This window comes from Drosophila santomea, chromosome 2R, assembly GCF_016746245.2.
Source record: "Drosophila santomea strain STO CAGO 1482 chromosome 2R, Prin_Dsan_1.1, whole genome shotgun sequence".
In the NCBI taxonomy this organism is placed as follows: Eukaryota; Metazoa; Arthropoda; class Insecta; order Diptera; family Drosophilidae; genus Drosophila; species Drosophila santomea.
The window spans coordinates 2,917,329-2,970,292 of NC_053017.2; the positions used below are offsets into that span (position 1 = coordinate 2,917,329).

The 52,964-nt window shown below is 38.8% G+C and overlaps 4 protein-coding genes and 1 long non-coding RNA gene across 6 annotated transcripts; 3 read left to right on the forward strand and 2 right to left on the reverse strand.

Annotated features, from left to right (window-relative positions):
• The first annotated feature begins 8,637 nt into the window (after positions 1-8,637).
• Positions 8,638-11,293, forward strand: LOC120445272. Of its 2 annotated transcripts, none has more exons than XR_005615734.1 (3): positions 8,638-8,696; positions 10,749-10,818; positions 10,940-11,292. It is a non-coding gene; the product is annotated as an uncharacterized LOC120445272 (long non-coding RNA). The 2 variants fall into 2 exon arrangements; XR_005615735.2 differs by having other exon boundaries at positions 8,644-8,692; positions 10,940-11,293.
• Positions 11,294-15,256: 3,963 nt separating this feature from the next.
• LOC120445268 (mitochondrial import inner membrane translocase subunit TIM50-A) lies at positions 15,257-16,339 on the forward strand. The gene is made up of 2 exons (XM_039625566.1): positions 15,257-15,403; positions 15,464-16,339. The coding sequence occupies exons 1-2, from the start codon at positions 15,300-15,302 to the stop codon at positions 16,260-16,262; spliced, it is 903 nt and encodes a 300-aa protein (XP_039481500.1). The 5' UTR covers positions 15,257-15,299; the 3' UTR covers positions 16,263-16,339.
• A 2,316-nt stretch (positions 16,340-18,655) lies between these two features.
• On the reverse strand, positions 18,656-19,928 carry LOC122756429. The gene is made up of 3 exons (XM_044005883.1): positions 19,859-19,928; positions 19,283-19,789; positions 18,656-19,119 (listed from the first exon to the last, which is right to left on the reverse strand). The coding sequence occupies exons 1-3, from the start codon at positions 19,926-19,928 to the stop codon at positions 18,656-18,658; spliced, it is 1,041 nt and encodes a 346-aa protein (XP_043861818.1).
• Positions 19,929-21,262: 1,334 nt separating this feature from the next.
• On the reverse strand, positions 21,263-35,424 carry LOC120444780. The gene is made up of 3 exons (XM_039624720.2): positions 35,040-35,424; positions 26,012-27,442; positions 21,263-21,612 (listed from the first exon to the last, which is right to left on the reverse strand). The coding sequence occupies exons 2-3, from the start codon at positions 27,246-27,248 to the stop codon at positions 21,263-21,265; spliced, it is 1,587 nt and encodes a 528-aa protein (XP_039480654.2). The 5' UTR covers positions 27,249-27,442; positions 35,040-35,424.
• Positions 32,582-36,813, forward strand: LOC120444782. The gene is given in 3 exon segments (XM_039624721.1): positions 32,582-33,867; positions 36,268-36,443; positions 36,446-36,813. Coding segments are annotated over 2 exon segments (519 nt in total). The 5' UTR covers positions 32,582-33,867; positions 36,268-36,292.
• The last annotated feature ends 16,151 nt before the right edge of the window (positions 36,814-52,964 follow it).

The following is a 52,964-nucleotide window of genomic DNA, read 5'->3' on the forward strand; positions in this document are numbered from 1 at the left end:
TGCGCGGCGTCTCGTCTCTGTTCGCCGGCACGTTTGTCCGAAGTGCCTCAAGCTGTTGTTGGAGTTCTCGAATTTGAGCGGAGAAATCTGTGTTCGGGTCCGGCATGGCGGTGGGCAGATTCTCTTGATCGCTTTCGTCGTCAAAATTTAGGCGTCTTGGTTGTAAAATTCGCAACTTATAACGGCTGTTGCGCATTGACTTGGGTCAACGTATGTGTGTGAGTGTGCGTGCACTTGAATTTCACAAAAATACGAACAATTGTTTTCAGATTCTCGCACAATTTGGGCTAGTCGGGGTCACCACTTTGGCGATGTTGGTTTCGCCATTTACTTCGTTTGCGTACATATATCTTTTATTACAAAGCTTTATTATAATAAGGCACACACAATGCGCGCGTATCAAGTCGTATCGAGAGAATGACGCTTAAATGTATAGGGTTACCGTATCGTTTAAATCAAGTATTTTGTAGGTGACGCTACCAATATATCAGTGCCGCCACACTTTCTTTGTTGTGGCGCCATCTATTAAAATTTCTAGTATGCAGCACTAATGAATGTTCAATTATGAATGCGCACCAGAGAACTGCAATAGTGGCATTTTTTGCGACCCTAATCACAACAAATTTGAGTGCGGGTGCCACTCACACCGGTCATCGCGGGTACTTACAAACACCCGCTCAAAATATTCGGGTGTCTGCAAACAGCCTGGTGCAAACACCCGAATCAATGCGGCACCCTACGTCGCGTGTGCCGATCACACTCGCCACTCTTAACGAAGGGTAGGGAAGGCAAACATGCAGAAAAAGGCAAGTGCCTTTTGTCTCGGAAACACCCGGGTGTCTTGGTAAACACCCGGGTGTCTGGTAGATACTCGAGTGCCGCCTGTGGTAACTTACTGAAAAACGAAATATATTATTCCCAAAATCTGTAGATTTATGCATTCTTTTTACAGAAACTTAACCAACACGAATTAGACATTTCTTTTTTATATCTTATATTATTTGCTTTGTTAAAATTTTTAATATTTAATTACCATACTTAACTTTGTAAATAAATAAAGTATATATATTCTTGTTCAGGACCAATAGCCGAGTCGATATGACCATGTCCGTCTGTCTGTCCGTCCGTATGAACGCTGTGATCTCAGGAACTACAAAAGCTAGAAAGTTGAGATTAAGCATACAGACTCCAGAGACATAGACGCAGCGCAAGTTTGTCGATTCATGTTGCCACGCCCACTCTAACGCCCACAAACCGCCCAAAACTGCCACGCCCACACTTTTGAAAAATGTTTTGATATTTTTTCATTTTTGTATTAGTCATGTAATTTTCTATGGGTTTGACAAAAAACTTTTTGCCACGCCCACTCTAACGCCCACAAACCGCCCAAAGCTGCTACGCCCACACTTTTGAAAAATGTTTTGACATTTTTTCATTTTTGTATTAGTCTTGTAAATTTCTATCGATTTGCCAAAAAATTTTCTGCCACGCCCACTATAACGCCTACAAACCGCCAAAAGCTGTGTTTAAGACTCTCCTTCTCCCTTCCACTAGGTGAGTAACGGGTACCAGATAGTCGGGGAACTCGACTATAACGTTCTCTCTTGTTATTTTTAAAATGATAAAAAAAACAAGCAAAAACAAAATAAATATAATTGTGTTAATTAAGTATAAATATTATAATATATTATATATATTGTTTAATAATACATAAGTTTGTTTTTTGTTAGGACATTAGATACATCAAAGCGCAAAAAACACACATACAATTCTTATGCATACAGAAAAGTACCTGCGGCCGATCGTTGCTTGCGCGTCACTCACCCTAAACTTCATTGCACAGCAGACACCCGGGTGTTTTTGTGGAAGTACACAAACACCCAGGTGGCAAAACACCCGGGTGTTTGTCATTGCTAAAAATATGGTGTCTCCAAACACCCGGGTGCGGAGACTCCCGGTGTTTAGCGGGTGCACTTAGGGTGCCGGTGGCTTGCTGCAGTTCTCTGATGCGTCGTGCACTTCGAGCGATGCTCCGCGCTGTGCTTATCGGAATTGGCATGGGTTATTTTCTACCTCAGCTATACCCTAACATAAATGAAGAAAATAAGTCCACTACTGAAACTAATATGATGGACTGAAGAAAATCGCGATAGGCTATACAAATAAATGAAGGGAAAATCTGGATTAACAAATCTTCTTCCAGTCAGACTTTAGGGAAACTTGGATGTTATGCGCCTCCCTATTGTATACCCACCCTTCCTTGGTAGCAATGAACGTTTTCCAATAGCTACCCATTGTTAGACCACAATTAAGTTCTACCGAACTTTACATATGATGTTGTTTCGGTGACGATCCATTAATAATGAAATGCTAGACCTTTATTTCTTTACGATATAATTTGACTTCATTGTTTCCGTTTTAATTCTCTTATTAAACTTAACTTCAATAAAACTACGTCCTTAGATCGAATAATTATCAAAATATAAAAATATTAGCGTAGATCATACCTAAAGAAAACTAATTTGCTCATTTCAATTTTTACCATAAACTAAAACCAAAACAAGAGAGTACGCTATTGTCGAGTTCCCCGACTGACCGTTTTTGGCGGTTGGTTTGATTTTTGGCAAATCGAGAAAAATATACTAGACTAAAAACATGTGCCAAAATATGAAAACATTTTTCAAAAGTGTGGGCGTGGCAGTTTTGGAAGTTTTGTGGGCGTTAGAGTGGGCGTGGCAACAACTTTGCGCTGCGTCTATGTCACTGTAGTCTGAATGCTGAATCTCAACTTTCTAGCTTTTATAGCCTGAGATCTCGACGTTCATACGGATGAACAAACAGACGGACATGGCCAGATCGACTCGGCTATTGATCCCAATCAAAAACATATATACTTTATATGGCCGGAAACGCTTCCTTCTGCCTGTTACATACTTTTCAACGAATCTAGTATACCCTTTTACTCTACGAGTAAGGGGTATAATTACTAAACCATTTAACTCAGATGGTTAACTCAACCCAAAAATCCAATTTAGTAGCGTATTTGCAATTTCCATTAAGTCTATTAGAAGCAATTAGTAAATGTAAAAGAAATCTCAAAGCTAAATTGCATCAAAAACTAGAAATGTAAAATCTAATTGAAGTGGAACTGCAAACGAACAACACACGCAATTTGCAAATGGAAATTGTTTTTGTCTTTGAGGGTGCAAAAAAACAGTCTTCGTTTGCGGTATTTGCCATTTAATTTCTTATCTGTTTCAATAAAGCTAATTTTATCTCTAAAGTCATTTAACTGTTATTAGATATTTTTGAGGTTCCACTTTCCTTTGGCTTATGCCAGATGACGCTAAGTGCTCCTAATTGAAATTCGCACAGAGTTTTAATTGGCATTGCTCGTATCGTGTTATTATTGAAACAAAAACGTTTTCCAAAATTTTAGTAAAAATTATTTTTTTTAAATTGGTTATAAAAAAAGAAATCGCAAATAATTAACTTGTATTTATTTATTAATACTAATAACAAGTTTTAAATTCATAATCATATTAAATTAGTCGAGACCCATTCGTTTGGCCGTTTGGTTTATGTGGGCTACCAGACTTGTAAACAATTTCTCTTTTTTAAGCAGGCTTGGGTACTGGTTTAGCAGATGGCACATGGAAGATGATTCGAGTACGTTGACTCTTTGAAAGAATACTTGACAATTATACGATAAATTCGTTACAAATAATGTATCAGCCAGAAGAATGAGATCCTAAATATATATACTATGTCCGTATAAGCGTCATGATCTGGGAATCCTCAAAGAACACAAACCTAAAAAACAGTCACTTCCACACTTGCTAGTTTCTATCCATGTCCCAAAACATTAACTAAATAGCTCCAAAACTTTTGGAGATTTAAGATTTATCTTACTCGGACTCACCTGAGCTGATTAAACGGTGTCGAGGAACTCAGCAATAGCTGAGTATAATCTAATCTATAATCTATTTTTAAAACTAAAAATGATTTCGTCCTTTACGTTCTAATACACCATCAAATAAATTACTCATTCGGCACACGCAATAAAACATTTTTTACAGCTTTCTTGCGGTTTAAGTATCATTTGTTAAAACTATACATCCGCAGATGAAAAAAGACACTTTCTTGATGCGTAAACTGCCGTCCACAATGATACGGTGCGCCGTATATTGGTAATAAATGGATTAAATAAATAAATGAAATACAAGCGTAATAGGTTATTCTAGATTCGTTGAAAAGTAGGTAACAAGTAGAAGTAGTTGCGCATAGACGCAACCCAAGCTTGTTAGCTGATTTTGTCACGCCCACTCTAACGCCCATAAGCCTCCACAAACTGACAAGCCCACACTTTTGAAAAATGTTTTTTCCTAATTTTTTTGTTGGGCTTTTAAATTTCTATCGCCCACAAGCCACGCAACAATTTTAATATTTTTTTATTTTAATATTTTTTTCCCAAATTTCTACTGATATTCCAGAAAATTTTGAAAATACTCCTTCGCACATCCAATAGCTGAGTAAAAGGTATCTGATAGTCGGAAAAATCGACTTAGCATATTCTCTTGTTTTTTAATAATTCCGAACGGCACAGCGATTCATATGATAGAACTAACTTAACTTATCTTAGTTCTGGCTATGCTCGATTGTTTTAACAAATACACTCGACTGCTAAAGAAAGGCAAATAAGAGTTTCTTTCTGGGTTAACCGACATCCGAACACTAAATTCTCCAGCCGCCGCGGCGCAATATCCTTTGTCCTTATACGAGTGCATACTTTTGGGCGCTTGATAAGAGTCTCATAAAACGTGACGATAATCACAATTGATGCTACAGCACAGGTAAAAATGTGGATTTTTGGGGACTTTTCGGTCCAACCGCATTATCAACCCTGCTGACCCGACTTATTATGTTCTCTTCTCTGTTTACCAAAATAAGGTTGAAATTGTTAATAATTAATAAATTGGCCTTCAACTTGGCTAGTGCCCGGATCTAGACACAGTTGCAGAGCTTCATTTTTGATGCCGTACTGGCGCAAAAGATACAGATACTATACAAAAATGAAATTTTTGATGACAACGGATGAAATATCGCATTCGACAGGTAATAGTTCAAAGGGGTTGAATCGAAAAAATGATTAAAATCGGTTTATTTTAGAAGTTACACGTGTTCAAAGTTAAACCTTTTTTGGGATGCAAAAGAAGTAGGTGTTTTTTTTTAAATATGTAACCGACCGGCTTGGTTATGGTCTCTATGGAAAGGGTCATCAAATCTCTGTAAGACCAAGGTAGAATAAATGTATAATATTCTTTGCACGTGCAGGCATACCTGTTTTACCGAACTACTAATTTTCACATATTTTTCAACTTTGATGGAAAACAAAAATGGGATTCTACCGTATTTTGGGTTCGGCGTATGAGGTGTTGTTCTTGATTATGTTCTTTATCATAATCAAAAGAGATCGGGTCCCCCGACATCCCACCACGAATTTCCCAGGCAAAAGATACTTTCAGCGTAAAAAACGCGCGGCTTAGTGCAGATTCTGCTACAAGCGCAGTCGCTGCGCAGTACGAAATTGAATGAAGGGCACACATTTTGGCGGCTTGTTTTTCAATCAGTGACTTTGTAATGATTTTAAATGAATGTATAATGATTAACTATTCTTCAAAAATATTAAATTAAGTAAAATTGAATGATTATTTTTAATTGTTTGTAAAAAAAAGGTAAAAATATATGAAAATATTATATGACAAAATAAAAAATAGAAACAAATAAATAAATAAAATTTATTCTTTTTTTTTTTAAAACATTATATATTTACCATATTAGCATTTTCAAAGGAAACAAATAGAAAACAAAGTATTTGCAAAATTGGATAAAAATTAAGAAAAATGCCTCCAAAAACATTAATTTTCGAGTATAAAATCTACTATTTATCACACCATATTGTATGACCACTTAATAAAATTATGAAAATATCTCAACTGGTTCAAGAGTTATGATTTTTGTAACCCAAAAGTATCTAAGGCGCCACTGTGCGGCTGTCAATAATAAATCAAGAATACATATGGTTATCTTGCAGGTACCTCGACACAAACGCTGTAAATTTAAAATCACTGCTATAGGCATAGGAAGGAACAAGCTTTTTATATTGTTGCTCCTAGACTATCTTACTTCTCCTATGTCGTAAATAGTCGGTTGCTTTCGTCTTTTCCCTAGGGTAGCGCGGTGCCCAAAGTCTCCACACGCAATCCATTATTGTATTAATTAACAGGAACAGGATCACCAATCAGGCGCTTGATAAATGATGTCACTTGGTATCGTAAATTTCTATTTGAACATGTGCAAGTTTTGCAATGAAAATAAATGGGACTGAATTCCTCGATTCCTGCTTTGAATATAATCATACGAAAGGCCGAAAACGGTAACGCATATGAAGGGCAGCATGTGTAGAGGAGGCGGAAGCATTAGGAAGTGATTGTGGTCCTTGTTGCAGGCCATGATTCATGTGGCGGCCAATTAAATCAAATTCACGTATTGCTTGACCAGTAACTATAGACTTACAGAATATTCGAAATGCCGTAACTAGATATCTGGATTTCTTTTCGGAATAATACAATTAAATTGGTAAATTGGTAATTTCAGGATTGGTTTGACATTTTCATTTTATTTATTATACCCGTTACTCTTAGAGTAAAAAGATATACTAGACTAGTTGAAAAGTATGTAACAGGCAGAAGGAAGCAATTCCGACCATATGAAGTATATATATTCTTGATCAGGATCAATAGCCGAGTTGATATGGCCCTGTCCGTATGCACGTCGAGATCTCAAGAAGTACATAAGCTAGAAAGTTGAGATTAAGCATACAGACTCGAACTGCTTGCCACACCCACTCTAACGCCAACGAAATGTTACCCGCGTAACGGCTATTTAAATTGCAATCTGTGTAATCCGTTTTAAAAAGACAGACACTGCCGCTTTATGGCTGCATTTTGAAAACGAGTTAATCACAAACAAGCGGTAATTGCAAGCATTGCTGAAATTTTACAATTTTCATTTTAAATCAGATTTTGACTTAATTTTGGATTACAATTCGAAATTGTTAAAGGACAAACTAGGTTGTGTTTTAAAATGAGAACGGGCGCAACCCGCAGGTGCTTCTAGACTTGTGCAGTTGCGATTATAAATGGTTGCGTACTTCATTTCGGCTAAAATACTAACATGAGTAATTAATTTAATGCACCATCCGCAACCTCCACGAACAATATTTCAGCTTTGTTTGTGTGATGTGCGAAGTTTTGTGGAGAGGGACGTGGCAAATTTAGAGGCAAATTTCAGTGCTTAGGATAATTAAGTTGCGTAACAAATGAATCAATGTTTATAGCGATTGTTCCGTAAATTGCAGTGCATTGACAATGCCAAAGTCTATGTTGGGCCAGCTGCATTCAAAATCTGGCAAATGGTCGCGGTACAGGCACAGCCCTAAAAACTGCCCTATTGCTCCCCTGTCTATGTAATCAATTTTAAACGGAAATAATGGCGAACGGTTCTGGTACTTTTTAAACGGTCGCACAGTGGCGCCTTAGATACTTTTGGGTTACAAAAATCCTAACTCTTGAACCAGTTTAGATATTTTCATAATTTTTAAATGAAAGGTAATTTGAATACCTTGCGATTAAGTGGTCATACAATATAATAAATAGTAGATTTTAAACTCAAAAATTAATGTTTTTGGAGGCAGTTTTCTCAATTTGTATCCTATTTCGACAAATACTTTTCATTTGTTTTCTCTGAAAATGCTAATATGGAACATATTTAATGTTAAAAAAAAAAAAAATTTAAAAGACAAAATTTTTTATTTATTTAAAAATTTTATTTTTCTCATTTTTTTCATATATTTTTACCTTTTTTTACAAATAATTAAAAATATTCATTCAATTTTACATGGTTTAATATAATATTTTTGAAGAATAGTTAATCATTATACATTCATTTAAAATCATTTCAAAGTCAGGGACTGAAAAACAAGCCGCCAATACAGGAAAAAATGTATGCCCGCCATTCAATTTCGTACTGCGCAGTGACCGCGCTTGTAGCAGAATCTGCACTAAGCCGCGCGTTTTTTACGCTGAGTTGAAAGTATCTTTTGCCTGGAAATGTATATTCTCCATCAAAGTTGAAAAATATGTGAAAATTAGTACTTCGGAAAAACAGGTATTCCTGCACTTGCAAAGAATATTACACATTTATTCTACCTTTGTTTCACCGAGATTTGATGACCCTTTCCATAGAGACCATAACCAAGCCGGTCAGTTACATATTTTACCCTAAAAATCGACCGCAAAGTCAGAATTTTCTAGAAAAAAACCTGCTTTTTTTGCAACCCAAAAAAGGTTCAACTTTGAACACATGTAACTTCTAAAATACTAAACTGATTTGATTTCATTTTTTGGATTCAACCCTTTTGAACTATTGCCTGTCGAATGCGATATCCCACGCAAATCCGTTGTCATCAAAAATTTAATTTTAGTATAGCATTTGTATCTAATGCGCCACTGTGGGTCGTCTCCGTATCGAATCGGGATAAAAGCCTGGCCCGCTGCTATTCGATGTTTACGTCCCCATTAAATTTAAACATAACTTGTTGAGTAAAAGAGTATACAAGACCCTTTGAAAAGTATGTAAGTAATTGAAGTAAAGTTTATACATTTTTGATCAGTTTCATTAACCCAGTCGACTTAGCCCTATCCGTCCGTCCGTATGAAAACTAAAAAGTTTAGACTACGCATGCAGATTTTAGAGACGTAGACGCAACGCAGGCTTGGATCGTTGCCACGCCCACACATCTTAAAATTAAAATTTTTTTTTAATAATTTATCTAGCCAATTTTAATAGTTATCCTAAGAACACATTGGCCACCCCCACTTTAACACCCACAAAGCTACCAATACAGTAAAGAGCACAGTTTTAAACAGTTCTAAGACATTTTTATTTTCTTATTATTTTATTGATAACTTCTGTTGATATGCCAAAGTAATTTTGAAATTCCCCTACTTATCTGTACGAATGTCTCTTACAATTAATGCGTGCCTATCTTATTGTGCGTAAATAAACAAATGAGTGCAGCAAAACATTCGTTTTATTATTTGATTGCGCATGCTGCGAAAGGTTTAACGATAAAATTAAAAATGGGTGTACCTGCGTGTGTGCAATAAATAAATAAATTTGGTCGGGAGTGTAATATATTAATGTAATGGCAGTATTATTTAATTTGTCGACTGGATTAGACCATAGCACAGCATTTTTAGGAACGTTACACCCTTGCTGACCCTCGAAAGTCGAATAAATGTAGACATTTTCCTTTTAAGAGAAAAATGTAACCGAAATCTTTTGCACTTTTTTTTTAAAGTACATAAGTACATAAAGTACATCATCATTACTGCACTGTGGCTATAATGAAATCAATATATTTGTTTGGTTCAAAGATAAACAAGAGAAAACGTTATAGTCGAGTTCCCCGACTATCAGAATATATATATTTCTCACCTAGCTTCAAAGCGAACGGTCGTATTTTTTTTCTGCGCCCCGAATTTATTTTGCGTTTTTCAAAACCAGCGGCGGATTTTAATAAATTTGTTTATAATATTAAATCTTTACCTTTTATGACTTTGTGTTTTCTTTATTCTCTCTTTCGTGCGCTTGCCGGCAGTGCTCTTTGGTGTAGTTTTTGTGTGAACATTAACCGCACTGTCCATCCGCTCTCCCACACAAAATTAAGTTCCACACAAAGTTCTAAGTGAGCTGACTGCGCTCGTGCGGCTATGTGATAAAATGGTGCACACTAAGTGCGCTAGTTTAAGCAGCCGAACAAGTGATGACCTAGCAAAGGGCCCAAATCTAAACAAAAGAGAACACTATAGTCGAGTTCCCCGACTATCTGATACCCGTTAATCAGCTAGTGAAAGTGCGAAGGGGGCTCTTCAAAACTGACAGTTTTTTGCGGTTTGTAGGCGTTATAGTGGGCGTGGCAAAAATCGTGCAAGTCGATGGAAATTTACATTCCTAATAAAAAAATTGAAAAAATATCTAAACATTTTACAAAGGTGAGGGCGTGGGAGCTTTGGGCTATTTGTGGGCGTTATTATTATTATTATTTATTATTATTATTATTATTATTATTATTATTATTTATTATTATTATTATTATTTTTATTATTATTATTATTATTATTATTATTTATTATTATTATTATTATTATTATTATATTATTATTATTATTATTTTATTATTATTATTATTATTATTATTATTATTATTATTATTATTATTATTATTATTATTATTATTATTATTATTATTATTATTATTATTATTATTATTATTATTATTTATTATTATTATTATTATTATTATTATTATTATTATTATTATTATTATTATTATTATATTATTATTATTATTATTTTATTATTATTATTTATTATTATTATTATTATTATTATATTATTATTATTATTATTATTATTATTATTTATTATTATTATTATTATTTTATTATTATTATTATTATTATTATTATTATTATTATTATTATTATTATTATTATATTATTATTATTATTATTATATTATTATTATATTATTATTATTATTTTTATTTTTATTAAATTTCCCTTTGCACATTCCCCTGGTGCGCCTCGTCATTAATAATACAAATAGCATCTCATTCTTAGTCCAGATATCAAGTGGAATTGTAATCATCTACACGGCTGGGTAATAATCGGAGATGTGCGCCCACATAAGGTGAGAAAGGTCGCTTGACTGGCAATAAAATAAATGTCATTTACTGATGACTCATCAACATAATTTTTACGATTCGCCCACTTCGATGAATAAACAAATAAACCAACTGTAACCGGCTAAGAAATCGAACTCTGACTGAATCGGTGACTGCTTTCGCATGCATCGACTTTTTATGGCCGGCTACCGTCGAAAACAATGGACTGAAATGGAAAAATAATGCAAAATCATTTAGATTACCTTCTAGGCCAAAGGGGACATTATTTCCCCTGGTAAAGTCATAAAATCCTGCAGCGAATACAATTCTCATCAAGTCGCAAGTTTCCGCTAACCAACTGAATACAAACCACAACGAATCAGCTTTACAAAAAGGTCTGATTATCGGTGTTGACGGATTTTTGCAAAAAATCTTTCCCAGAAATGACTGAATTCCGGACTTTATTAGACAACAACAAAAAGGAGTCACTTTCAATGGATAATAAAGTTTTAAAAAAATATACTAGTTAAATTTCAAAATATTATAATTAAGGTTTTAATAAAATAAAATGTATCTTAAATATATATGATGATTTTAGATATATATATATATATATATATATGATTTTATAAGGACAGATTTTTGCAAAGTCTACAATATCCTAAATCCATTCGACTTTTGTAGATAGAAATATAAAAGCTATAGCCATACAAAACCCTGAAAAATTCTTGAAAATGTCATAAAATATTGCTTACTAAACCTTTGTTAGAATTTGGTTTAAAAAACGTACATAATTGTATCACATTTTTATAATGTGAAGAGAATGCGAAGAAAAAAAAGCCCTGTACATCCTAGCTAACCTGCCATCATTGGTGGTCACTGATGCCAAACTATTAACCCACGATTCCCATAGCCCCTTCAATCGCCCGGAACTAACGTAATCAGGTCACGTAATGCCTGAATAAGATAGAAGAAATCACTATATACTCAGGACTGCGAGTGCGTAAATGTCGAAACTAACCTAAGAAAAGTTTTGGACGCAAGCTCGTCTAGGTCATCGGTAAAATTGTGTAAATCCTTGTCGCGTGATACAATCATTCTTTCCTCGCATCGCAATTTCAAATCTAAACATATATATGTCAAATTTGTTGCATTTTTTAACAATGTAAATTATGTAAATTAAAACGCTGCGGTCAACTTTTTTTTTGTAATCTTCAGATGTTTATATTCAGTAATCTTCTAAAAAAATGAGTTATAGTATTCAAGGATAAATAAATAAATATATATTCGATGGATAAATAAACAAAAAACAAAAATTCAAACATGTTTTCAATGAAAACCATATAAACGCATTAGTATTTTAGGCGCTTTTACTCTTTACTTTTTAACATCTTAATATAATTTTATTGAGTGTTCCGTGCTAGGTATTAAAATTTCTTGTATACCTTTTATTATAAAACGACAGAACTCCGAAAACGAAAATATGCCAGCCACGATAAAATTCAACGAATTGGGAAATCTAAGTCACTCTGTGGGTTTTATTAATATGTAAAACCCATCATTAGAAATGCAGGCAACTATGGGTAGCATAAAAATCTTATGACTCCAAATCCCGAATATCTCGCATAAGTTTCATTTTATTTTGATGTTTACTATTGCCCCAGGGGCTGTAACTGTCCTTCGAAGTCCCACCTGGATCACTTGCTAAATTACCAAGGACGGAGCAACAAAAATCAGCAGTGACAAAAATACAATTCAAAAAGACTACGGAAATAGTAGGAAGTGGCAGTTGGGGGTTGAGCATGTGCTCATGAGAACTAAAGCAGGGAAAATGCCTATTTACGAGCTTGCATGTTGCCGGACACATGGTAATCATATATTTTGGTCATATCTGTGGACCATAAAACCAGCGTTCTTATGTGCCTGTCAATGTGTTGTTTCATGACATTTATTTCGTTGGTTTCATCCCTGTTTCGGACTTTTTCGAAGACCTGCGTGCAGAAGGAAAATATTTTAGTGTCCATTTAATGTTCAATCTAAGATGAGCTCGTAACTTTTGATCGACTAAACGAGCTAGGGCCCAGAACCCGCCCATCACGATATTTGTGGGTTAAATGTGGGATAGTAGTTGAATCCGAGAAAAGTGGGAGAAGGGAAGGATTCCGCACTCGGATTAGCCACCAGGTTGCGAATCTCTAGAGACAATTTTGCAATTGTCTAGGCCTCTGACTAATACGCAGAAGTTTTTTGTATGGTGTCATCGTTTTTTGTTTGGATTTCCAATAGCTTCTGAAAGTCCGGAATGTTGTAACAGGAACTGTGAGTTATAAATACATATATAATTTAAATTAAAAACACACTTTTTCCACGCCCGGGAACAAACAAGTGTGGACTGCCCCATGATTAAGCCCAGACGTAAAGCAAGGCAGACGTAGTGCAAACCGCAGGCAGCATCAGTATTTAAAGTTACAGAAGTTTTTTCTTGGCAAAAAAAAATGTGTTATCCTCTAAAGAAAAATAGAAGCATTAATTTTATTTTTTATTACACAGAAACTTTGGTTAAAGAGCCAGAAGGAAGTGTTTTTGACTACTTGATCAGGATCAATAGCCGGAGTCGATCTGGAACTCTATGTGGAAGAGCATTCTCTCTGGTTTGATATGAAGGAGAAATTTCAACAATGACCGTTCTTGGTGGCTTGTGGGCTTTTCAGTAAGCCCCTTTGCACGGGCATAAAAAGTTTAATAGAGCACAGCGATGTGTAGTTAAATTTCTGAAAAACAATATTGAACAAGAGAGATGCCTAAGTCGAGTTTCTCAAATATTAGATCCCTGTTACCCAGAAATTTACATAGGTGCGGGGAAAAGAAAGAAAATAAAAAAACCGCGGCTTCACACTAGGGATTGTGATAATAAAATGTTCAAAAACTGTTTTTATTTATTATAATAACACTCAAAAGATTTGTTCTTAAGCAAACAAGTATTCTCATTTGTTTATGCCTCTACTGATTGCTAAACGTAATCCCTACTATTAGACATCATTAACATAGGTTGTCATTTTCAAAACATTGAATTTAAATCGCACTCATTTTCACATAAACTCCAGAACCGATTTAAATGCTCTAGCAGACCGAACCAATTTTGAAAAGTGATTAAGTTTAACTGCTTAACGAGCTAAGCTACGAAATGCAAAGGACAAAAGCCAGTAGAGCACATGGAAGCAAACAAAGAAAGGGGTATTGCAGGCGGCAGAAAAAGGAGCTACCAGCAAAATATGAGGAAATGGCAATGGAAGTGAAACTGTAGTTCTTTAAGGACATGTGCCTGCTAACTACTTAAAATCTGTGCGTCTGCACGCATTACAGACGAATTACGATGCTCGTTGGGCAATTGCAGTTCATTGTTATTTAATATGTCGCCCATTCAAAAGAGAAAGAGACGAAACGACCAGCAGGAACACCAGGAGTCCAATAGACAACGGGAACACGGTTGAGAAAATTATACTTTATGGTGCCAGGACACTGGATAGCAGGACAAGAGCACAGCAGACGTAGACGGCGTGACAGTGATTGCAATACAAACGGTTGCCAACGTTTCCAAGTGGATTATTGCCTCATGCCAATTATCATATCAACGATACACAGGCACAGGTCTAAGTAAATGGGCAGAAACGTGGGACGTGGCAGATTGGCTAACAAGTACGAGTGGAATGCGAAAAGGGTCCAGCCAATAAACTAGCCCACTCTTCCAGCGACCATCGCACATTACGAGGTGTTGACTACGTCGGCATCTGGCGACTTCTGTCGCTCTCTCTTTCTCGTCACCCTTATTTGGTTCTTCCGTAATTGCATATAAAATTTAAAATGGATTTTGATTGTTTATGACAAATCAACTATCTGATTAGCTGCGTCCACTTGGTCTGCTTACTTTCCGATTTACGAATACGTCCACCTATTTACATGGGCTTACATTAATGGATTTATATATTCAAAAGGGATATGAGAGCTATTGATATTTGGTAAATCAAACCAAAAGACCCCTTGACGAGGAAAAAAAGAAGTGACGAATAAATCGCATAGATGCAGAAAAGGATATAAGTAGTTTGTGTTATTCCTGGTCGGTTTTTAAAAACATAAAGCAGAGATGCATTAATCGGGCTAACAGGTAAAATTGTCACATAAACCCTCTCTCAAAATTTTCAAATTTTACCAGTCTTGTTGTAAATATAGAATTATGGCAAGGTTATATAAGCTTCGGATTGCCGATACAAGTTTGCTGCGTATTAAGCGGTTGCTCTTTTAAAATATATATCATATAATAACTTAAAAATACATTAAATAAATAGAAACCGCTGAAAACATATGGATCCTCTGTTGCAACGACGCCTATTGAGCAATAAATCCTTCTATTTCCGGATTCGTGATTAATATTAATTAAGCTACGTAAACGCTCATATTTCTCTTGGCTTAGTGTTTTAAATCAACAAAATAAAAATAACGTCACGCTGAAATGAATAAAATTTTATGGTTTGGCTACATCGGGAAAAAGAACACCGGTTTTCTGAGTCCAAGCGAGAAAATATGCCTAAATGCATCTAGAAAAAGAATACATAGGTGCGACAAAACTTATTCACCACCAATGTTGAGAAGAATCAAGAATTTGTATGCCTACAGTATTGTACTGGGAAGTCTTTTCAGTACAGCTATTTGGACCATCTACAGACTGGGTAAGCCCGAGGAAGACGACCGGGGTCCTATAGATGATGAATTCAGCCGGCTTCCCTGGTTCCGCCAGTACCTAATGAGAATGTGGCATACACTTAAGTATTATGAAAAAATGATGGAAGAACCCCAGATGACAAAGTTGTTGCCAAACGTTGTTCCACCGCCGTATATACAATCTCCCTATTCACTGGTCCTGGAAATCAAAGACGTCCTGGTGCATCCAGATTGGACTTATCAGACTGGGTGGCGGTTTAAAAAGCGGCCGGGTGTGGAGAACTTTCTGCAGCAGTGCAGCCGAAATTTTGAAATTATCATATATACTTCAGAGCAGGGTATGACTGCATTTCCCCTCCTAGATGCTTTGGATCCCTATGGCTACATAAGTTATCGGCTAGTAAGAGGGGCTACGGACTTGGTAGAGGGACAGCATACCAAGAACCTCGAATATCTTAACAGGGACTTAAGTCGTGTAATAGTTATTGATTGTGATCCGTATACCACTCCACTGCATCCTGATAATAGCTTGGTGCTCACAAAGTGGCTGGGGAACGATGATGATGTTCAGCTCTTCGATCTCACGGCTTTTCTGCAGTTGGTGGCCGACCACCAAGTAGCTGATGTAAGGGAGGTGCTGCGATACTATCGACAGTTTGAGGACCCCATTGAGCAGTTCAAGGACAACCAACGACAATTGCAGGAGCAGAATCAGGGAAACATTCAGAATTTACCAGCTTGTGAACGTCAGTAGACCTTGACTTTATTGTGACGCTCCCATTGAGGGTCTTCAATCAAATAAATTTTCGTTTATGTACATATACCCTAAAACAATAACAAGAATGAACGGTTCCGGTGTAGCGATATGTATAAAAGGGTATACTAGATTCGTTGAAACAGGCAGAAGGAAGCGTTTCCGACCATATGAAGTATATATATTCTTGATCCGGATCAATAGCCGAGTCGATCTGTCCATGTCTGTCTGTTCGTATGAACGTCAAGATCTCAGAAACTATAAAAGCTAGAAAGTTAAAATTCAGCATAGACTCCAGAGACATAGACGCAGCGCAAGTTTGTCGATTCATGTTGCCACGCCCACTCTAACGCCCACAAACCGCTCAAAGCTGCCACGCCCACACTTTTGAAAAATGATTTGATATTTTTTCATTATACCCGTTACTCGTAGAGTAAAAGGGTATACTAGATTCGTTGAAAAGTATGTAACAGGCAGAAGGAAGCGTTTCCGACCATATAAAGTATATATATTCTTGATCAGGATCAGTAGCCGAGTCGATCTGGCCATGTCCGTCTGTCCGTCCGTCTGTCTGTCCGTCTGTCCGTCTGTCCGTCTGTCCGTATGAACGTCGAGATCTCAGGAAGTACAAAAGCTAGAAATTTGAGATTAAGTATACAGACTCCAGGGACATAGACGCAGCGCAAGTTTGTCGATTCAGGTTGCCACGCCCACTCTTACGCCCACAAACCGCCCAAAACTGCCACGCCCACATTTTTGAAAAATGTTTTAATATTTTTTCATTTTTGTATTGGTCTTGTAAATTTCTATCCATTTACAAAAAAACTTTTTGCCACGCCCACTCTAACGCCCACAAACCGCCCAAAGCTGCCACGCCCACACTTTTGAAAAATGTTTTGATATTTTTTCATTTTTGTATTGGTGTTGTAAATTTCTATCTATTTGCCAAAAAACTTTTGGCCACGCCCACTCTAACGCCCACAAACCGCCCAAAGCTGCCACGCCCACACTTTTGAAAAATGTTTTGATATTTTTTCAGTTTTGTATTAGTCTTGTAAATTTCTATCTATTTGCCAAAAAACTTTTGGCCACGCCCACTCTAACGCCCACAAACCTCCAAAAACTGTCCTTCGCACTTACACTAGCTGAGTAACGGGTATCATATAGTCGGGGAACTCGACTATAGCGTTCTCTCTTGTTTTTGTATTGGTCTTGTAAATTTCTATCGATTTGCAAAAAAACTTTTTGCCGTCTGTCCGTCCGTCTGTGAACGTCGAGATCTCAGAAACTATATAAGCTAAAAAGTTGAGACTCACATAGGCGCAGCGCAAGTTTGTCGATTCATTTTGCCACGCCCACTCTAACGCTCACAAACCGCCAAAAACTGCCACGCCCGCACTTTTGGCAAATGTTTTGATATTTTTTTAAAGTTTTATTAGTTTTGCAAATTTCTCTCGATTTGCCAAAAATATTTTTGCCACGCCCACTCTAACGCCCACAAACCAAGAAAAACTTGCACGCCCACACTTCTAAAAATTGTTTTGATATTTTTTCATAGTCTTGCAAATTTCTATTTTTTTGCCAAATAAACATTTGCCATGCCCACTCTAACGCCCACAAGCCGTCAAAAACTGTAAGTGTTGAAGACTCCGCACTAGCTTAGTAACGGGTATCAGATAGACGAGGAACTCGACTATGGCGTTCTCTCTTGTTTTCAATCAAACCCCTGACCTCGACGTTCTGTGATTAATTTAAATGGGACAAATCAGCATTATCTGAAAGTGAAACCTGTTCCGCAAAAACTCCTTTAAACTCTTGTATAAACTCCGTCTCTGCTCCTCGTTGATATTTGTAACCGTTCCTCGTAGAGATAAAGGGTATACTAGGGTTCGTTGAAAAGTATGTAACTGGGGGAAGTGGTTCGTACCATATAAAGTATACAAAACAAGCGGCTTGTACTCAGTTTTGCATTATCCGTTATTCGCTCATATTTATGTTCTTCTTACTTTTTTATCAGTAAATATAACTGCAGATTTACGGTTAAGTGACTTTTTTATTTATTATTCGTTGTCAGAATGCAGAAAATCACTCTCTTCCACAAGTTTATAGTTGATTTGTTAAATTCGGAACTTAGTCTTTAACTATTCAATGGAAAATGAAGAAAAATAGTGAACTTTTAACGCCCAAAGAAGCTTCTACAAAAATAAATAAAGGCGTGAGTCGATGGACATATAGTAACTTATGTAGTTACTGCTTTATTTTATTAAGGAATACAATATATTGTTGATTTGATGCCGTAAGCTTGTTGCGCGGCCGAGTTGAAGTCCAGAGTGGCCAGTCTGACGATATCAGAAGCTATCGTCTTCCAGGAAAGGTCTTGGCGTTAGTACTTCTTAACGCCGTGTTGCCAGACTGGGCTTTAGTCTGGGCGCCACATCTACTCCCCCTCCAGTGACTTCGCCATGTGGTGAAGGTAACGGTATAAATTCTGGAGCTGCAGATGCAGGGCTCGGTGGCGTAAGTGACTGCGAAATCGGTTGGTCAGGCGGTGGATCCTCGTGGTGGTCTTCGCAAGCGTCAGCTTCAGATATGAAGGCAGGCTTGAGGAGGTCGACTGATATGGCCTTCTCTTGTCCATGAATGCTGATGATGTAGAACTGGTCATTAACCCGGCGTATTACCCGATGAGGTCCCGTGATATGCGGTTCGAGTGGTTTTTTAACAGATGCCACTCGCTTAAAGATGTGCGTACAAGTTCTCAGGTCCTTACATATGAAAACAGGTGGTGTAGCGTGATGCGGTGTAGGAGTAGGTCGGGCTGCCCTGTTATGTTGATGTAGTTGCTCGGTGATCTTTGCTGAAGGCAGTTGGAGTATGCGACTCAAAAAATTCGTTGGGGATACAAATAGTGGTGCCAAAATGGATTTCGGCCGGCGATGACTGGAGGTCCGCCCTAAACGCCGAGCGCAGCCCCAACAGAACCGTAGACAGGAGATCCGGCCATGCTATGTGAGACTTACACATCAGGGCGGCCTTGAGGGTACGGTGCCATCTCTCCACGATGCCGTTTGACTGAGGGTGATATGTGGTTGTACGTATCCTTTCGGCTCCAATTAGTTTAGCCAGCTCAGCAAACAATGAGAATTCGAATTGAGTTCCGTGGTCCATTGTTATAGTGAGTGGGCAGCCAAACATGCAGATCCACTGTGTGTTCAGAGCTGCCGCGACAGTCTTCGCGGTGATGTTGGATAGTGGAATAGCTGCAGGCCATCTTCTGAAGCGGTCGATGATGGTAAGACAGTAGCGTAAGTTACGGATAGTGTGAAACTCAATCAGATCACCGTGAATGTGCTCGAAACGATTGTCAGGAACATCGATCTTGTCCACCGGGCGATGGATTTTGGCCCGCTTGCAAGGAACGCATTGTCGGGACCAGAGGGTGGCATCACGGTTAATTCCTGGCCAGACAAACCGCTGCTTAAGTAACTTTGCAGTTGTACGGCCGCTGGGATGCGCCAATCCATGTACTGCATCAAAAGCTTGGCGTCTTAGACTTTTGGGTAAATATGGCCGTTAGCGTCCATCCGAGATGGCACACCAGATGTCTAGGTTGTCGATGTTCCTAACTTGTAGAACAAGAGAAGTGGTTCGAGGAAGCTCAGCCATTTCATCGTCGGTTTTTTGGGCCTCGAATATGGCTTGAGCACTGATGTTAGACGGTATGCTATGGAGGAGAGGTTGTCTGTCACTGTGTTGTTTTCCCCGGGAATAGTGTACAATCCCGGGTACAATCGTTAAGAATTGGGAGATAAAATCTAATTGTTGTCGAGGCGATGCTTTGCTTGCTTTCTGCCTGAAAGCGTATTGTAGTGGTTTATGGTCGGTTTGGATGATGAATGGACGACCCTCTAGAATGTGCTTGAAATGGATGATACCAGCAATAATAGCCAGGAGCTCGCGATCATACGTGCAGTATCATACGTGCCTTACTCTGCCTTCCCGATGGGACGCAAAACGTTGCCGACTAGTTGTTCGTTTTAAGGGCAAGGTGAGCCGATGGGGAAAGGAACGAAGAGCACACGGCACGTAAAATTCCTTGCTTGCAGGCCAGGAATGCATTCTCCGCGGGGCCGGTCCAGGCTATTTCGAGCATTTTTGGTTGCGCCTTTTAGGTAGTCTGTGAGCGGGATATGAGCCTGAGCTGCATGTGGGATGAGGTGTCGGTAATAGTTGACCATTCCCAAAAACCGGCGCAATTCCATGATAGTTTGAGGCTTGGGAAAACTGTTGACTGCTTAGTGCGATCAACAGAAGGCTTGAATCCGCTCGCGTATACTTGGAAAAATTACCTTACTTTTACCAAATTGACACTTTTGAGGGTTAATTTGAAGGTGGTTCCCCTGCAAAATCTCAAAGATTGTCTAGAGGTGCTTTAAATGCTCCTCATGCGTTGTGGAGAACACGATGAACCACCATGTGGCGCTGGAAGGTTTGCGCTGCATTGCGCAGTCCGGGTGGCATGCCGACGAATTCGAAAAGGCCGATCGGTGTAGTGACGGCTGTTTTCGAAATATCACCTGGAGCGACTGGGATCTGGTGGTAGGCACGCAGCAAATCGATTGTGGAGAAAACCGAGCACCCATGCAGACGTTGAAGAATGTCTTCCCCATGGGGAATCGGGGAGCAATCTCGAATAGTGGAAGCGTTAAGTTTGCGATAATCACCAGTAGTGCGCCATTCGTTGCTTTTCTTGGGGACCAAATGAATAGGACTGGCCCTTTGGCTGTTGCAGGGGCGAATCACTCCATGCTGGAGTAAGAGATCGAAATCCCGGCGTGCCGCTTTTAATTTTTCGCCTGTAAACCGTCTTGGCTTGTCGAAAACAGATGGGCCAGTTGTTTGAATGTAATCCGCAATCTCAATATGAATGCGGGTTGCTAAAGGCACATTAGGTCGTGTGATATGCACAAAGCGACTAAGAAGATTGGAGTACGGGCGATCTATTTCACTGGAACTTTGAACGTTGATTGTAGAAACGTTGTAGAGTTTTGCTTCTGCAACTTCTCCTTTGGTCTAAAGGGATGGGAAAGGGATTTTGAGGGATCCATAAGGCGTTTACCCTTGAGGTCAAGAATGAGGCCGTGGAGCATGAGGAAATCTGCTCCGATGATTGCTGATTGGACGTTCGCAACGACGAACGACCATGTTAACTTACGCCGTAGGTTGAGACCAAATGTTAGATTTAGCGTGCCGTAGGTATCAATAATAGACGTGTTGGCCGCGTAGAATTTGAAGTCGTCTTTGCCACGATGCATTCCCTTGATTATCAAAACAGGTATGAGTGAGATGACTGATCCAGATCCAGAATCGATAAGAAATTTTATGTTGGTATTACGATCGATTATGTGTGCTTGGAGATCTGCTGTCACCAGTCGCCTGAACAGATGACAGCTTCTTTTGGCATGATAAAAGCAGACAGGTGGCTGGGAGGCTGCATGTTCCATGGCAGCGATGTCGCGTTTCAAGTCGTCCACGACACTTGTGTCAGCTGCCGGCGCGTATTCGCGTGTTTTGCCTCTGAACTATGCGGAGGAGGACCCAGCAGCCATGACAAAAGAACCCGATTCCTTTTCCATGAGATCGTCAGCGAATGCAGTTTGCTCTTCCAAAGTTGCTGAGCGTAGGAGCTTCAAGCCCTGTTGTACGTGCTGCGGTAGCTGAGAGAGCCAGCGGACTCGCAAGGCGTCTGCAGACGAGCGACCATCAGTAAGAGTTGTCATTTGTCGAAGGAGCTGCGAGGGCTTCTTGTCTGTCCGGTGATTCCGTAAATCGCTTAATGATAATCTCCTGCAGGTGCTCGTATTTGTTGACTTCCGAGGGTTGCGCCAGAACATCAGAAACTTCAGTCATTATATCAGCATCCAAAGCACTGATTAAATGGTAGCAGCGCGTGTTATCGGAAGAAACCATAGCCGCGCATGTGGCTTCCAAAACGGCGGTAGCTTGATGGCGTCAACCGACTCGACGACAGGAATAACGGTGCTGCCGCGTTGAGTCTCACCAGAGTCAGCGAAGTTGGCGGTGCAGGCGCACACTATCCGGTATTCAGCATTTTGTTTATTGCGGGGTCACCAATATAGTAAGTTATGTAGTTACTGCATTATTTAATTAAGAAATACAATATAATGTTGAATTGATGCCGTAAGCTTGTTACGCGGCCGAGTTGAAGTCCAGAGTGGCCATTCTGACGATATCAGAAGCTATCGTCTTCCAGGAAAGGTCTTGGCGTTAGTACTTGTTTACGCCGTGTTGCCAGGCTGGGCTTTAGTCTGGGCGCCACAGACAGCTAGAAGAGCAATTGGGTACGTCGCAACAGTTAAAAAAAACAAACCAGATTTTTATTCGAGAAAAGTTTTAAGACTTGGCTAAAATTCGCAAAGGAACACAAGAACTGGACAATAGAAGACAGGAAAGTTTGCAGAGACCTGGTGACACGTTTCAAAGGCATCATGTTAAGTAAACCCTAAAAAATGGAGGCGGCAATATAATGGTATGCGTGGGTTTCACCTATAAGCACGTTGGATCGTTGCACAAAATTGACGGGATTATGCGAATGGATGACTATTGAACTATTTGACTATTTGAACAATTGCAAACCCATTTTCCCAATTTTTGTGACCAGTGTGCGTACCAAGAGCACTTTTCAGCAAGATGGGTATTCCAAGATGATAGAATAGCCAGCGCAAAGTCCCGACCTCAATCGGATTAAAAACATATGGTCGATCGATTTTTTATTTTTTCTAAAATGATGCAAAACCCATTACTCGTTGAGTAAAAGGGTATACAAGAATCGTTGAAAATTATGTAACAAGCAGAAGGAAGCGTTTCCAACCATATAAAGTATATATGTATATTTTTGATCAAGATCAATTGCTGAGTCGATGTCCGCCTGTCCGCTCGTGTGCCTGTCCGTCCGTATACACGTCGACATCTCAGGAACTTTAAAAGCTAGAGATTCTACATGCAGACTCCAGTAACATAGACGCAGCGCAAGTTTGATTCATGTTGCCACGCCCACTCTAAACCCTTTAAACCGCCCAAAACTGCGACGCTCACACTTTTGAAAAATATTTTGATATTTTTTCACTTTTTTGTATTAGTATTGTAAATTTGTATCGATCTGCATAAAAACTTTCTGCCACGCCCACCCTTACGCCTACCAACTTTCGAAAAATGTTTTGATATTTTTGCACATGTAAGTCTTAAGAATTTCTCATTTTCACGCCCACAAACCACCAAAAACTGTCAGTGTTAAAATTTCTCCGTCGCACTTTCACTATTCCGTTCTTGTATGTGCCCCGAACTTTCATTTAGACTTCTATTTGAGAACGTTTTACCATGATTGGTTTGTACTCGTACTTGACAATAACAATATTTAAATGTTTATGTCCTGCTTCTTAAGAATGCTCGCCAACTTTCCTTATATACGCGCACAATTTTTTATTAGGATATGTTTAAACATAATGTGTATTGTTGTGATCTACAAAGTTCTATTATTTACTGTTCTCTTTACTTGCTAATTTCTCGGTTGTCTCAACACCACTACCACTACTACTCCGCTTCTCGCACAAGAATCGGCGGTCTACCAAGTATCTAGTATATTGTTTTTCATTTTAAATGGCGATCCGCAATGTTCAAATCCAACATATATATTTTATTCATTACCAGATATTTTGGAAATCACTCCAACTAAATGTTTTCAAAAATTTTTCAATTTGATTTGCAACAGGAACAAAAAGTTTGACAAGTAAAAATTCCTTTTGCCATTCGGACAGCACAGATATTAAGCCTGCTGGATATTGCAATCGATCGGACTCAAATTACATATCAGTTGGTATTATATGGATACGCGGTATCTAACGAACTTCTTCATTTAATATAGCAGTTAGAATCGTAGCTTCAGTCAATCTGGTACATTTACACAATTATAATCAAAGACCCAACTTTACTGCTAAGCGGTAATGACTGGTAATTGTTAATGAAAAACATGTTAGTAAACGAAGGTGCACTCAGAACTTTGCGCGATCGCACTGTTGCTGCCTTTTCAATGACACTTAACAATGCAAAAAGTTTAAAATTTATGCGAACCGAGCCAGGTGGGAAAGGCTAAGCGCTGTAGGAGTCAGATGGACATCCGGAGAGTAGAGCACCACTTTTGTGCTTGACCTCACCGCAGCCTGCTTAGTCTCTTGACTACCGTTAGCAAAGCCGGTATGGGATGTAAGCTTCTATACGTGTGTGGCCGCCTCTTCGGTGGTGAGATGTTATTTTATGGGACCACCTCCCCCACTATTTGCTATGAAAGCATTTCCGCAACTGGCAGCACCAGCGACAAAGCCAAGGAGCAGCATGGAGTCCACTTTTATTTTTGTTTTGTTCATATTTTACGCGACGCAACATCAATTAAGTACTTGGCCGGAAAAGCGCATACCTGCAGCTGAAAAAAGGGGTCGTAAATTTGCGCCCTAAAGTGTTGGCGAGTTTCGGGGCGACAACCCGCCCCAAACTTGAGGAACGCAGCCGTCAGGACGAGGTCCCCATGCAGACCAAATTCAAGGTGCTGGGGTATTAATAGATTGTTTTCTATACTACCGACTCAACGATCCAGACCTTTCTGACATTAAAAAGAATGTACATTGTTGGACGACAGCAACAGCCTAACCCTAAGCGGCGAGTAGCAGTCAACAGGAGATAGTTTATCGTACACTATATTTGTTGAAAAGGATATATGTGTTAATCGGAATCACTACCCGGGTCGATCTGGCTGTCTGTCTGCCCCGTTCGTATTATTGTCGCTAGGAAGTTAAGGTCAAGCATACAGATTCTAGTGCTAGTTACTACGACCAGTTGCCAACGTCCACAAAACTGTCACGAACACACTTATTTGTTACTCGTAGAGTGAAAGGGTATACTAGATTCGTTGAAAAGTATGTAACAGGCAGAAGGAAGCGTTTCCGGCCATATAAAGTATATATGTTCTTGATTGGGATCAATAGCCTAGTCGATCTGGCCATGTCCGTCTGTCTGTTCATCCGTATGAAGGTCGAGATCTCAGGCTATTATAGCTAGAAAGTTGAGATTCAGCATTCAGACTACAGTGTCATAGACGCAGCGCAAAGTTGTTGCCACGCCCACAAAACTTCCAAAACTGCCACGCCCACACTTTTGAAAAATGTTTTCATATTTTGGCACATGTTTTTAGTCTAGTACATTTTTTCGATTTGCCAAAAATCAAACCAACCGCCAAAAACGGTCAGTCGGGGAACTCGACTATAGCGCCATTTTCAAAAGTGTGGGCGTGGCAGTTTTGGGAGATAGAGTGGGCGTTAGAGTGAGCGTGGCAACATAAATTAACAATCTTGCGCTGCGTCTATGTCTCTGGAGTTTGCATGCTGAATCTCAACATTCTAGCTTTTATAGCTCCTGAGATCTCGACGTTCATACGGACGGACAGACGGACATGGCCAGATCGACTCGGCTATTGATCCTGATTAAGAATATATATACTTTATATGGTCGGAAACGCTTCCATCTCCCTGTTACATACTTTTCAACGAATCTAGTATACCTTTTTACTTTTTTACTTTTTTATCCCAAGGGCTATCAAACTTCACATTTGTGAAGATTTCATTGAAAGGAACTATAAAGAAATATTATTAATTTCGTTACATCTATTAAAAATCACCTACTTAATCCTGTCGTATCTAATTCAATTTTAAACGTGTTTAACTTTTGCAAATGGAAATCTTCCTCTCTCATTCTCTCTGTCTCAGCCACACCCTCTTGCTTTTCTTTTTCGATAGGAATTTCGAGTATCGTAGTTGAAAAAACCTTCTCCTGATCATCTAATTTTTCATTAAGTCGACTGCGACTGACGACAACACTTTTTTTATATTTTCGACGCATATACTGCTCTAGATTAAGTTGATCAGGATTCGCGGTTCCCTTACCAAAGGAACTTTTGCCTCTGGAAACCACACCTAACTCGTCCCGGTAAATGGTAGGCTTATGAACCACGCGTGAAAAACTAAGTACGGGGTACCGATGCTGGCCAGAATTATCGATATGGGGTCTGTGTTCCTTATCGATCTCTTGGATTTCCTTATCCAACGCTTCCACTTTTCCCGCATCGTCTTTACCCGCTGCCATATCCCGTTCTAAGATTAGACAAATTTTTCTGTAAACGACATTCTGCTTTAGACCAGCTTTCCTTTTGGTTTGAATAAGTTTCTCCACATCAGCTTCAGGGTAATTGTATTTACAGGCCTCTTTTATCTGCATCTGCTTTTTAGCAATGTCACAAAGTTTTGGCAAAATGTGTCGATCGCGCAGATTGGTTGCCAGCCACAATAAGAATTCCTTTTGTGTAATTGGCTGATTTGAAACCACGTCTATACGCGAGTAACGCTTTTCGGAACCGCACCTCAATGTCAGGACCAGATTGGTGTGCTTACTGCCTACTTGGTAGTCCTTTCTGTCCAGATTTAGATCAATAATTTCGTAGATGCAGTAGATTTTTCCAACACATAGCCGCACAAAGGTTCCGGTTACAGTCTCCGAGAAAATAGATTTATGTAGTAAATTCTCCATGTCGTTTCGTTTTATGACTGCTCTACTTAGCTGTTCCCGGTCGAATACTTCATTTTCAAATTTCTCTGGCGGAACGTTTTGGGATACATTATCCCACTCACTGTGTGGCGAGTAGTCTCCGGAACAAGTCTCTATACCCATGATATTTACCTCCTTCCGCTTTTGTGCCTTGCAATAATTACTAGCCTTAGTCTTCCCTGCACAGTCTTCGGAACATTTGCCCTTGCCGAATTTATAGTTCCGCATTGCCAATAAACGCTTAAAAGCATGAGCCTTATTGTCACCAGACTCCTGTTTATTTGTGATCTTACCTCTTGTCCATTCGCGCTCATTCATTCTGTAATTGGGCTGTTTTCCAACTTTAATGGAACGTTGAACTTGTCATAAAGGTCCTCCTAACTCAATAATCGATTTTGATCCAATTCCCTGAGACTTTGAAGTTTTGAAGGAACAGCATTGACACCCAATAAATGTCTATGGTAACAATCCTGATTGTTTGATTTTTAGGTTGAGACTTCTTCCAGAGCACACTTTTTTCGAAAAAAAAGAAGTATGGATAGCTATCAGTCAGTCATTTACATAAGCCATAGTTTCAGTCTTTAATTGTAATGGATTGTATAATCACTGCACTTAAATAAAAACGTTGTCGTGTTTATTAAATTATTAATAATTAAATATATTTATTAATAATAAAATATTATTAATATATGCTGAAAAATAGAAGCATACCAGAATTCAAGTAAATACACACATTGCGAAATAAGAATTTATTATTTTTTTTCAAGGCTGTCAAAAATTTCTTCTAACAGGGGAGAAGAGAAAACAGGGGGGTAGAAAACCAAAGCCAGCATCGATTAGTTTTCCATCTAAGGAGGTGTGCAGAATGTTGTACCGGTTAGGATAATCACAGCCCGCGACCGAAAAAAAAAATACAATTGAAAAAAAGGACAAAAAAGCCTATTCGGCAAATATGGTTCGTGAAGCTGCAAGTTAAACAAAAAAGTATAAACCTCTAAAACGATTGTTTAACGTCCATATCAACAGCAGCGCAATATTTACACCCGTAAATTTAAAAAATTTTTCGATTTTTTTCGTTTTATTTTTTGACTCCAATTTTTATCGATATGGTTAAAAAAATGATGGCCACGCCTCTTCTAGCACGCCCAACTGTCACAACCACACAGTTGAAACCTTTAATTTTTTTTCATTTTGTTTTTGTTTCTCACATTATTTGACCTCTTCGATCTAGTTCGTACAAAATTCGCAACATCTTCAATGGTATTTTCTTTAAACCTTTTCGAGCATAATGTCAACAGTTATTATCGTCAAAAGGACGGTAAGAAGTCAACTAAGTTTCTATTTTGTTTAAATTAAGGATCATATTGAGCTTATTAAAGTTTTCTACTTCAGCCTATTAATGTGTTTCGTAACTCATGTGCACATGTTCTGCAAATGCTTTTTCATTATAGGACCTACCCTACATCAAATTCGTTTTCATTTACGAATAGTTTATTTTCGCTGGACTTTTCGGATATTTAGTAGCTCGTCATAGATTGTATTGTTGCAAGAATTAGGATCTTTAAATCTAAAATATGCAGCTGAAGATTAATTTCGTAATTTTAAAAGCATTTGTCTTAGTTCAAAAGCTGTACAGATCTCTTGTACGTATTACCCAGTTTCATAATGCTGGGGTTCCAGCATGGGGATACCATCCCAGTAAAAGGTTATCTTATCCCTCCTCAGTCAAGGATTTATTCGGGTCCTAGAGAATCGAACCTTTTTGATCCCCAAAATATTCTTCTGGATCCGAGAGACAGGGTCCCTTCTGGACTCTAACTTTTTTCTCCGCCCGACTGTCTAAATCACTCAAAATCGTTTTCTTCTTTTTCTTAGTGGGCGGACTATTTTCTCTATTTCACTATTTTTATACCCGTTACTCGTAGAGTAAAAGGGTATACTAGATTCGTTGAAAAGTATGTAACAGGCGGAAGGAAGCGTTTCCGACCATATAAAGTATATATTTTCTTGATCAGGATCAATAGCCGAGTCGATTTGGTCATGTCCGTCTGTCTGTCCGTATGAACGTCGAGATCTCAGGAACTACAAAAGCTAGAAAGTTGAGATTAAGCATACAGACTCCAGGAACATAGACGCAGCGCAAGTTTGTCGAATCATGCTGCCACGCCCACTCTAACGCCCACAAACCGCTAAAAACTGCCCCGCCCACACTTTTGAAAAATGTTTTAATATTTTTTCATTTTTGTATTGGTGTTGTAAATTTCTATCGATTTGCCAAAAAACTTTTTGCCACGCCCACTCTAACGCCCACAAACCGCCCAAAGCTGCCACGCCCACACTTTTGAAAAATGTTTTGATATTTTTTCATTTTTGTATTAGTCTTGTAAATTTCTATCGATTTGCCAAAAAACTTTTTGCCACGCCCACAAACCGCCAAAAACTGTCAGTGTAGAAGACCTCCTTCGCACTATCACTAGCTGAGTAACGGGTATCAGATAGTCGGGGAACTCGACTATAGCGTTCTCTCTTGTTTATATTTAGGGAGTCAATACTCGACTGTGACCGTTGGACTGGCTATTCTAACGCCCTGAGATCTCGACGTTCATACGGACAGACAGACGGACGGACAGACGGACATGGCCAAATCGACTCGGCTATTGATCCTGATAAAGAATATATATAGAGTGGGCGTGGCAGAATGATTTGAGAAACTTGCGCTGCGTCTATGTCCCTGGAGTCTGTATGCTTAATCTCAACTTTCTAGCTTTTGTAGTTCCTGAGATCTCGACGTTCATACGGACGGACAGACGGACGGACAGACGGACATGGCCAGATCGACTCGACTATTGATCCTGATCAAGAATATATATACTTTATATGGTCGGAAACGCTTCCTTCTGCCTGTTACATACTTTACAACGAATCTAGTATACCCTTTTACTCTACGAAAAACGGGTATAAAAATATACCACTTTTGTAAAAATACGATAGCTTAGCGGGAAAAAATCTATGAGCAGCCCAATTTCCTACGAGCCATAACATCTAAAATACGTAATAAAATTGTATGGCTTAAAGAAATATATGTGAAAGTAAAGATGCAAAAAATGTCTTAAATTGTTAAAAGACAAGATATTGGGGACTTTCTTAAAATGAAAGTTTTTGTCGTCTTGATCTGTCTGCATCAAAACGTTATTAAAAAATCCAAAAAAATTTTTTTTTGTAAAAACCCTCTATGAATTTTCTATTGAAGCGTTTTGAATAGGTGAATTTTAGATATTGCATGCTTCAATATTTTTATATAGCGTACCTAATAAGTACATTTTAAATATTTTTATTTTTATACTTGATTAAAAAACATTTTCGCCATAAATGATGATTTAGGGACTTGTCGATTTTAATCCTATTTGGTGTACATAATTTGATTTTTACCTGTAAAAATACTCCAAGGGTATATAAGCTTGGCTCGCCCAAGCTAGCTTCCTTTCTTGTTTGATTTAAAACAAAATCGAATTAAAGTTTGGCATTATCTCTCTTTAGCAATTCTTGTTTCATGTTTTATGATTTTACGTAATTAACTTATTACCAAAGTCATAATGCAGTGGTAGTCCTGACATATCTGTTTTAATTACAAATATCTATCAATATCAGAGCCAAAACCCATCACAAAATAATAACTACGCCGCAAGGCGGAGGTGGATCCCAAACTAGTTGTGTAACAGAAATTCTAACAGAACTTGAAACTGTGCCTGACCACGATTCCACGTTTCTCAGTCGTGAACACGTTCAACACGAACGGCGATTAATTGCATTTGTTTATGAGTATGGATTTCGGATTTGTCTCACACTCTGCCAGGTGGCTCCACCGTCCACCATTTGCCACGACGTCGTAATGGGGCGGACAGCGCTAGCTTATGGCATTGTGGCGTGTGGGTGTGTAGCGAACACTCCGATGGGGTCGCTGCACATCACACAATTGGAATGCTGCATACAGTGGTGAAGGGTATGTATAATTTTCTCTTAAAGAAAATAACCCCAACATCTGTTCTAAATGTTCCGATTCAAGATATTTTTACCCACCGTTAACATCTCCAGCCGGACCTTTCGGGGTTGATATGAAAGTGAGTTTGTTTTCCCTCAAGTTAATACACATTATAAAGTAGCCATTATGTTGATGCCCGCCTGAGATCCGGATCAAGTCAGGTCTGTTGGGCTCGGGTTATATCGCACTATAGGTATCTGCCGAAGGTGGTGATAATATCGCTTGGGTCATAGTCATTGCTAACTTCGTGAATCTCCCCTGCCGCAGACTGGCGTCCAATCGCAGCCGGAATACATTAGTGCTAAAGTTATTACATGATATTTTCCTTTTCCGAAAGCAGTGTCACTTGCAATTATACACTTACTTTGCAACATTTTTTCCGGGAGGAATCGATGGGGTTGACGACAAGCGTGTGTGTAAATGTGATTTTCGCATATTGGCCCTCCAAACTAATGGCTTCACTAACGATTGTAACCGTTGTCCTTAATGGCATTCTTTTGGTCATCACGCGTTTCGAGTTTAACCGATTTGTTCTGTGTCTCCTACATCCCCCAATTAAAGCTGGTTGGTTATGGGCTTGAAGATGGAAAGAATAGATTTTTCCGCTGCCTTCTTCTTTGACTTTTTTGTTTAAAGGCGTTTCGGCAATTAAAATAGTAGAAATAAAAAGCTTACATTTTAGAAAAAATCATGTTGAGGGTGCTTATAAAGTTAATTTCATAGGAAAAAGCTTTTTTAAGTTGTTCATAAACTTCTTCTTTAAGCCGCTCTATCCACACATCTTGACCATCGTTGTGGTCAAAATAAAGTTCTTACAAACTTATTGTTAATAGAAAAAGGGCTCGAGCCAATGAGGCCCGCACGTTAAACCTCTCTTCCTCTCTCAAAAGGCTACAAAATATCCGAACTGTGGACTGGTGGCAATAGGGTTAAAGATGCCTATCTGGCCATCGAAAGAGCTCTGGAGACTCTAGACACTCGTAAACATCTCTAATCGTACGATATCGAAAAATAATCTCACAACGGAAATAGCATATTTAAAATGCCAGCGGATTTCTGCGAGTTAACTTATAAAATCCAATGCCCAGGAGGACTTCCAACTCGTTATAGCGGCGAAATCTCATCTCCTGCGTCTCTTTTCCTTCCCATTGAGTGCACAACCAACCACACAGCATCTTCAGGCACTTTTTGGGGGATTGTTAGTGTTTATTGCCACAGTTTAGTTTGTTTATTGTAATCCTCGTTATAAATTAAGAAAAACTTGTGCTATAAAAGTTGTTCGACGCTCCGTCCTACGGTACATTCAACGAATATCATAAGCATGCTGGCCCATTTTAATTGGCTGCATATTTCCCAAAATGCGTTAAAGAAAGTTGAAGCAGATAATTGCAGCATATGGTTTACGACCATGGCGACCATTTTTCAAATATATCAAATTTATGTTGGGCAAAAGTACACAAGAAAAGGCTAAAATGACAATAGAATCCACTTACAATAATTATAATTTTTATATTTGATTTTAAAATAATTCCATTAAATAGAATTAAAATCATCTGTAAATATGTATACTATGGATTCCGTTTTTCGTAGACTAAAGAGGTATGATAGATTCGTTAAATAGTATGCAGGTAGAAGAGAGCGTTTCTGAAAAGGTTAAAAATCTTTGTCTTTCAAATTTCCTACGATGTTTACTATTTACTAGGTGTTGTAATTAATTGGTAGCGTTTTACGAAAGATGACGCTAGCCAACTATTCATAGTCACACATTAAAATAAGGGGAGTACCTAAGATGTACTTGTGTAGAGGTTAAATGTAGGCGAGGTCAAGTGGTTGCGTTCTCAGCAGACGTTTACGGGATTAGTTGTTGGCCAGATGGTTGGGGTGGTTGTCCAGTCTTCTTGCGATTCGTTGGCTGTGACTATAGATCTCATCTACCACCCATGGGATCTCGAGATCCTCATGGATGATGGAGTTCTCATGGTAAGGATGGGCATTGGAGACCATTCTCAAGCATCTGTTTTGGAAGCGCTGGATCTTTATTCGGTGTGAAGCGCTTGCAGTACCCCACAGCTGGAGAGGGACAGTGGGAACTGGGAAGATTGGAGTTAAGCTTGGATAGAAGGCCAGGGTGCCACACTCTGTCGAACGCCTGTTTGGCATCCAGGAAGACGGCACAACAGTATTGCTTATTTTCGAAAGCGTCCAGAATGCATGCTACGAGCCGGTGGCATTGCTCGGGTGTTCCATGTTCCAAACTGGTGATCAGGGATTAGTCCAGCCTCGTCCAGTACTGGCAACATTCTGCGGGGAGTGCTACTTAATTTTTTTAACGTTGCTCGATGAAAACGCGTGCCAAACACGTGCTTTTTGAGTTGTCTACATTATTCTTATGGCTTTGAGGCGTTTTCTGACCGTCGAAAAGTCGACTCCAAGTGATGTGAGTCGTGTCGTGGCTTTTAAATCAAAGGTTATTTGAAGTAAAATATTTAAAAATGGGTTAAAAGCTTTAATCGAATGCCTAATTTCCGTAATTGGCCTTGACTTTTAAATTAATAATATATTGTTACATATAAAAATAGTTTGATTGGAAATTCCATGCATCGCTAGACTTTCCAATATTAAAATAGGCCCCACCGGAAAACATATTTATTTCAAATTTCGGTACCGTATATTAGACCAGCTATATTTGTAATATTACAAATATGTTAACATCCCCGCAGCTGTTGTGTTTCCCATTTAATTTGCTTCGCTCGACATTGGCAAATACGAGTTTTGATATTGGAATTCTTGGTGGCGGCTGTTCAATAAGGAAAAAATAACTTAATAAGCTAGAATCCTTGACAGGTGACTGAGTAAGCTAGGGGACAAAAATATGCAAGCATAAGCGAACCATTTTTGGTGAGTCTGGCTAATAATAAGCGTATTCTTTTTTGGTGAAATGACAAAACATCATCACGTCAAAACTTTCACACTTTGAAAAAATGTATATTCAGGATTGTTGGCTTTTTGCTGGCTATTTCAATTGCATTTCAAAAGGGTGACACAGTAACATGTTATTGCGCTATAATTAATTATAAAGCCACTTTTTAAATGAAACACTGATTAAAGTAAAAAGCAAACGATCTTAAGTGTTAGGAACACGAAGGGGGCCAAGGATGGTACTGCGAATTCTAGGCGAGTGTGCTGGGGACACACAGTCTGTTCTTGTCGCATCTCCTGGTTATTGCATGAGATTCGTATCCGCTTCACCTGAGTTTTCATTTGCAATTCAGGTTCGTTTTCATTGCAAAAATAACAACGACAACGTGAGCTGCATATTTTCGGCTAATTATACCCGTTACTCGTAGAGGAAAAGGATACCCTAGATTCGTTGAAAAGTATGTAACAGGCAAAAGGAAGCGTTTCCGACAATATAAAGATTCTTGATCAGATTCAATAGCGTAGTCGTTCTGGTCATGTCCGTCCGTATGAACGTTGAGATCTCCGGAACTATGAAAGCTGTGTTGGTTGTGATTCAGCATGCATACCCCAGAGCCATAGGCGCATCGCAAGGTGGTTGACCAATGCCTCCACGCCACCCTAACGCCCAGAAACCGCCAAAACTGGCACCCCCACTCTATTACAAAATGATTTGATATTTTTTTATTAGTCTTGTAAATTTCTATCGGTATGCCGAAAACCTGTTTGACATGCCCACTTAACGCCCACAGTTTCGAAAAAAGTGTTGCATTTTTTTATTGTATTATTAGTCTTTTAAATTTGTATTCAGTTGCCAAACCACTTTTTGCCACGCCCACAAACTTTTCAACCTGCCACGCTTATATCTTTGAAACGTTTTTTTTTTCGTTTAATAATTTTTTTTCTTACTTCTATCAATAGTTATTCGCATAGTTGTTCGCACCTTCACTAGCTGAGTATCGGGTATCTTATAGTCGGGGAACTCGACTACAGCGTTCTCTCTTGTTTTCTAATTAAAATGATATTTATGAATTTTGTAGCAGGCAGAGTAAAATATTCAATGACAACGAACATTTTTACAGGAAAAATTTAACAATGAAGCACGTACTCACCTAACCCATAAATATGGACCTTACATATTACAAAAAGATATAGTAGTAAAGGTGCAGTGTAGGTACCCAGAATTATTCCGGAACACGTTCTTTCATAACTCCTTTTCGAGTGGAAGGTTTTCCACAAGTAGGGGGCGTGAGTAACTTTCATACATTCCTTGCAACGCATCTGTAAGCACTCCGTGAAAGGCTTTTGTAAGCATTACTTGAAATGCTTCGATATGCATTCCCTGAAAGTCTTCTGGATGCATTCCCCAAAAGGCTTCTGTATGCATTATTTGAAAGGTTTCTGGATGTTTTCCGAAGCAAGTGTTCCAGAATATTTTAATTTCAATACTTTCGTAAACATTACTGAGGATTGTTTCTGCAAAATTTTCCGAATTAATTGTTAGGAAAATTCTAAAGAATAGAAAAGAATCCCAATGATAGAAAGTCAAAAAATAATTCATTTTTTATTTTGTATCGTAAAGTAATTACTTTCGTAAATATCGCTTGCTGAAAATGTGTTTGTCTTTCTAAATATAATAATATTTTTAGGTAAAATAAGAGAACATATTAAGATTAAAATATAATTGAAAACAAGAGAGAATGTTATAGTCGAGTCTTTCGACTATCAGATACCCGTTATTCATCTAGTGGAAAAGCGAACGAGAAATTTTTTTTGGCATATTTATAGATATGTATATGGAAAACAATTTAATACAAGCAGGAGGGAACGCTATAGCCGAGTTCCCCGACTATCTATTCCCCGTTACTCTGCTAGAGAAATTTCGAAGGAAACATTTTAAAACTGTTTTTTGCGGTTTGGCAAATCAAGAAAAATGTACAAGACTAATGAAAAAATAATTCTTAAAAGTGTGGGCGTGGCAGCTTTGGGCAGTTTGTAGTTTGAGTGCTAAGTCTCAACTTTCTAGCTTTTATAGTTTCTGAGATCTCGACGTTTATACGGACGGACAGACGGATATGGCCAGATCGACTCGGCTATTGATTCCGATCAAGAATATATGTTTATACTTTATACTATATATGGTCGGAAACGCTTCCTTCTGCCTGTTACATACTTTCAACGAAAAAAGCGTTTGCTACCTTTTTCACTACGAGTAACGGCTCTAAACAGTTATCCAACCATGCAAGCATTTTAAGTTGTAGCAAAGATATCGTTTTGTTTTTTGTAGCTTATTCATAAATAAAATTGTCTAATATAATATATAAATGCAATATTCTACAGTAGACCAGAATCCCATTCTATAGAAATGACCAGTTCCACCCCTGTTCTATTGGCCTGCATTGTCCACATGGTGCTGCACACAACGCTCTTCATACATCTTGATGCAGGTATATTTGTAGACACTGCCATCTTGGGTAGCCAGATATTCTATTTGTCGGTAATGGATCTGCTGAGCAACAGAGGGTGATATCCATGCACTGGAATAACATTCCCCATTGGGGAAATCTCATCCTTGAGACTATCGTTGCTTTCCTTATTGGCGAAAGTTCGGTTGTGGGGCTGTCGATATCCATGGAAACGCTTCTCGTCAACATTATAAACTTTTTAACCAATTGGTCTGGTCTGGGCTACAGTACAAAAATTATTTTCCTGGAGATCAGCACGATTATATTGGGAATTATCTCTTCAGTTTTATTGATTATCATTACAAATTGATCGGCCAAAGTGGAGAAAATTGGACAACAAATTTGGAGAATTACCACACAACAAAGTCTGCCGTTGTTCACCAAGAAAGCTTTTCATTATAAAGGCTGTTTAAATTTATAACTTTTAAATTAGCAAAATGACTTATATTGTTTTTGGTACCTTGTAAATTATATTAATTATAATTAATTTGAAATACGTTATACAATGTTATTGAGCTGCATTTATTCTATTTTTCAGCATTGTTCAATATACCAGTATCTAGTGCTATTATTATGTTTCTTATAATCAATTAGTGTCTGACCTCTATGCACCCCACAGCTTTATGAAGCTCGCTAACAAAAAGTGTAGTATAGATTTGCGACCAGACCAATACATATGGTACCTGTTATAGCGGGGGGATTTTCTGGGATGTTATACCTTCACTGGACACTCGACTGGTACCAGCCCAACAAGAACAAGAGAGGCACCCGTACCTAAGCTACTGGGATTGCAAAGTTTAGAAATGCAAAAATTCAAAATATTTTTCAACAAGAGAGAACGAGTGAAATCAAAAGTCCTGCTGCATTACTTGAAGATTGTCGCTGATATTAAATTGGCAAATAAGTCAGAGAGCGACGAATATCAAGCGCGATCGCCTATATCGCAAATACGACAACAAGTTTTAGTGGTTTGTTCCAAAACAGTTGTGAATTTATATTCTATTGTGATAAAGCTGGACATGTGAGCACCGATAAGAAAAATTCCTCGAATATTAAATCTGTTTTTGTTTCCTCGAATGCGCAACCAGTTTGCGTTGGTTGTGCACTTTATAAAACTCCAGGTGGACGACAAGAGGGTCATTAACATTATGCCGACATCAATCTGATCCCTTTCTCCACTGTACACATGGACCATTTGGGATTTTTTCGAAGAGTTCCCGCCGAAATAAGCATGTTCAGGTGTTTGTCGTACAATCACCAAATTTACCGTAGCACGAGCGCTGAAAATACATCAACCAAACCCCTCCTGAATATCCTACAAGATGTATCAAGTTATATGGGCATGTCATATCGAATCATTACTGATCTCAAAACAGGTAGGTTTTTGAAAAATACTGAAAAGGGAATAACGTGAAGCATGTACTCATTGCAGTGAGAACACCAAGAGAAAATGGACATGCTAAGTGAACTAACCGAATTATCTTATCAATGTTATTGAATTCAAACGAAAATGAAGGCCCCGAGATGTTCTTGAGATTATCTTGACAAATGTAATTCAAAGACAAGACCATAAGGTGCTAACGGATGTTGAACTGGCTGAACTGAGAGCAAACGCCGCCGTAACAGACTATGATCATCGAACTGCTGCGAGACATTCCAATCCAACCGCCTATAGCCTTTGGTATTTTGTGTTGGTAGAAAATGAGCCGTTCATCACTGTAACATAATGAAAACGGGAGCCTTGCTACAAGGAACCTTTCATTAAAACCAAGGTGACGCCGAACGACAGATATTTAGTCTAGATATGCCAAACTCTAACCGGAATCAAAGACTCTACAAGTCGGTGAAGATGATGAATTATGCCCTGACCCTCGCCAGAACCCAGAGATTTGCCAGGAGAGGACGAATATAAACAAATGTCCCGTAGCAGTGCTGGTAAACCACTGTAATTAATCGTTCATCGGCATATATCGATATCATCTATAGTTCTAAATCGCACTTTTAACATTACAACAGAGCAAGAAGCATTGCTTTTTGCAAGTTGCATATCTAAGTTCAATTTATAATTCACAATCTACAAAGAAAACCTACAAATTACGATTTCACACGAGACTAATGGGAAAAGGAATAAAAACCAAAAGTATGTGCGAATCTAGTAATCACTCTTAAAATTACAAGTAACGGGTATAAAAACATAATGTATCCTATCCATGTGTATGACGACTTCAGCAAGCATTCAAGAATTTTGAGGTTTTATCTGACGAGCTCGTTACGAATCGAGGGAAGGATTTGAAGATTCTACCGCGGACTGTCAAGAGTATGAAGAGAATTACATCCACGCTTTAGTCTTATTTTCGAAATTTACGCACATGCTGCAGCCAAACCTTAAGACACAAGCGGATGAAAAGATGACCAAATTGCTGCAGCAAGTTCTGAAAACGGGGTCACCTTCGTTGACCACACCTCCGCTTGCCGCGGGTCCACCATCCGAAAACCTATGGCGGAGACTACAAGGAGTGGCCTGCTTTTATGGATCTTTACGAAAGCACGGTGCACAACAAGAGTCATTTGGGAAGAATCCAAAAGTTTCATTACTTAAATCATTCCTTGTGGGTGAATCTGCAAATCCCCTAAGCCGCATATCCATTACGGAGGCTGCTTATGATTCAGCATGGGCCCGCCTCAATGAACGCGTGAACTCGAACAGTCATGGAACTGCCTGCAGACCCCAACGGCGAGGTGACATATCTTCGTCAATTGGCTAATGGGGCCAATGAAATTGTTCGTGGACTGGATGCAATCGGAGAGACCAGCCGTGACTGCAAAGTTATTCATCTAATATTGGCGAAAATCGACACCGAATCCAGATGGATGTGGATAGAGGGCACCAAGTTCAAGTTCAAGTTCTTCACGCTCGTTGCCAGGACTTTGAACTAAGCCATGCCACAGGATCTACCACTATTGGGTCGGACAAGCCACTCAAGCTGAAGCGCATCGATTAACGACGCGACCTTAGAAGGTCAACTGATCTCCACAATGTAAATCAACATGCTCGTGCAAGCATTGCAGTGGCCGACTTCGCACTCTCGTACATCCTGAAGACACGCAAGGAACAATTATTAATAGTGAAGATCCCGCGCAGGTCAGCTCTCAACCCTTGGGAAGTACCACAGGCTACGTCACTCAGACTTCCACCAGTGGCTCGACGTCGCAGACACCTGGACATAAAAGAAGCACTCTACCGGTAGCATTGGTGTATGTACAGAACGTCAAGGCTACATCTACAATCTGCCGTGTCTGGCTGGACAACGGCTTTGAGCTGCCTTACGTATCTGAACGTTGCGTCAACGCACTTGGGCCCGCACTTTCACCATCGAAGATTCTAGTTTACGTCATATTTTCCATCAAAGCTGAAACTACCAGACGATTGGTTACACCTCATGTAAGCAATTATTAAGTTTTTAAATTGTTTTAAAAACTGCCAATGTTCACTGTTATGCTTTAAGATGCTGTATTTTTATATATATATTTCTAATTTTAGAATACAATTTAAGAATGCTGTGTTTACATCCATGTGATGTACTTTAAGGTCATACTGATTAGATATGGACATTATCAATATAAAACTTGCAATTTTTCTAACAGGGGCAAATGTCTCATTATAATCAATTAAATATTATTGTGTAAAACCTCGCTCAACTGGTCTTGCTTTATATTTTATTGGTTGCCCAAATTAATTCTGCTTTATTGTGAAAACCCACTTGCTCTCGGGCACTAACCTTTTTAAGAGATGGGTGCCCAGTGATTGTTTTCTCCCACGTGTTTCGGGATTCTGTAGGTGATTGCATTTCGTATCATTTTGTTTGAGCATTGAAGCATTCGACCAATATTTCTGTGTGATTTTTCTTCAGGAATTTGTTTTTTGATCATGTCACGTTTATTTGAAGTGCAATGCTTTCCTCGTCCTATTTTAATAATTTTTTTTTTTGAGGTATGTTTCAAGAATAATAATGGGAATAGGAATACAAATGTCAAGTTATATAACCATATGCTTTTCACCAAGGAACTATAAAAGCTAGAAAGTTGAGATTAAGCATGCAGACTCCAGAGATATAGACGCAGCACAAGTTTGTCAACTCATGTTGCCACACCCACTCTACCACCCACAAACCGCCCAAAATTACCACGCCCACACTTTTGAAAAATGTTTTGATAATTTTTTGTTAGTAAGTCGAGTCGAGAATATCATTATCAATTATGTCTCAGGATATAACATCACCAAATGTTTCTGGATCGGCATTCTCTAAGTAAGCTTCAACATTACTAGACTCTGCATCTAATTGGACAGATTTTGCTTTTGTATTAAAAACATTTTCAACTTCTAAAGTTTAAACGTAAAACGTTAAAACATTCATCGTCTTCTTCATTAAGATACTTATTCCTTGCAATCACTGCTCCAGATTTGATCTTATATACCTTTCCATGATTTTTCTTCAAATTTACGTTTTCTTATTTTAACGTAAGTAAATTCACTGTCGAATAAATAATAAAAAAAACTTTCAAATATTTTAAACATGGAGTCTTAATACATTCTATTAATGAATTACTTGGGCTCCCATTTATTAGATAGGTAGATGTCAGCACATCTTCAACCCCGAACTTTTGCTTTAGGCTTGCACCTATAATCAAAGCACGTGCTTTCTCTGTTATAGTTTTTATCGTCCTTTCGGATACTCCATTTACCAGATGTGTGTGTGGAACTTTCGGGTGGTAGTTAATGCCTTTTCCTGCACATTCTCTAACATTATCTGTGTATAAAAAACCGACGACTTATAGGTCGTGTAACACAGTAATGTTTGTACCCATCTGTGAATATTACATAGTAATTCTTCTTATCTATCGTTGTAGGTGAGATTGGACCACAAACGTCCGAATAAATTGGAGTTTTGTTTGTTTACCCTTTATGAAACTGTCCCATAAGTCATCACTAGGTTCAATATAATTTAAAATTTTAGAGCCTTAAAAGAAATTTTTATTTCTAAGAATTTTCCTTTACTTATATGCCCTAACCTCTCATGCCATGAACTGTCATTTTTATTCCCGTTACTCGTAGAATAAAAAGTAGAAGGAAGCGTTTCCGACCATATAAAGTATGAAGTATATACATATGTACATATATCTGGCCGTGTCCTTCTGTCTGTCCGTCCGTATTAACATCGAGATCTCAGGAACTATAAAAGCTAGAAAGTTAAAAAATTTAGCATGTAGATACCAGAGACATAGACTCAGCGCTAGTTTGTCGATTCACCTTGCCAACCCCACTATAACTCCCACAAATATTTTGATATTTTTATACCCGTTACTCGTAGAGTAAAAGGGTATACTAGATTCGTTGAAAAGTATGTAACAGGCAGAACGAAGCGTTTCCGACCATATAAAGTATATTCTTGATCAGGATCGATAGCCGAGTCGATCTGGCCATGTCCGTCTGTCCGTCCGTATTAACGTCGAGTTCTCAGGAACTACAAAAGCTAGAAAGTTGAGATTAAGCATATAGACTCCAGAGACATAGAAGCAGCAAGTTTGTCGATTCATGTTGCCACGCCCACTCTAACGCCCACAAACCGCCCAAAACTGCCACGCCCACACTTTTGAAAAATGTTTTGATATTTTTTAATTTTTGTATTAGTCTTGTTATTTTCTATCGATTTGCAAAAAAACTTTTTGCCACGCCCACCCTAACGCCCACAAATTGCCAAAAACTGTCAGTGTTTAAGACTCTCCTTCGCACTTCCACCAGCTGAGTAACGGGTATCAGATAGTCGGGGAACTCGACTATAGCGTTCTCTCTTGTTTTTGCTGGAAAACTGACTTACCGAACAGCAGTATATCAATATTCATCTTTTAAATAAAGCTCGTGGCTGCGATATTTTCCCCTAATATTCAGAGGTTCAAAAAGTTAAGACGACCTGCAGGCCAATTAAAATAGAAATTCGTGAAAATTTTGCAAAGTTTTCAATACAGAACCTTTTAGACCATACTGCTGAACGAATATTGGGCCTTCAAAAAGAGGTTATAATTCAAATGGAAAATGTTTCGTGTTGCACTTTAAAAGTAAGTTACGGATTTGATGGATCTATAGGCCAGAGCTTATATAAGCAAAATTTTGGATCAGAACCTGCCTCCCTAGATCTATAGCTTTTTGTTGGATCTACTGGCCACAGCTTATAACGGGTGTTTTTTTTAGAGGTATAGAACTTTAAGTTGGCATTACTGTTCAAGATGGCGACCGATTTAACAGCTGTCAAGTGATTTATTCTCAGTTTGGTTTGGCAATTCGTCATGCGTGCTTACAAAATCCAACTCGTGCAAGAATTGAAACCAAACGATCATCAAGCAAGGCGTAGATTCGTCGAATGGGCCCAAAACGAGATTGCTGTTGTTCCCGATTTTTCATAAGCCTCCAAGATCTTGTGATTTAACACCGCTAGACTACTTTTTGTGGGGCTATGTAAAGTCATTGGTCTATGCGGATAAGCCACAAACGCTAAACCATTTGGAAGACAACATTCGCCGTGTTATTGCCGATATACGGCCAAATGTTGGAAAAAGTCATTGCAAATTGGACGTCCAGATTGGACTACATCCGAGCCAGCCGTGGCGGTCATATGCCAGAAATCATATTTAAAATGTAATGCCACAAGATTATCTTTCATGTCAATAAAATTCATGTCAATCGAATAATCCATCGTTGTTTTATTGCAATTTAAAGTTCTATACCTCTAAAAAAAACACCCTATATAAGCAAAATTTTGGATCAGAACCTGCCTCCCTAGATCTATACCTTTTTGTCAGCACTGTAATACCTTTAAAATTATTGGAATAACAAAGCTTCATAATCTGTAAGGTTCTGCAGGCCTCTTAAAATTGAGTATGATAAGGAAAGCCGTGAGAAAAAAACATATTACCGAAGGAAGAGAAATCTTCGTCACCTATAAGCCACAGATGACACTTATTGATGGTAAAGTTCTCAATGCTTTAACAGGCACTGCATCAACTCAGTGTAGCCCAATATGTTGGGTGAAACTTAAAATACTTCTCGAAACCAATGATGGTGTCAGCCCATTGCATGTCTGAATACGATTTTTTGAGTTTGTACTAGGCTTCCACTTCAAAAGTGGCACATATCACAGCATATAAAATCGAAATGATATCTCGGAAAAAGGAAATTCAAAAAATTATGTGGACAAAATAGGCCTACATGTAAGCATTCCCAATCAAAATGGAAGTGGGAATAGTAATGATGGAAACACGGCTATAAGAGAATTTCGGAATTACCAATTATTTTCATCACAAGCTTTGATCAAAACATTTAATATAATTTCTATATAGTTCTAATCACTATTTCATGTGAACATTGCGTTGATGTTGAGAATTTCAAGATATTTTGTGAGAAAACATTTATGCTACATATATGTTATGTCTTGGTATCCGATGACGCCGACGGTTCATAAAATATTAGTTGGATGTGTAGGAGAAAATGCTTTAGAAGCAAGAAACAAGCACCATGACAAGAGAGAACGCTGTAGTCGAGTTCCCCGGCTATCTGGTACCCGTTATTCAGTTAGTGAAAGTGCCAAGGAGGCTCTTCAAAACTGACCCTTTGCGGTTTGTGGGCGTTAGAGTGGGCGTGGCAAAACGTTTTTTGGCATATCGATAGAAATTAACAAGACTAATACGAAAATGAAAAAATATTAAAACATTTTTTAAAAGTGTGGGCGTGGCAGTTTTGGGTGGTTTGTGGGCGTAAAAGTAAAGTGCATGGCAATATGCATCTTTACGATGCCAATGTTGTATTTCCAACAAAAATAACAACATGAGTAATTCTTTTAAACGGTAGACTTTAAGGATAAGAAAAGAATTACCACTATTAATTCGAACACAGCGCGAGCTTGCCGTTATCTCAAAAGAAGAACAAAGCAAAAGGAACCAATGTAACGCAATCACTATCTAGTCATAATCTGCAAATAATAACACAATCCAGGAGCAATAAAATTTTAAATTACTGCAGATCAGTAAAAGTTTATCAACGATGGTACGTGGTACTTTTTTCTTAAGTCTACCTTTGGTATAAATTACTTATATCTTTTTTGATCACCGCTAAAAACAATTATAGTCAACTTCTCATAATCTTTGTATAATAGCCTTTGATTTTTGTATTACACATGGCACTAGCCAACAATATATTAATCAATAAAGTTATGCAAATAATATAGGGTGTTTTTTTTAGAGGTATAGAACTTTAAATTGCAATAAAACAACGATGGATTATTCGATTGACATGAATTTTATTGACATGAAAGATAATCTTGTGGCATTACATTTTAAATATGATTTCTGGCATATGACCGCCACGGCTGGCTCGGATGTAGTCCAATCTGGACGTCCAATTTGCAATGACTTTTTCCAATATTTGGCCGTATATCGGCAATAACACGGCGAATGTTGTCTTCCAAATGGTTTAGCGTTTGTGGCTTATCCGCATAGACCAATGACTTTACATAGCCCCACAAAAAGTAGTCTAGCGGTGTTAAATCACAAGATCTTGGAGGCTTATGAAAAATCGGGAACAACAGCAATCTCGTTTTGGGCCCATTCGACGAATCTACGCCTTGCTTGATGATCGTTTGGTTTCAATTCTTGCACGAGTTGGATTTTGTAAGCACGCATGACGAATTGCCAAACCAAACTGAGAATAAATCACTTGACAGCTGTTAAATCGGTCGCCATCTTGAACAGTAATGCCAACTTAAAGTTCTATACCTCTAAAAAAAACACCCGTTATAACTACAACAAAATAAGTAGGTAAACATCTTCAAAAGGTGTTGCTGACGCGAGAGGTGGAGTAGGTCAGAAATATTGACATAACGTGTGACGGACAACCTTAACATACGGGGATCATATGGCGCGGCCCGCGACGATCCATCAGGCATGCGGACGCATGAAGGGGAGGAAATGTGGCCGAAACATTGCCCAATCGTTTTAAGATCAAGATATAGCATAGCTTGTGGGGCAGTGAGGACTGCTGACTGACGAACGGAACGAATGTAAATATTTTTACAGGCACTTCTAATATTTATTTTCGTTATGTTGGAGAGGTTAGGGGCTTAACAAGATCCCACGACCCAAAATCGACGAGTTTTCCTGGCAACCTGGTACCTGAACATTGGATGCCCCTCCCTCGGACCAATATTGCTTGTTTAACATTTAAAAATGTTTCACAAGTCTTATCAACTCATTAAAGTTATTAATAAGTTTTTTCTCACCAAACAAATTATTTTTCCTAATATCTTTTCCTTTACTAATGTTAGGTCACACATCTCATGTCATAATCGATATTTATTGTTTTTATTTTCCACATTTAATGTAACGGGTGTTTTTTTTAGAGGTATAGAACTTTAAGTTGGCATTACTGTTCAAGATGGCGACCGATTTAACAGCTGTCAAGTGATTTATTCTCAGTTTGGTTTGGCAATTCGTCATGCGTGCTTACAAAATCCAACTCGTGCAAGAATTGAAACCAAACGATCATCAAGCAAGGCGTAGATTCGTCGAATGGGCCCAAAACGAGATTGCTGTTGTTCCCGATTTTTCATAAGCCTCCAAGATCTTGTGATTTAACACCGCTAGACTACTTTTTGTGGGGCTATGTAAAGTCATTGGTCTATGCGGATAAGCCACAAACGCTAAACCATTTGGAAGACAACATTCGCCGTGTTATTGCCGATATACGGCCAAATATTGGAAAAAGTCATTGCAAATTGGACGTCCAGATTGGACTACATCCGAGCCAGCCGTGGCGGTCATATGCCAGAAATCATATTTAAAATGTAATGCCACAAGATTATCTTTCATGTCAATAAAATTCATGTCAATCGAATAATCCATCGTTGTTTTATTGCAATTTAAAGTTCTATACCTCTAAAAAAAACACCCTATATAAGCTTTAAATTCAAGAATCGGTGTATAAAACATACCTTTCAGCAACAACAGATCCATTTTTGAATATCTTTACACCGTTATTGCCAGACATATTGCCAGCCTCTTAAAGTCGCTTGACAGAAATTAATTTTTTTGCCAAGTCGTGGGAATTCGTTCAAGCGTTTTTGGATTTTCATTGTTGAGTTGAACAACTCCACGCTAAATTCGCCATGTTTGGCAACTGCCATTTTTATCCAGGTCGAAGCAATCCAAGAAAAGTTTCTCCTCATTTACGAGATGGTCTGAAGCACCAGAATCCAAAAGGTAAACTACTTTACCTTAGCCAGTTGTAGATTTATTGTTATCAAGACGATTTAACATAAACGCGAAGCTAGGTTGGGTTGTTGCTGTGTTTGCTTGCTTGTTAATTTCCTTATTTTTATCATTTATAATTTATTTTCAAAGCACTTTTAATATGACATTTGATATTAAATTTCCCTTTTTCCTTAAATGGTTTACGAACTACGCTGTTACTGTTTTAAAAAGATAAGCACTCATTTTGGTTGTTATTATATGCCACTGCATTAATCACTTTCCGACTTGTATCCCTGCTATCGTTTTTAATTTTTATCTCGTGATCGATCAATCTGTTCGTTCTTTAAGAAAGTTAAAGTTAGATGTTCCTCTTGCTGCAACTTACGCAATCGATTACATACATAATTGCAATGCATATCCTTGTCCTTTGTCGTTTATCAATGCCGTATGCGATTGCAGCTTTGGGTCCCCGCCGCCCGTATTGGCACACGCCAATTTATTCCCCAAAAGAATCCGAGTCGACCTTTTTGATTTATCGTCAAATAAGATGAAACATAAAACGCAAGTGCCAATGGAAGTATTGAAAGCGACGACGTCTGTATAGGCATACCCTGCTAAAACGCTAATGCGCAGCTCCTGCTTTAACTAAATATAAATCTTTGCAACTTGCGTCGGGGTCAGACGCATTGTGATCCTACAATTTCAGTTGCTTTTTTGTCTGATTTTCAATTCTTCTATTAAATTGTAAATTACTTCCGCATCCTCTTTTGTTGAATGACCAATTTTTTTTGGTCTATTACTTACTGTTTGCTCAAAGGTGTTGCAAACTTACAACATTGCCTGGAATTCTTTATACACTAGAAAAATATTCCCGGCGACGAGCATCCGCATCCTTTTTGGGCAGGTCCTCATAGTCGCTCTTTTTTTCATGACAATTACAATTTACATATAAATAAAAATTAAAATACATAGGCGGTTGATTTAATACCTCAACTATGCAAATTTACATTTTTTATTCTGAAAAATATTGGCGAATTTTAAATAAGAAAAAATTATATATCTGTTTTTCGCAAAATTTGTTTAGGCTGGGCATGTTAAAGGCTTCAAAGTGGAACATAAAATGTATGGTTTTGAATTCATAGTAGTAAAGGTTATGTCAAAATTTTTGCTTACGTTTCCTAACACATCACGAAAAAATGTACATACAACGCCCACAAACCGTACAAAGCTGTCACGCCCACACGTTAAAAATGTTTTGATAGTTTTTCACCATTTTTGTTAATCTTGTACATTTTTTTTGTCACGCCCCCTCCAACGCCCACAAGGCGTCAGTGCTGTCAGTGTTCAAATTTCTCCTTTGCACTTTCACTAGTTTAGTAATGGGTATCAGATAGTCCGGGAACTCAAATAAAGCGTTATCTCTTGTTTTATTTTAGTCTACCTTTTCACCATTTTTTAGAGTATACTTTATAGCCAAATAGCCTTTTGTTATGACTTGACTGTTAGAGCAAAGTTCATTAATAGTTAAAAAATTTAATCCGTGAAACTGGATATGAAAATCTTCATTTGCTTATAACTATAATTTCAACTAATAAATTTCGCCAAGACAATCTATGGACATATTAAACTGCTAGGATATCTACCTTGCTTGTTACTCTTTTCTTCATTATTTGCAACGAGTTAAGGCCAATAATGATTTAAAGTGTTTTCGGGACCCAAAGAAAATTGTCACTTTTGTTTTGTTTGTCATTGATTCGGGGAGAAGTAGGCATTTAATTTTCCTGGCGATTCCTTATTGTCTGGTTCCCAGAGCCCTTGAAAGTTTCTCACTTGTGGACCTTGCATTCTCTCTGGCCAAAGATTTCATGTGAAGCGGTTATTATTTTCACCTAAAATGCGTTGCCCTGCTTCCCCAAGGATCTCCGCAAACACACAATCGGTTAACTGGAAGGATATTTATGAGCCTTTTGCGTGTTCCAACTTTGTCGAGGGCGGTGTTGCACTTTTAACGTTATTGCCTCGGTCTTCGGCCAGTCGATTCGCTTCACCACCTCCAGACGCATTGCGTCTTGTATTTATGTCATCGACTATAAATCCACGTCTTTAAAGCACTCAAACAATCGGTCAGACTCACACATTGGCGCTTCATGTCACACCGTAAATTTATAATTTTTGGCTGCGTCGCCAATGCATTGCAACGCAACTCGCTGGCAGCACATACAAATACCTAAGAAGAGAAATCATGAGAACTTGGAGACACCTCCACAAGAGGCTTCTTAAACTGCCTTTAACTCGAATTCCATTGCCTTAGTATGTCCAAGAAATAAATCCCGAAAATAAGGAATTATTCAATATCACACACCTCTTAGTTTTATCATATGATAAGGGAGCAAACACTCGCGAATATCATTCGGGAAAACAGAAGAAAAATCGCAGTGCTCCTAACTGCATTTCAAACTTAGGGTTGGTGTCGCCCCGGTTCTGGGCTGTCGAGTTCCATGAATTATGATTTTTGATTGAGATTGAGTTATTGCTATTCAATTTATTATAAATGCGCTGGCCATGAAAGGTGCCAGTCCCGGCGCTCTTTTGCTCATGGAAGGCGTCGCCTGCTCAGGACATTGAACTATGAGTTCGTGGCGTGGCCGAATTTCTTCCATGTTCGACTCTCCCACGCGTCACACCCTCCAACGGATGTGTGTGCCGTTTTCGACACTTTTGCTAAATTTATTGCCGATTAATTTTACTTTTTTTTGTTCATATTTTCCTCTTTGTTGCAATATTTGCGCTCGGGATTCGGGACAGAAAAGTGTTCCTGGTGGCGCAGCAGTCTTTGATTCCCATTTTAAAAAGAATTTTATGGCAACCTAGGAAATTTCAGTTTGTCTGAACATAAACCGAATTGCGAAGACTGTAATAATAATAAGACAAAGATCGAAGTTAAGTATAGAAACATCTCTAATCACCATTAGCCAGGGATTGGTATAAACTTGTTAAAGTCGCTGGTTAGCTGATTTTTTAGGTTTGAAAACATTAGCAATGATAATGAAATATATGATGTCTTTATTATGCAGTGTTCACCGAAACGATCCGTAAAGAAAAAAGAAAATCGCAGTTCTTAAAGAAATTGCCAATACTAGCACACAATACAAATTTATTTTCACAAGTCGTAAAAAGCGTTTTACATTTTACAATTGTTGTTCCCGTTTAGCTTTATCTTATTATACCCGTTACGCGTAGAGGAAAAGGGTATACTATTTTCGTTGACAAATATGTAACTGGAATGTAACCATGTAAAATATATACATATATTCTTGATCAGGATCAATAGCCGAGTCGATCTGGCCATGTCCGTCTGTCCGTTCGTATGAACGTCGAAACCTCAGGAACTATAAAAGCTAGCCATACTTCAAAATTGTTTTAATATTTTTTCACCTATCCGTTAGTCTAGTAAATTTTTATCGATTTGCTAAAAAAACCTTTTGCCACGCCCTTCTCCCTCGCACTTGCACTAGCTGAGTAACGGGTATCAGATAGTCAGGGAACTCGACTATAGCGTTCTCTCTTGTTTTTTGATTTTTCATATCTGTGCGATCTAAGCAAAGTAGACATATGTAGCATCAAATCACTTCCGGACATCCCAACCCATTTGGTAGGTTTATTTGGCTCGAAAATCCATTACACAATGCATATGCAACCCATCAGCTATAGTAGCTATTGGAGCGCGGCAACATAAATCACAAAATGGGATCCAAATGGCTGGGACACTTTGTGTACGCGCTAGCCATGAGTAACTGGTAATTAAGAGAAATATATTAGTCTAGCAGCTGATTTAATTATTTAATGATGAAGTCCAAGTCGCGGGCGCCAAAAGTGGTCCACCGGCCCGACCCGAACAGCAGCCGGAAACACCTCCTCAAAACACATCACAGTCACAAAAAAGCATCACTGTCCGGGAGGGAGAAATTTCCCAGCTGAGGTGCTCTACGAGTCTGAGTTCATGCCGCAGTGAGCTTGTCAGAGGGGCGAAATTCTGTAATTGCACCAGCGCGCATAATTCATATCAAATGACCATTTTAAAATCCTTTTATTTCGGTGCGTCGCCCATCGCTTCCATATCTTTCAGCTCGTTTTGCACTTAAACAACTGTTTAGCCCTCTATCATGTTCAAATTAAAACAAAAATGAGAAAAACGACTACTACTACAGAGTGTCTCGACTATTACATACCGGGGGTTGCAAAGGCAAAACACGTAAAATACATGTAGGGGTATTTATATTCTCTGCACTGGCGGCTTAGACCTTGCTTTGCTCTGTACGCCCTACCATATTTATATCATAGGTTTCAAACTTTAAATGTGTTCTACGCGAATAGCTTAAATAGAAGGCTACAGCAAATTTATATACTTTTTGGTATTTATGGAATAAAGGGTAGTTCTATTTAAAACGCAAACAACTGTTTCTGATACACTTTTTTTCAGTGCTCTCCAGCACCCCAAAATATTTGAAATAATAATTCTTCGAGATAAATTACCCAAAAACAGGTGTGTCGGTGTATATGTGTGCTTCTCTAAATTACCCTGATGGTCCTGCTCCTGATGCTCCTCCCCGGGTGCCCCTCACTCCGCTGCCGTCTCCACGCGAGACAATGACACAGAGCCACCACTACCACCATCACGACTGCAGCAGCATATCACTCTGCCCTCCTTTCATCCTGCCGGCCGTGTACCCTTCTGTGCTGTTTCCATTCGGGCTACTTTAGCCCGAACCCAACCCAGTGCAAAAGTCCAATCCCATTTCGCAAACTCGTTCGCTGGCAGTCGGTCAGTCGATGGCGAATGGGCTTAAGTGTTCGGCTGACCCGCTCTGGTTCGTCCTGCGTTTGGCATTTAGCATCAGGAAATTATGCTGACGCTGCCAACTGGCTACGGCATGGGGAAGGCATGGGAATCGTGCGACCACTGAGATTGGACCGGGCAATCAGCGGCGTCTGCAGATGTGCTTGCCCATGTCCACTTCCATATCCGTGTCCACGTCCCTTGTATCTGTCCCATCTTTGGCGTCCCTGACTCCCGCATCCTAGTCCAGTGCCTGCGCCATCTTTTCGCTTCTGTGGTGTCCTCATTAAACTTGCACACACAGGACCACTTTAATGAGTTCCATATGCTGTCGACCATTACGGTAGCAGGGCATCCTAGTCGCCTACCAGTTGAAAGCCTGATACGAGTAGCCAGCATCAGGATATTCCCGTTCGACGCGTTCGCAGTGCTGTCTCACACATCTGGGTGCATGCTATGGCATATTTTGAAAAGCAATGAAACGCACGTGGATTCCGTGAAGTAACGCTGTTCGATTTTGGGGAACGTTTAAGTTAGCTGTCGTTAAGTACCTATCTTACTATAAGGAATTACCTACCAACCTTGAAGGAGATTATATTACTCTCACCTTTAAGTTGTTTGATTTGTTCGCGTCAATTGAGGACCTAGACATTCTCTGAGTGCAGCTTATACACTTCCCATGACGCCTGGCAAACAGAACGAGTGCGCGATACTCGCACAAAAGTTTACACTCACGATGCCACAGCATCCAGAGGACGATTTAGTTCCTGATAGGTGCATACAGCCCCACCCAGTCACAAACCAGGCTGATGCAGCTGCCGGAGACTGGTCACAAACATCCCGGCCGTAAAACATTCGGGTGACGGCGGCACAAAAGGTCTGATGAGGACCGGAGGACGGACGGACGGCTTTTGCCTCATATGTGATTTACCCTTGCCTCGCCATGGCATGGGTTGCTTCTGGTCGGGCCGCAACTTTTGGAAGGGGTAAATGCGACTGCACCGACTCCACCACATGGTTCCTCACCCTTCATAGTGCGAGAACAAAAAGGCGCGAAAATCCATTCGCACATAAAATGCGCCACAGTGTGCATTATTTTAATGTCACTGATAAATCATTTTTATGTCGGTGCTAAATCACAAGATGGACGAGCAAATGCTGTATTTCAAGGCAGGAACGTAGGAAGGGTTCGGGTGTTACACATGCACCTGGGAAAAGGTGTGTTCCGGGTACGGCTTATGGGTTTTAGCTCCACACCGGCGCTGCACTCGCATCCGTCCATTAAAATCCGTTCCAGTTTGTCCAAAACACGAGCAGGACTCCTGCTGCAAAGTCCGTTTATTTATTATTAATACAAAAAAGACCCCGAGGACGAATTGCATTGCTCCTCCAGCTCCGGGACCTGCTCATTTTTCAGTTCCTGGACCAAAACTTGGAAT

Bases quoted from the DNA above. Each gene is read 5' to 3' on its own strand.
- LOC120445268 (XM_039625566.1), top strand. From the start codon at position 15,300: ATGAATAAAATTTTATGGTTTGGCTACATCGGGAAAAAGAACACCGGT. The intron at 15,404-15,463 runs GTGCGACAAAAC...GTATGCCTACAG, and splicing joins TCTAGAAAAAGAATACATAG to TATTGTACTGGGAAGTCTTT.
- LOC122756429 (XM_044005883.1), bottom strand. From the start codon at position 19,928: ATGGCTGAGCTTCCTCGAACCACTTCTCTTGTTCTACAAGTTAGGAAC. The intron at 19,790-19,858 runs GTGCCATCTCGG...CTTTTGATGCAG, and splicing joins CGACAACCTAGACATCTGGT to TACATGGATTGGCGCATCCC. The intron at 19,120-19,282 runs GTAAGTCTCACA...AACTGCCTTCAG, and splicing joins CCTCAAGGCCGCCCTGATGT to CAAAGATCACCGAGCAACTA.
- LOC120444780 (XM_039624720.2), bottom strand. From the start codon at position 27,248: ATGAATGAGCGCGAATGGACAAGAGGTAAGATCACAAATAAACAGGAG. The intron at 21,613-26,011 runs GTAGGTGATTTT...GATCTGGATCAG, and splicing joins ATTAGATACGACAGGATTAA to TCATCTCACTCATACCTGTT.